Genomic DNA, 72,089 nt, shown 5'->3' with positions numbered 1-72,089 from the left:
AGGAAGGTATAAAACACTGAAGGGTTTGTCCTTTCTGTTCAGCAATGAGGCTGGATGTCAAGTGAACTGTGTGAAGGGACTATATGAAGCAGGGGGTGATGGCGTTGAAACATACCTGCCCACCCCCCACCCCCCCCCCCTTTCCTCAGCTTTTTGGTACTGTCTATTACACCCCCAAATCGCCAACTTTGGTTGCCCGAAACACATTGCATAATACAGTTACATAGCAGTTACATAACCTCACCCCTGACACCTAGACATTCGGGTGATGGTGATCTGGGTGTCTGAATGGGGAGGACCTGGTCTGACTGTGACAACACTTTTTACATCTTGGAATCTGAGCCACTGTGTCACCCACAAAATGAATACATTAAAAAGTTCAAATAACAGGCTGTCATGGTGGCTCAGTGGTTGGCACTGTCGCCTCACAGCAAGAGGGTCACTGGTTCGAGTCCAAGCTGGGTCAGTTGGCATTTCTGTGTAGAGTTTGCATGTTCTCCCCATGTTGGTGTGGATTTCCTCCGGGTGCTCCGGTTTCCCCCACAGTCCAAAGACATGCGCTATAGTGGAATTGAATAAACTAAATTGATCATAGTGTGTGTGTGTGTGTGTGTGCGTGTGTGTGTGTATGTGTGTATGTGTGTGTGTGTGTGTGTGTGTGTGCGCGTGTGTGTGCGTGTGTGTGTGTGTGTGTGTGTGTGAATGAGTGTGTATAAGTGTTTCCCAGTACTGGGTTGCAGCTGGAAGGGCATCCGCTGTGTAAAATATATGCTGGATAAGTTTGCAGTTCAAATTATCCGCCCTCCTGTGATTTTTTTTTATTTAAATAGTTTTCAATTTTTTCCCAACAGATGTTTAACTGACCATGGAAATGTTTACAGTATCTCATATAAAATGTATTTTAACATTTTCTTCTAGGGAAAGTCTTATTTCTTTTACCTTAGCTGGAATAAAAACAGATTTAAATAATATAGTAGGAAAAAACAAATACTATGGAATCAAATCTATGGTAAAAGGGTTTCATCTTTCTTCAAAATATAATTTGATCAACAGCGGAAAGAAAGTCAAAAAGGTTAAGTACATGATGACAGTTTACTATTTTAGGTAAACTTCCCCTTTAAGGTTAAACTTCCTTCCTCAATATTTCACATACCTTTTACCTTTTCGCAACAGATTCTTCAGTCTAACCTTCACTCATAACAGAGCTCACAGTCACAAGTCATGGAAGGAATCTTGCTTCTGCCATGTATGTAATGTTTTTTGAATTAATTTTCCTGTCTCATGTTTCTTTATTCTTGTGCAGTCAGTTCTCCAAAATTTAAAATGTTATTTGTTGCTGATTTTTTATGTGGCTTATTTCTTTTTAAGGTTAATGCGTGTGTGTAGTTCATGTTGCTCTGTGTACTACTCATTTTAAAGAAAGTTGTCTCTTCTTCCCCAGTGCTTGCTCTTCTTCTGCTCATGGTCTTGCGGAGGAAAAGCAACTCCAATAAAGAACCCCTCCTTCCAGAAGATGATGTACGGGACAACATCTACTATTATGATGAGGAAGGCAATGGAGAAGATGATCAGGTTTGTTTTAATTTTGAAACTGGAAATTAATATTCCTGGTTTATTACTTGTATTTTAATAGCAGGTAATTACTCAGTTAGCTGGATTTAGTTGATTTGACATGATCCTGAGGTCTACAGTTACTGATAAAATGTGTAACTAAATTACAGTTACTTATGAAAATGTTAAAGATTACAAATGGGGTTACATCTAAAAAATATTCTTAAAAAATCTGAATAATATTAATCTGTTGCTTTGCCTGTTTTTGATATGCACGATGCCTTCTGCTAAGGCCATTTATTAAAGCGCTGCTATTCTGATGCTTTTGATTGGTTTTCTGATTTGAATTTACGGCACACCTCCTCTTTGCCTCTGAGAGCATTAGGCTACTACAACCAGTCTGAGAGCTGGCACCATGGTGAGTGATAAAAATGCATTTCATTGCTGGAAATTTACAAATAATTTCACCCTGAACCCTGAGAAGGGCACATTTAAAGTTATCAGTTCAGTGCAAAATTTGTTTGCCAGCTGTTAAAATACGTTCAACATCAAAGGCTTCAATGTCAAACCTGAGTCGAGCATGTGCTGCATGCGCTGTGCTCTGCCAACTCATAGGCATACATTGGCCTGTTTTCTTACTCTTCAGAGTGATTGGTCATCTAGCTTACTCCCATAGTGTCTCTCCTAGACACACATCTCCATTCCCCCCTTCAGGGAACATGGGTTACAAACGTAACCAGGATGTTTGCTCTGTAATCAATAGATTATTTATTTAATTATTTAACACAAAACTTGTTCTGATATCAAACAAACTTTCTGCACAGGACTTTGATTTGAGTGTGCTGCACCGAGGTCTGGACAACAGACCAGAAGTGTTCAGGAATGATGTGGCGCCCACTTTCATGCCTGCACCTCAGTACATTCCTCGACCGGCCAACCCTGAGGAGGTCAGCACATTCATTAATGAAGTAAGGCACATGTGTCAAAGCCAGTTCCTGTAGGGCCGCAGCTCTGCACAGTTTAGTTCCAACCCTAATTAAACACACCTGATCAAACTAATCGAGTGCTTTAGGCTCGTTTGATACCTACAGATAGGTGTGTTGAAGCAGGGCTGGAACTAAACTCTGCAGGGCTCCGGCCCTCCAGGAATTGACTTTGACACCCCTGATGTAAGGGATATGTTAAGTTAATTTAATTCATTAATTCATAATGTAATGCATATGTTGTTTGAACTGTAGAATCTGAAGGTTGCAGATAACGACCCCACAGCTCCTCCCTACGACACTCTGCTGGTGTTTGACTATGAAGGAGGAGGTTCAGATGCAGGTTCACTTAGTTCACTCAACTCTTCCAGCTCGGGAAACGACCAAAACTATGACTTCCTCAATGAGTGGGGCTCATGCTTCAAGAAACTGGCAGACATGTATGGAAGAGAAGAGGTTTAAGATTGTTTAGGTTTACACAAAACACACGATTGAAGTCTTTTTCATGGGAGCAGTCTGCGCAGGAACATGGCTTTTTCACTTTAAATACTTTCAAGCAAAGAGTTTCCAAGCAAAGAGACATTTGATATTTAGTATTGTGGTTCAGTGGGAAGATGTTGTGATACATCTGGTTGCCCAGAATGTATTTTATGTAATGATTTTGTAAAACATTTTTTTTTACATCAGCAATGATTTTTCAAGCTCTTTTTGGATGATATTTGCAGGTTTCTATTTCTGTCCATTTTTCTTCAGCTGCAACAATGTTAATGATGACTATGTATGTTTCTTTTATATGATTATGATTTAGGTAAGATTTACATTGCATATTTTATTAAACAAAATATATATTTTATAGTTGTTTTCAAGTGTTCATTCTAGCACATATTTACACCATGCTTTACTTTGGGTTAAAAGAAATGTATACAATTATTAGATTTATATAATTATTACATTATTTTAATATTTGGTGATAAACAAAAAAAAAAAGAATAAAAAAATAAATATAATAATAATAAAATATGTAGACAAAACAATACAAAGCACTGGAAAGTTTAGCAACCATAGAAAATGGGACAAACATCTAACTTGGATTTTATGGATGTCAATAAAGACTCACAAGAGGTTGGCTACAGGTGTAGATTCAGATAACGTTGTTATAATTGCCTAAAGATATAAAATTGTTACTTAAACTAAAATAAATGTTAACTGAAATATCTATAAATTATTTTAATTAAAATAAAAAGTACAAAAACAATATAACCAATAAAATTATGGGATTTATTTTTACAATTTTAGGATTTATAATAATAAAATATAATCATAATCATAAACAAACAATAAAAAGCCCTGTAAAACCTAACAACCACAGGGAAAAAATGTGTGAATGTGTGTAAGTACACAAAAGACTCACTAGAGGGCGATACAGGTGTACATTCAAACAAGGTTGACACAAAAACAGTTTAATTTAAAATAAAAAATAGAAAAAACATATAACCATATATAAAGAACGACAAAAATCATTACACACTTGAGACATAAAAATAAAAGACAATAAAAATAAGGTACTTAACTACTTACCTAGATAGTAAAGTATTTCAGTATCTGAATATCTTTCCATTTTCATTTGTTTATCGTGGATTATTGTTATTATTGTTGTAGCAGTTAAAATTGTTGTAGCAGTTAAAAAAGGCAGTACAGTATTGTGAATATAAATATCTGTAAATTAGCTGTTTTCCTTATTTTTTGATGTGTCTTTATTTTTCCCATTTATTTATGCTTTCAAACTTCATTGTGGGACTTTGATATTTCTTTCAACAACTTGTAACCTTGAAAGGTTTGAATAAGTGACTTTGATTAACATATTTAAGTAGTTTAAAGTGATATATTTTCATGTTGTATATTACGGTAAAAACCTCGCAATAGCTGCAGTACATTTTCTGTTATTTTACAGACTTATTTATCTCTATATTATACATTATATTATACATTCTTATACATTATATTATTTCAAACTACTAAAATGTCAGTAAATGTTTCTCTGTTAAACTGCAGGGTTGTAAATAAAAAGAAAACCCTTGTAAATCACAAAATATGGAGCTTGTGTCTTTGTAAATAGATTAAAAAAGAAGTATAGTTTTCATTGATAATAATGTATTTATCATAATGATAATGTATGTTGAATGCCTGAAGTGGCATTATTTGAATCCCGTCCTTTTAAAAATATTTATAAATAACAAATGTTTATAAATCAGCAAATGTTTCTCATTTTTGAGAATTATTTTTGGAGTTTCATTTTGAAATGTCGTGAATTGAAATATTTGTTGCAATATACAGTTGAAGTCAGATTTATTAGCCGCCCTGAACTATTAGCCCCCCTGTTTATTTTTTTTCCCCAATTTCTGTTTAACGGAGAGAAGACTTTTTTCAACACATTTCTAAACATATTAGTTTTAATAACTCATTTCTAATAACTGATTTATTTTATCTTTGCCATGATGACAGTAAATAATATTTGACTACTTTTTTTCAAGACACTTCTATACAGGTTAAAGTAACATTTAAAGGCTTAACTAGGTTAATTAGGTTAACTAGGCAGGTTAGGGTAATTAGGCAAGTTATTGTATAACGATGGCTTGTTTTGTAGACTATCAAAAAAAAATTCGCTTAAAGGGGCTAATAATTTTGACCTAAAATTATTTTTTTTTATTAAAAACTGCTTTTATTCTAGTCGGAAAAAAAAACAAATAAAACTTTTTCAAGAAGAAAAAATATTATCAGACATTCTGTGAAAATGTCTTTGCTCTGTTAAACATCATTTGAGAAATATAAAAAAAATAATAATAAATTGAAAGGGGGGCTAATAATTTATAATATGCATTTATTTAGCCAGGTATTTATTAATGATTTTACAATTTTCTTTTTTATTTATAAGGGCTGTAATTTCTAAATATGCTTTAGAAAGTCACACCATATGTTTTGACAGTTTTGAGATTTGTCTAAAAAAATATAACACAGCACTTTGGCAAAGCATGTAAGTATATGTAAGTTAATTATTGTCATCTCTAATACGGTCAAAATTTGCCATTCACTAGTTTATTTAGCTTAGTTCTGAATAACTTCTATTCAGACTTCTCTAGTCTACTCATTTGAGACATTACCGCTACTTACAGTTGATGTCAAAATTATTAGCAAAGTGATTTCTTTTTATTTTTCAAATATTTTCTAAATTATGTTAAACAGAGCAAGGAAATTTTTTTTTTGTCTTACATGTTTTAAAAAGGGCGGCGCGGTGGCACAGTGCTAGCGCTGTCACTTCACAGCAAGAAGGTCGCTGGTTCGAGCCTCTGCTGGGTCAGTTGGCATTTCTATATGGAGTTTGCATGTTCTCCCCATGTTCGCTAAGGGTTTCCTCAGGTTTCCCCCACAAGTCCAAAGACATGCTATAGGTGAATTGGGTAAACTAAATTGGCCGTGGTGTATTTGTGTGAATAAGTGTGTATGGGAGTTTCCAGTGATGGGTTGCAGCTGGAAGGGCATCCGCTGTGTAAAAAATATGCTGGATACGTTGGCGGTTCATTCCACTGTGGCAACCCCTGATTAATAAAGGGACTAAGCTGAAAAGAAAATGAATGAATGTTTTTTTAAAAAAAACTGTTATACGATGATTTGCCTAATTCCCCCAACCCCCCCACCAAGAAAAGAAATGAGCTAGTTAACACACTCAATACACTTTTTTAAAAACATCCCATAATTTCTAAAATATCAGCCTCTACCAAATGATATGTTGGTTTATAGTAAAAGTACCGGAATGGTACATGCAGTATACAAATCAGAAAAATATGAAGTTCATTCCTTTATTTCTTTTAACTTTCGGCCCTTATTAATCTGAGATCACCACAGCGGAATGAACCGGCAAAAAATATGAAGTGTAAAGATCAATTTCTTTCAAAAAATAATCAAAATAAAACATTTTTGAATACTAAACCATCTTTATTCTTCGAAGTATGCCATAAAATATTTCAGATTCTCATTTAACATGTTTTTTTTAACAATAAAACCAAAATCAAGTGTACTAAAGCAACAGGATTTTGTTTGTTTGTTTTTTTTTTTGTTGTTGTTGTTGTAAACCAACAATGCTGTATGTGTAAACCATTATTAAAAACAGTCATTATTTATAAACAGTCAAAATATGGTCAACCATTTGGTAGATCAGGCAGTTAAAATGTTAACCAATTATGTTTATGCTAAATTTTACTTTGAATAATCAAACGCGCGCGCTCACACACACACACACACACACGCACGCACGCACGCACGCACGCACGCACACACACACACACACAAATAATTAATAAACTATTAAAAATTTAATTTATGTATGTATTAATACACTGATTAAAAGAATCACCACATTTTAAGCATTCAACTTTTTCACTGGCTTCAGCTTAATGCTAAATGTTAAGAATATCTTTCGCGTTTTGTCTTTTTTCTTAAAGAGTTGAAGTTGTTGAAATTTAGAATGTCAAGTAAGTAAAGAAAGATACTCACTGGAGCACGTCAAATGTTTCATCAAACTAATAATCCCACGTATGCACCTGTTAGCTGCGGTATGTCTGGACCGTCATGGTCCCGCCCTCTTACACTTGTCCTTTCATTCTGATTGGTCGAGTAAGATGTGTATGGTAATTTCCGTCTAGTCTGCACCTGACTCTCTCTTCTCTACTCGAGAATGTGGCGCAAAGACAACCTCCTAGCATCAGCTATTTATTCAACACAGCACATATCCCACCAAAAACTCCTGCTCGCTCAGACTCGCCAGCACCAGGCAGAAGGCAAAGCTCGTTTCCTTTCTAAGACCAGAGGTACGATGCCAAGGTCTTTCTTGGTGAAGAAACACCTCACTAACAAGAAGCCTGACTATGGTGTGTTGGACTCAAAAAAACACGGTGAGTGATTTTCAACTCAACGGAAAGTAAACAGTAGATAGTGTTAGTACTTTTACTAGTACAGCAGTTTAATCTTTGACAGAGCTAAAGTTTCAGATCTGGTTTACCTTTAAGTGATTACTTTCATTCTTTACTAAAATAGGCACTTTTTAGTAAGGTATTAATGACTTTATGATTTTCCTTTTCATTTATAATTGTGGAAATTTATCCAACATTGAAAACAAAAACATTAATTTGATTTACTACATACTAAACAATTTATACACTGCAAAAAAAATGCTTTTCTTACTTAGATTTTTTTGTCTTGTTTCTTGTTCTAATATTTAAAAAAATCTTTTATCAAGAAGAATTTTATAGGTAAGCAAATCATAATGTCTTGTTTTCAGAAATAATATGTCAATATTAAATGAGTTTTTCCTTAAAACAAGCAAAATAATTTTGTTTTTCCTTTTGACATAAGACTATTTTTCTCACACTATTGGCGGATTAATCTGCTTGTTTTAAGGAAAAACTCACATCATTTTGGCAAATTATTTCTCAAAACGATGTTTTTTATTGCCTATAATTCTTCTTGATTTAAGAATTTTTACTAGAAACAAGACAAAATATCTAAGTAAAAAAAGCATTTTTTTGGAGTTAATGGGCTGAATTTAAACAATCTAATTAAGTTGAACATTGCTAAATTTGATTTGTTTAAATTCAGTCCATATAAATTGTTTGCAAACACTTACCTTAAAAATAGTAAATCAAATAAATAAATATATTGTTTCATTTCAGTGTATGCTTGAGACTGTCACATCATATTGTTTTGACAGTTTAGCGATTTGTCTAAAAAATTTAAAATGTAATACAAAGCATGTAAATATAGGCCTATGTAAGTGAATTATTGTGATATCTAATATGATCAAAGTTGATATTGATGAAGCAGAATAAATTTAGCATTAAACTATTTATTTAATTTAATTAAAATTACGGAATGATTTAGCCTACTCATTGAGACTTTATTGCTGCTTACATGTCTGTTTTCATTTTAATTAAATTAAACGAATTAAAAGTTTTAGACCTTTTTTTTTTTAACTTTGAAGTGATTATTTTTATTGTTTATCATATGGACTTAACCATTAAGTCAAGTCAAATACTTTTTTGTCATTCATTGTCAAAACTTGTGGCATTGGCTCCACAGTTCCAACAGAAATAACCTAAACAAAAAAAAATGGCATTATATATATATATATATATATATATATATATATATATATATATATATATATATATATATATATATATATATAAACAACATATAGCATGTAATCATAGCAGCTGAGTGACGGTCCTCATCTTCAGGCGAAGCTACTCTGCAAACCACAATAGTGCATAGCGCAAAATAAGGAAATAAATAAATACATTGTGACCCTTTAAGAGTTTAACAGTCTGATGGCCAGTGGTAGAAAGCTTCTACAGAACCTGGCAGTTCTGCATTTAATGCTGCGCATATAAATATATGATGCAAATGAAGATATAATCATTTTTTATTACATCAATCTAATAACTGTTTTCATACTTTTTAAATGCTATTTTTATTATCGTTTCAATCTATTATTTGCAGTGCATATAATAATTAATAAATATTAACAAAACATTTTACTTGTATGTTTTGTATTAACAATGTAATCCTGACCACAAATTGGTATAAACCTAAAAAGCGTTACAAAAAAGTTAATGTGGGCAATATAACAAACATTAAATATATATTTTAATATTATTCACTTTTGTGTACTCTTTAAATTATTATTATTAATCATACAAAAAAACATACATATACATATAAGTTTGTTTTTGTTTTTTTTTGATGTTTTTTTTTTTATTGCTGTAAAACCTGTCAGAAGGCACAGCATGTCACTGCTTTAGAAAGTGTATGATCAGCGACAGATGTTCTATACAGTTGTGATGAGGAGATAATGAGAATGGAAACAAGACTAGAGTTTAGCAGGTGCAAAATCACTCACAAAAGAGGAGCTCATTGTTAGCTGCTACTTCGAGGTTTGAAGAGTCCTATTAGAAAAGCTGAAGAGGCATATAGTGTTCCCTGAGGATGCTTTTACCATGCAGCACCTTGAAATCTGTGGTTTGTTCTTAACTATTGGCCCACTGATAACTTCTTTTGGGGGAAAATACCACAATTGTACCACATTATTATTCAGCTGTATGTCTTAGAGGAAATAAGAAACAGCAGACTTAATAGTATATATGTTTTTTTTTCCTTCCATTGCTGTACTGGCTGTTTGGGAAACTCATTGCCAGATAACTAGCAGACAAACAGAAATATGTGCATTATGTTTTCATGTAGTTTAATAATGCTGCAGTAAACAGTAAAGCTGTAATAATTAACTACTTTAATAAAAATATCAGTTTTGTCAGATTAATATACTTCTTTTAAACTTAAAAAGCATAGATTTTAATTCATTGTTTACATAGAGATTGACTTCAAATAAACTTAAAGTGCAATTAAAAGTATATTTCATGTTTATCAATACCTAAATGGCAACCTGGTAGTATGAAAAGTTCAAAAGTTATAATGGTGAAGTTCATTAGGTATTTGCTCATTGGCTATACTTCATTCTGCTAAAACTAGTTAAAGCCAAAAACTAGTTGCATAGTTTCTATACAAATGTGAAAGGCTGTAATCTAGCTGTGCAATCAAACTATTTGAAATATCACACAAGCATACTACTAGCATTTTTGTAAGAGTGTACTTGCTACCAAGGATATTATAGTAAATGAAAACTAAAGCTAAGACTAAAACTATTGGTAAACAATACCGTTAATGAAACTAATTAAAATGGTGCATGATTTATCCATTGGGAATTGTTTGGATCATTGGAAGGTTGGCATTGCGACCAAAATGAACAAAGATTGATGATAGGATGAAGGCAGAGCAGAACGAGACATGTTCTAATAGCTTCGCCCTAAAGGCATTCCATGTGACCCGAAATGAAGAAAAGTCATTTTGAGGGAGAAGGTTATTGTATTTGATAAAAGATTGAGGGTATATATATATATATATATATATATATATATATATATATATATATGCCCTCAATCTTTTTTCCAATGTCCAAATTATTATATAATTTTTTTATATAATAAAGTGTACAGACACATCAAGCACTATATAAATATAAAATAAGAAGTGGACTATTTAATTTCATGGTGACTTTAATGAAAATGAATCCCATAATTCAAACAAAGCATCATTAATTGTGGAGAAAAGGTGGAGAAGGATGTCACACACGTCACGTCACAGTTTGACCTAATCATGTGCATTTCATCTCCACAGATGTGATTCATACTGAATCTTCAAACTCCAAACTTAAAATGCTGCACCCCCATCAGGATATGTTTCCTGTGCCGTGTTATGGGAACTCCACTGGGCGGATGAACCCTATAAGTTCTAACATTTACGTGCCTCCACAGCACCCGAGCCTGTCCATTGATGGTCCAATTCTGGGTCTCACTTACCCCTTACCTGCGCCATCCAGTCCCCTTCGAGACATGCAGCCTGCACTCTCAATGCTGGAGCATACAGATCCACGCTCACTTCAGCTTTCCCACAGAGACCTTCATGAAAAAGTGCCTGTATCCCCTTTAGGACTGACCACCACTGGCAACAGTCAGGAGTGCAGCGATGAGTGTTTTGACTGCCAGAAAGCATACCTGTCCTTCTCTAATCTGGCCAATCAGAGGCAGTTCCACTGTCAGTGGCCATGCCATAGGTACTTTACCTGCAAGTATTGTGAAAAGGAGTATGTGAGTTTGGGTGCACTGAAGATGCACATCCGCACACACACGCTTCCATGTGTGTGCAAGCTGTGTGGAAAGGCCTTCTCCAGGCCCTGGCTACTTCAGGGACATATTCGCACACACACAGGTATGTTTACAGTCTGTAGAACCAATACTCATTTCAAAGTCTGCAGTGTATATGAAAATGTATGTGAAACATTTCTTATTGTTTACTTATACCCTCATGTCATTGCAACTTTGCTTCTGTAATGTGGGAGTAAATCAGAGTTTCCAGGTTTTCACATCAAGCCCAATGGACAGTTAAAACTAGCCCAAATAAAATGAAAATATACCAATGTTATATAAAAAACTCCATATTTTATGTTACTTTATACCAGGGGTGTCAAACTCAATTTCTTAGTTCTAACTATGCTTCAATACACTTTAAGCTGCTGTCACACTCCACTTTTTTCCCCGTAGACTTTCATTCATACGTACGAGAATGCGTCAGACTGGCATGTGGCATGTTTCGCAGTTCACTGCATTGGAAAATTCAAGCTTGGTGAACTCTGATCTGCAAAATTGCATCACTTCACTGCGTGGGATCAATCGAGGATCAAAACATGACCTCTCTGGACAGAAATTTTAAATATGGACCAATCGCTCGTTTTTTTAATGTCTAATCATCTTGTTTAATCCCGCCCATTTTCGCAGCGATGTACAACAGAATTTTGCATGCACAAACTACTGTGACTGCGGCATAATTGGAGGTTTAAAACAAGCCTGAAGGACTCAATTAGTTTGATCAGGTGTGTTTAATTAGGGTTAACGCTAAACTGTGCAGAGCTGTGGCCCTGAGTTTGACACCTATATTTGTAATTATAAAGATTCTGTTATCATAAAAAGTTAAAATGCAGGCAAATGCAGAATACATTTCTAATGGAAGTTAACCCCAAACCTGTTCAATTTATTGTAAATTAAAAATTTAAAAATCTAAAATAAGTATTCAAGATATTATTTAAATTGTAATTTTACATACTATCTTTAGATTTCATATACCTTTGCAGTTATTATTGTACAACAATCCTGAACATTCCTGGAGATTATCTGCTACCATGGAAATAAAAACAGATGCACCTAGAGTCGCTGCACCTTGCAAAAGTGTGCTTATACTTTGTTTCATCATCCTATCACAGTTTTTTATCACTGGTAGAATATATATTTTGTAGAGTAAAATATTTCAATGCAACCATATGAATATAATTAATGCAATTACAAGAGTTCACACTTAGCTAATGATTGATTATAAAGCTTGTTTGGCATGCTGTCCCGGGGGACAGCCCTGAGCTCAAAAGATCCTCAAGCTCGGGGCTCCCTACTGTTTCAAGGCGAGAGGGGAGTTTGAGCTCGAGAACTCCCCTGCTGTAGTAGATAATGAACAGATAGAGATTGCTCTTGAGAGCTAGCTACTTGCTAAGAGCATGTCTATGGTGCTGGTTTGGATTAGTCAATTAACTTGAGTTGCATGTTTTTGGACGGTGGGAGGAAACCAGGGGACCCAGGGGAAACCCACGTGAGCACTGGGAGAACGTGTAAACTCCGCACAGAAACGCCTGCTGGTTTTGTTAATGACCAGAACCAGGACATTCTTGCATTAAGGCAGGGGTCACTAATCTCGGTCCTGGAGGGCCGGTGTCTCTGCAGGGTTTAACTCCAACTTGCTTTAACACACCTGGCTGGGTGTTTCAAGTATACAGAGTAAGACCTTGATTAGCTCATTCAGGTGTTAACACACACATTACCCTCCTCCTCAGAGGGCACAATACACACACACAATACCCTCCTCCTCAGAAGACACAACACACACACACAAACACATTACCTTTCACCGTTGGCATAGAGCACCAGTTCAGCTTGCTGGGTGCAATTTAGACACCTCACCTCGAACCTGAGCTGAAATATTTTGAAACTTGACCGTTGCATGTGTGTAGGAACAGCTGACGATCCGTAAATAAAAAGCGGCATTTTCAACGTGGCTTTACACGCGATATGGGAATATAAAGAGTTAACCTGATACAGTACACGCGGTTACAGGTAACAAAAAACTAAATACATAATTTGCAAGCTAGAGTAAACGAGGCAACAATTTTAATCGCACGTACTTACACTTGTGAAATGGAGGAACAAACTGATCCATGATGCACTGATCCATGTTCTGACAGTCTTTACTTATCCTTCCTTTAACAAACGGCCGATGAAGTCTTCTTTGTAAGCATGTAGTTTCCAGAAGCACTTGAACTGCTCAAGGCTGGGCTGCAATGCTGAGCTTTCATCTTTGGGCAGACTGTCAATAATATAGACTAGTGATATAGGCTTTTTTTTCTGTATTAGTGGGCAGGGCCACAGGTTTCAAATGTCCCAGGTTTGCGCGCACAACTACTTGTGTTTCGTAGTCGCGTCATCACGAAACACCTAATGACTCGTTATCAAGACGACTCGTTTGAAGCACTATGAGTCGACTCTTTTATAGATGAATCAATAGTTTTAAACACTGTACACTTACAGATTTAAGCACAGATTGAAGTAAGATTTTACTTCACTTAGAGCTGTGTTACACACTACATGGAAGGGCATTTTCAAAAACCAATAATATGGACTCTTTAAAAAAGTGTGTTGAAAAATCTCTCACTTGGGAAATATTTTGAAAAGAATAAAAGTTTCACAGAATCTCTAATAATTTTGCCTTCAACTGTATTGTATAGAGTACCATATTAAACAGATAATTGAGAGCATCATCCACTTTCTCTTGTATGAAAAATACAAGATATTGTACATTTCTGTTTTTTGGAATCAAAGCATGCTTCTGAAGGTCACATGTAATATGAAGGATATGTTGTAAAACACTGTTTCTCAACCACATTACTGGAGGTCCACCAGCTCTGCACATTTGCCTTGTCTCCTTAACCAAACACACCTGATTCAGATCATCAGCTCATAAGCAGAGACTAAAAGACCTGAAATGGTCTTCAGACAAAGCAGACATCCAAAACATGCAGTGTTGGTGGTCCCCCAGGAACGTAATTGAGAAACAATGTTGTAAAAGACAGCATTTTAGTTTTGAGTATCGTGTTTTTGAAAAAAGTATGAAAATGACAAATTGTATTTGAATCGTTTTAGGTGAGAAGCCATTCACGTGCCCCCACTGCAGTCGTGCGTTTGCTGACCGCTCAAATCTTCGGGCACATCTACAAACCCACTCCGAGATCAAGAAATACCAGTGCAGAAGCTGCTTTAAAACCTTCTCCAGGATATCACTCCTGACCAAGCATGAAGAGGCCGGGTGCTGCCCCATGTCCTAGGATATTTTGGGCAAATTCGAAGATGTCTAGGAGTCCCGCAAGTGCCTCATGACTAAATCATCTGACTGATACACTTTATGCTCTTGAATCGAAGGCAAACTATGAAGTACAGTATGCTGTACACACTCAAAAGTTGACATTTGTTGTTTGCTCAGAGTACTACTTTACTATAAGCTGAAACAACACAATTCTTGAGTTTGTTTTGGACAACTTCATTGTTTTAAGTTTAATGTATTTAAATTGGTAACAGATAATATGTTAACCGAATTCCTTCATGTTGTGCCAACACAAATCGATTGTGTGTGAAACCCAACATTTTTTACGTGTGACACTTGTTATTGTTGTAGCTGTGATGGTTTTTCAGGTTATGGTTTTGTAATGAAGGAATTTCACACAAACAATTCAATAATATTTTTCTACTTGCGGTGTCCTTTAAATTTACAGATGCTTCTGCGGTTTGACATAATTTTTTTACATTCCATCATTAATTTCCTACGGCTTAGTCCCTTTATTCATCAGGGGTCATGACAGCAGAATGAACTGCCAATTTATCCAGCATATATTTACCCAGCAGATGCCCTTCCAGCTGCAACCCATACAAACATGGGGAGAACGTGCAAACTTCACACAGAAATGTCAAATGGACCAGTCGGGACTCGAACCAGCAACCTTCTTGCCGTGAGCCACTGTGCTGCCCTGCATTCCATCATGTACAGTACAATCCTACTTCCCAACTCACACTGTATTAATTAATATGTCTGTGTAGAGGGCAGCGGAGTACAGCAACATTCTTTGAGGCTAAATAAAACCTACAATGTTTCCCACTTGTAATTGTGCATGGAAAAAAATCCTTGTATATATATCTGTTTATTGGCAGGTGGATGGAGGCCGTAATGGCACCAAGCCAGAAGTGCATCAGGAGTGTTTTCTTTCATCTAAATGACATTTAGCACAGTAAGCTTGCATTTGTTAGATCACAGCTGAAAAACACTCATAGAATTTGCACTGGAAAACATATCAAATGGGACCACAGAAATTAAGGAATTTAGTGGTCAGAGTTATATTGTGAACCATGATTAAAGTGGTCGGAAGGGTGGCTCAGTGGTTAGCACTGTCGCCTCACAGCAAGTATGTCACTAGTTCGAGTCCCAGCTGAGCCAATTGGCATTTCTGTGTGGAGTTTGCATGTTCTCCCCGTGTTCATATTGGTTTCCTCCAAGTGCTCTAGTTTCCCTCACAATCCAAAGACATTTTTTCCAATTGGGAGAAATGACTACTCGCTCTACAAACAAGTGTGTTCATGACTATACAGACAAAGCAAAACAATATAGTAAGAAAATATCAGTTTGCAAAATCAAGCAGCAAAACAAGCTGTTTCTAACGCCTAAAAATGAATGGAAGTGAATGAGACCAGAACTCTCGAGATCTACCTGAGCTCAAACTCCCCTCTCGCCCTGCAAACGGGAGGGAGCCCCGGGCTTGAGGATCTCATGAGCTCAGGGCATTCTCCCGGGACAGCATGCCAAACTAGCTTATTACCAGTCATCAGCTAAGTGTGAACTCTTAAATGTTAATTCAATAAAGTTTTGCTCTCTGGAGTTCAGGCAGGTAACAAAGTTTAAAATAGTTCAGATTTTAGTTGTATGAGAGTTGTGTGAGAATTGTTAAAGGAATGACACAAAAATAACTTTAGAAGGAAAAGTGTATTCACAAACAACACAGTAAAACAAGAAAGTATATATTTGAATGGGCCCTGTGCGTTCCAAACAGTATACATCGGCCTCCGAAAGGCACTTCAGAGTGAAAAATTCATTACTGTTCCAAATTGAAGTGCTCAAACCTAACCACTTCGAAGAGCCCTTTGGAAAAAATTAAAGGAATTGTTAAAGGAATGACACAAAAATAACTTTAGAAGGAAAAGTGTATTCACAAACAACACAGTAAAACAAGAAAGTATATATTTGAATGCGCCATACCCTAAAAACAGTCCAAAATCAAGCTGTGCTCTAAGGGTGTGTTCACACCTGCCTTATTTAGTTTGGTTGAATTGCACTAGAGTTCGTTTTCCCTTTCGTAAGGTTCGTTTGAGCAGGTGTGAATGTAGCAATCGTACTTGAGTGCGCACCAAATGTGGACCAAAAAAGTGTACCGAGACCTCCTTGAAGAGGTGGTTTCGGTATGCTATCAAACGAACCCTGGAGCAATTCGTTTGTGGGGAGAATATGACCCAAACTAAAACACACCCAACCGCAAAAGGTACTGCACATTTTTGGACTAATCCAGCGGCCGTAAAAAATATTTGTTGACAGCGTTTTACCAACAGAGAGAGAGAAAGAGGGAAAAACATTACCTGATGGATTGTTGGTAATATTGCCGGAAGATTACCGTGTCGCAGTTTAGCAAAATTAATTCATGCCTCCTCCTGAAGTGACATGCGATGTGTCTTCGCAGTTTGCAATGCTGCTCTTAAAACATTGTTTTCCAGCCGTAGCCGCACTTCATTCTTGAAATGTAAAGTTTGTCTAAAGTGATGTATATAAACTATATAGTATACTATGAGCAGGGATACAATCAGCCAGCGCAGTCGTAGCTCCATAGTCAAAAGCGACATTTTGTGTCTGCCAGTTTGTTTACTTGCAGGGGTTCCATTGGCATTTTCCTGCACGTGAATTCTGACCAATCGATAAGCAGTTTAGGAAATACGTTTAACAACATCTGGCCAAAGAGTGATGTGGGTTTTGTCAGATGACTTCATATTGGTTCTTTTCAACTGGTTCGCACCAAAGCAACCAGTGTCATGTGAAAAGGAGCCAAAGATGGCAGAAAATGCTACAATGTATTATTTGTTGCCCTTGGTCCGGTCCAATTGTAAGAGTATTCTGGAAAGGTTAGTCCAGACAAAGGAAAAAATTGGGCAGCTGTTAGTAGCCCTCCGATGACGGCTATGCTGCTTTCTGTCTGTGCGTTCCAAACAGTATACATCGGCCTCCGAAAGGCACTTCAGAGTGAAAAATTCATGACTGTTCCAAATTGAAGTGCACAAAACCTAACCACTTCGAAGAGCCCTTTGGAAAAAACAATTTTGACAAATACAACTGATGGACATTGTGTCATTATCCTCAATTATGACCTACAGGGAAGTTGTTTGGTGTCACAAACGGCACTCAAGGACCCTCTGAAAGGATTAGGGCATAGGTATGAGCACTTCTTAAGCCTCATTCACACTATGAGTGACTTTGTAGCTGCCTGTTTCCCTTGGTGGCGATCTGCTGCAAACGCAGGTGTGTTTACACCAGCCTCTGAATGATCTGAGAGAGGATCACGTGACCTCTACTGGTGCTCCTATTGGCTGTCACTTAAGAAAGTCGCTCTTCATTTGAATAAAGTTGAAGGATTCACAACTTTGTCGCATCGCTTGACATGCCTACCTGGTCGTCAACGATTGATGTCTCTTGCGTAGACAGAAATCGCCGGAAGTCCCTCACTCTCCATTGAAATAAACGGTTGCTTGTCGCTTAAATTAAACGCTGTGCTCCTATTGTTTCCTGCTTCCTGACAGGTGACTGGTGTTCTTAAAGACTTACACATGCTAAAACGGAAAAAAATGTATTGACAGCATGGTAATACTTGTTGGTTTTGGTTTCTCATGCGGCAGTGCCATTCGTTTACAAATCTTTCATTCACAGAAATCAGGACTGGGACCAATTTTCAATCAAAAGGCCAGTGTGGGCCTAGTGAAGGCTTCCTAGGGGCTAGGTGAGGGCAGCCCATGCAGGGCCAACACTAATGGGCCAACATTTAGCCATTAATACAACTCTCACAGGCCTTGAGCTTACAACCTGCACTGAGCTGAAACTGGCAGGCCACACTAGGCTTTCATGGGATTCAAATGGGCTGTTTATTAGTGTAGATTTCTCACACAGAGCCCATAGTGAGCTTGCAACCTGTGGGCCATACCTGGGCTAGCCCGCACTGGGCCTGTTTATATTTGGTGTGAGCTCGCCTCACAAAAAGCCAGCATATAGGCCCAGCATGAGAATGTTGCTAATGTCACTTCAACATCTTTGTGCTTCCTTAATCACTCCTGATCAAAGTCTTAAAGGAACACTCCATATTTTCTTTTCATTTTATCCTACTGAAAAAAAACAGTCTAAGCTGGTTGGCTGGTTTTAGCTGGTTGACCAGCCTGGTTTTAGAGGGGTTTTGGCCACTTCCAGGCTGGTTTCCAGCCATTTCCAGCCTGGTCTTAGCTGGTCAGGCTGGAAAATGACCAGCTAAAACCAGCTAAAACCAGCTTGACAAGCCTGGTTTAAGCTGGACATAGTTGGTTTTGGCTAGGCTAGTATATTTGTATATTATTTCCTGCTTGCTGTCAGGTGACAAGTCTACCTCCAAACTGTTCTTAAAGACATACATATACTAAAACGAGGGAAAAAATGGATTGACAGCATGGTAAAACATGTTTCTCGTGTGGCAGTGTCACTCATTTACAAATCTTTCATTCACAGAAATCAGGAGTGGGACCATTTGCAATCTTCAATCTTCAATTAAGTGAGGGCTTCCTAAGGGCTAGGTGAGGGCAGCCCATGCAGGGCCAACACTAATGGATCAGCATATAGCCATTAATCACATTCTCAGGAGTCCTGCGCTTATCAGGCCTTCATGGGATTAATATGGCCCATATTGCTAGTGTGGGCTTCTTTAACAGAGACACAAAAAGCCAGCATAGGCCCTGTATGTTTGCTAGAATGTCACTTTTACATCCATTAGGTTGCTTCTAGTTCAGGCTTTGTGTATGTGCTTCCACATACACTCTTGATCAAGGTTTTAAAGGAATACGTCACATATTTATAAATTAGGCTCATTTTACAAGTGTCTTAAAGTTAAACAGTTCAGTTTAATAATTTTTAAATCTATACAATTGATCTCCAGGTTTGGTACTCCACAGTTTTAGCTTAGAATTATCATTAAATCAGATTAGACTATTAGCATCTTTCTCAAAAATTGACAAAAGAGTTTCGATAATTGTATGTCATGTTATGTTTCACAGGCTGCCACAGACTAGCAAATACTGCATGTGTCAATTCTCTTAATAATTCAGCAGCGACAGCTTTGCTTCCCATATTAAGGGACAATTCCAGAGGTCAAAAGGTCCGGCTCCGTCTGCAAGTCTCTCTGGTATTTTACCGCAGTCATGACAGAGCAGACACAGACTGGAATCTGTTCGTTTATCCTGACTGGAGCCGACATGACCAAACCTTCACCTCCAAACACTAAATTTACCTCTGTCTCATTCCGTACTTGCAGACCTCCAATCCCCCTGTCTACTACAGCAAGACTAGTTCACATTAACCCTGCAGGTGCTCCATGTATGACTGTTGACTGAATCTGTTGTAGCTGCTGACTGAGAAAGAGCTGGATAAACTAAAGTCTTCAATGGCAGACGTGATCTTGACCCCCTGTCACTATCCTCCATGACGTTTTCGTCAGCTGATGCCTGTGGTCCTAACTATAACCACTGTGACTCCACAAAAGAGGTGTCCAACTCTAAAAATATGTTGTAGCCAGGGTGAGGGAGGCTTTGGCCCCCTCAGAGCTTCAGATGGGTCAAAAATAGAGCCTGAGGGACTATTTCTGACCAGTTGAGGAATAGGGCAAGCAGGAGGGCTTTCATTGCCGCTTGGCTCTGGCAAGAAGGAGTGGAATTCAGAGAGTTTCCAGTTGCCCTAATGAGTCAGCTCTTCCCATTTCCACAGAGGACACCTGTGTCTTCATCTTCTTTTTTTGTATTTTGTTTTGGCAAATAAGTTTAATTGAAGACCAAAGGATTCACAATTTCACATAATTTATCCACATAGAGTTAAATTCAGAATTATAAACCCTCCTGTGACATTGTAATTATTTCATAAATATTTTCTGATTTGTGTTCATTTTTAAACACTTAAATCATTTACTCTATCACACATGCACAGAATACAATACAATTACAAAGAAAAGGGGCCTCCTTTTTCTTTCAAAACAATAGTAATAACATTGTAATAATAAAATAGTAATTTTGGTCATTATACTTACAAATATGTACATATATATTAACACAAAATTAGCTAAAATTATATACAGTATATTTTTATAAGTGGCCAAATATGGACACATTTAAATATAGCTAATATATTCATTCATTCATTCATTCATTTTCTTTTCGGTTTAGTCCCTTTATTAATCCGGGGTCGCCACAGTAGAATGAACCGCCAACTTATCCAGCATATGTTTTACGCAGCGGATGCCCTTCCAGCCGCAACACAACACTGGGAAACACCCATACATTGTAAAAAAATCCATATAATTACAGTTTATTTCTGGCAGCTGGGGTGCCGAAAAAAAAACTTGAAATAACGTCCGTTAAGTTACAGAAATATACCGTAAAATAACAGATATTAGATTACAGAAATTTCCTTACATTTTAATTTCTGGAAAATTTCGGTAATTTAATGTCTGTTATTTTTATGTTTTTTTTCCGGCACCCCAGCTGCCGGAAATAAACTGTAAAATTGCGATTTTTTTTTTACAGTTTACACTCTCGCATTCACACATGCACTCATACACTATACGGCCAATTAAGCTTATTCAATTCACCTATACCACATGTCTTGGGACTGTGGGGGAAACCGGAGCACCTGGAGGAAACCCACGCAAACATGGGGAGAACATGCAAACTCTACACAGAAATGCCAACTGACATAGTCAGGGCTCGAACCAGTGACCTTCTTGCTGTAAGGGGATCTTACAGCAAGTAAGATCTGTAGGTGAATTGGGTAAACAAAATTGGCCATAGTGTATGAGTGTGTATGTAAATTTGACAGTGTATAGGTGTTTCACAGTACTGGGTTGTGGCTGGAAGGGGATCAGCTGCATAAAACATATGCTGGCATAGTTGGCAGTTCATTCCACTGTGGTGACTTCTGGTAAATAAGCGGAAGAAAAGTGAAAAATGAGCCGAAGAAAAATGAATGAATGTTGCATATATTACATATTTTATACACTGTATGTGAAAACCATAATAAGGACAGGAGAGTGATTTAAACAGTGTTCTAAATAAAAGCAATGGCATGCGATAGAAAGAATTTTATTTCATATTAAAATGAGTTTTTGTCCTAACAAAAACCTCGAATTGATATATTAGAAACGGCTTCTTTCTCACAGGTGAACAACAGAAAACTGACAATGTCAGTGTTAAATGCTAATAATGTGAGTCTGAATGCCATTTTACATGACATTTGTTGCCATATACTGAAAGCAGCAGCAGATAGTTAGTTCACCTTAGATCTTAAAAATAAAATAAACAAATAAAAATTTAACTTTAGAACTAAACACATATGAGTGATTCAGCATCTACATTGAATAATGTTAAAGAGGATTCATTTGTATTAAATAGATTATAAACCTTACCATTTCATGAGTGAGTGCATGTTCTGTGCTTCTGAATAGCTGTTTTTAAATTTCTGTCGTGTTTCGTCTAGAGCAAACAGCCAAATTGATATCACATCTCATCACAATGCGTTAAGACACGCGGTTACAACCTGCTCACCTAATGTTTACGCTCGTAATATTTATATTATTTGCTATTTAATAATCTCATGTAGAACTGAATCTGCATCTCATTTCTGAGTTTACTACTGTCCACTGGAGGTTACATTTCGGTCATGGACGTAAACTTTCAGAACATTCTGAATGAATGAATAAATGAATGAATGAATGAAATATGCTGTTTGCAACCAAGGCAACCCGGGGTGCTGAAATATATTTGGCTAAACTAGCATTGGGCAGGTTAAAATTACCTAATCAAAGACAGCTATTCCGGCACTGAAAACACATTTTCAAAGCAGAATATCTGACTTCAGCTCAGTTTTTCAGATAAACAAGAATGTTCACTTGGCATGTTTCTTAAATATCTGCAAACATATGGTAGTTTTAGGATTTAGAAGAGTCAAAAACTTACATACAGCACCTTTAATAGATTTTATGAAGATAAGTTTTTTTCCTTATTTTTTCTTCAAATTGGTATAATGATAATCCTGTCACTATGACATTTTTGATTTTATGAAGTGTTAAGGAAATATTTTATTATTTATTGTATTTAGGAAATAACTCTCTGGTGCTGCCGGTTATTTTTGACAGAATGATTTGGCTTGTTTTAAATGTTTTACCTGGTCAAAATTGCACTTTTGGCACTTTGTATGTTTTTGTAATTTTTTTGAATATTAAAAATTGTCATTTGACAATGTTTGCGTATACTATACTCAAACTAATTCTTACTGAAAACTCTATCTTTGATAGCAACCTCAGATTTTAAACAAAACCTGTTTATCTTTACAACTTAGATTTTCTCCAAATTTTACAGAATAAATACTTTTTTATGTTTTAATAAATGCTTTATATTAGGGCTGTCATGGTGGCGCAGTGGGTAGTACAATCGCCTCACAGCAAGAAGGTCGCTGTTTCGTGCCTTGACTGGGTCAGTTGGCATTTCTGTGTGGAGTTTGCATGTTCTCCCCGTTTTCGCGTGGGTTTTCTCCGGGTGCTTCTGTTTCCCCCACAAGTCTAAAGACATGCGGTATAGGTGAATTGGGTAAGTTAAATTGTCCATAGTGTGTGTGTGTGTGTGAATGAAGTTGTATAGGCGTTTCCAGTGATGAGTTGCAGCTGGATGGAAGGGCATCCGCTGCATAAAACATATGCTGGATAAGTTGGTGATTCATTCCGCTGTGGCGACCCCTAATTAATAAAGGTACTGAGCCGAAAAGGAAAGGAATGAATGAATATTTCATATTAAAAAGAAAATTCATAACAATTCATATTTTTATTATTTCTAACCTTTTGCTATTATTTATCAAGAGATTAAACATATGTCTGTTAAATGCTGCAAACTATTTGTTTTTAAATCTGAGAATAAAATAAGACATGCTGTTTATTATATGCATTCCATATTGCATTGCAGTGACACACTATTACAATTCCAACTGTTACTTTTAGCCACCTTTAAGAAGAAGTTGGCCTATATTTAGCCTATTAAGCGGATACTATCCAGCTCGAGGCAGATATTTTTACAGGGGATCTCAGAACAGCCTTACAGCCGCTGAGATTTACAGAATATTTTCCACACTGAGTGTTGGGTGTATATAAATATCAAGCTCCTACAACCCGTTGGCACACAGTGCATGACAGTAATGTGTTGCACTTGTTAGCCCAGCACCAGTGCTCTGCTCTTCTGCTTTGGCAAGGAGGGGCCAACAGTTGGTTATATCTGTCCACTTGTTGTGGAAAATAAGTTCCCCAGAACAGGTGCAGCGCGGTAACATTTAGAGGCCTGCTCCTGCCAGCTACAACCCCACCCTATTTTCCACCCTCTATCTGGGCTTGTTTTTCGACCACAGGTTGATCACTACATTTGAGCTCCGCTTTGTGCCCTTTAACCTTAGAGGTCAAGTTGTGGCACCGCTCCAAAGCACTGCATCATTTCCGCACATTGAGCACTTTCTCCAGACACTTCAGCTTGGCCATAAATTATCTCTAGTCTGAATAGCCATTTTTCCATCCACCTATATTTATGTGCATTTTGGAAAATTACATAAAAAAATATTAATGAAACACGTACATTTTTAAAATGTGCATAAAAAACTTATATCCACAATTGATTAGGAGAAAAATTTTATCTGATAGGAAGAAATGTGCATAAATATGATGTAAACACATTTAGCCGGCAGCTAGCTCTCTGCAACTGGTCACATGGTTGCCCACTGAAGCTAAGCAGGGCTGAGCCTGGTCAGTACCTGCATGGGAGATCACATGGGAAAGCTAGGTTGCTGCTGGAAGTGGTGTTAGTGAGACCAGCAGGGGTGCTCAACCTGCGGTCTGTGTGGCTTATAAGGCCCCAGTATAGTCAAGGGGTCTTTATACTGCTCAGTGAGCTCCATCTTTTGGGTGAGACGTTAAACTGAGGTCCTGACTCTCCGTGGTCATTAAAAATTTGCCCACTGGCCTCTGTCCATCATGGCCTTCTAACCATCCCAATATCATAATTGGCTTCATCACTCTGTCTCCTCTCCAGCAATCAGGCGGTGGATGGTCCATCACATCATCCAGGTGGATGCTGCATATTGGTGGTGAATGAGGAGATTCCCCCCAAAAATGTGTAAAGCACTTTGAGTGTTCAGAAAAGCTCTACATAAATTTAAGGAATTATTATTTGCCAAATAAATTCCAGCATGTACATAAAAAAGTAACGTCGTAACAAAAAATCCTTGTTGTCTATATATTTTTAGCTCTAATATTCTAACGAATTAACTCACCTCTCCGATCTCCAACAACATCGCTGACTATAAACAGGAAGCAGCCAGGTCCATCACTTTTTGGGGTCCCCTGACAGATTTCCATTGTGGTCTGCGCTTATTGCAGCACCTTTCTGTATTTGCATGTGTTGCAAGAATTTGTGTGTACATGTGTTTTCAAACTGATAAAGATGTTTTCTCAATTTGCTAGCTAATTGCGGCGTCTCGGTGGCACAGTGGGTAGCACGATCGTCTCACAGCAAGAAAGTCATGTCATATTTTGAATCATATCTTTATAAATTAAATATAGAAATAATTAAAACTGTTAATATTTACAGTGTATATTCTTATAAAAAAACTGTAAACTAAACTATTGTACCCTTTTAAACTTTTTATTAAACAAGGACTGATGGAAAATAGAAAATATCAATAAATGAACGTTAGTATTTCTGTTGTCTCTGAAGCGCAGAATGGCCATTTGCACATTTAAAGGGACATGGACAGGTAACTCAGCATGATTTTTTTTTTTATTATTATTACATTTAAAGTGATAGTTCCAGACCTGGTTGACATTCTCTCTTCTGTTGCACACTATACACTACCTGACAAAAGTCTTGTCATCGATCCCAGTTGTTAAAGTAACAAATAATAATTTGACTTCTAGTTGATCATTTGGAAAAATGACAGAAGGTTTGTTAAACTGCATCCTAATCATCACAAATACTACAGAAGTCCTACTGGAACCCACATGGACCCGAGATTCTCATAGTAATCAGTCAAGTTTGGTGAAGGAAAAATCATGGTTTGGGGTTACATTCAGTATGGCAGTATGTCACTAGACATAACATTATTGAGCATGTCTGGGGTAAGATGATGGAGAGGGCATTGAAGATGAATCTAAATAATCTTGATGAGCTCTGGGAGTCCAGCAGGAACGCTTTCTTTGCCAATCCGGATGACTTTATTAATTAATTAAAGTTATTTTAGTCACTGCAGAGATGTTTGGATGCAGTCCTCCAAGCTCATGGGAGTCATACACAATATTAAATCTTTTTCCACTGCACCATGACTTTATATTCTATACTGTACATTATTTCTGTTCAGTGTCAAGACTTTTGTCTAAGCAAAGTCAGACCTTACTGTTTTAATTAAATCGTAAAAAATCAAGGCATGATCATATTTTATTTTGGTAAAATAAGCGTAATCTAGAGGCCTTTACCTTTCAAATAAGACACTTCTGATACCAAATGATCAACTAGAAGTCAAGTTATTGTTTGCTGCTCCCAAAACTTATAGGCGACAAGACTTTTGTCAGGAAGTGTAGAAGATATATTGAAGAAAGCTTTAAACCTGTAACCATTGGCTTCCGTAGTGTTTATTTTTTCTAGTCAGTGATTACAGAAGTTTTCTTCAAAATATCTTTTTTTAATCTAAAGCAGCATAATAAAGAAACTTATAAAGGTTTGAAACCACACATGGGTGAGTAAACACGTATTTTTTTCATTTTTTTGGTGAACTATCCCTTTAAGAGATAAATAAGTCTCTTGGGTCTGAAGGAGATGCTTGAGCACAAAGGCTCACATGCAGTTTTAGAAGAAAACTTTCTATGAACAGCCATATTGAGAAAACATGTCCTGCTCTTGTTGGAGCCCACAGGGTCAAAGCGGGTCACCCCTCACACTTTACAACAAAAAGCTTGTTGGAAACACTTAAGGGTGCAGCAGACTCACAGAGAAGCCAGAAGACCTGTATCTTTAATGAGCATTTCAGCACCTGCTCCTGAACCCTACAGCGATACGCAGATTCAAACCGTTTCAGCAGCAAGCAATAAAAATCTGCTCTGTAAACAATGTGGCTCTTCTAGCAAGAATGCTACTAAAAACGTCAGTCACAGTGATTTATAATACGTCGGTGCCGCTCTCCACCTGCAGGTGTCAGAGAGCTGAGGTCTGGCAGGCTTTCGGCAGGTGCTGTTCTTGACTGCAGGTTGAGTGAGCCAGCGCGTGCTTCCTAAGAGCCTGCCATCACCCTGGAGTCTCAATGTTGTTGCAGACAGTCCTACTGCCTTCCAAACTCCAGCACCTCTAAAGCCTGGGATTGCCCTGGCAACCAGCAATTGTATAGCAGATTCTTGGGTCTACAGTAAGCTGGGGTCCCCCATTCTGCAAGAAAAAGAAGCCCCCCGTTAGAGGGGATTGTCAGGAGTCTATTCAGATCTGGTAATTAAGCTGCTCTCAGTTGTGAATGAACCCCTGGTCATGTGTTTCTCATTCGTCTCCCACCTCCACATGTTCAGACAGTGGGACAGTGACCCGACAGTCCATTTTGAATGTCTTCGGGTTAAATAACTCAGTATTTTACCTTCATTTCTCCAAAACGTCCCAGCTGTTTACATTAAAAGATAAAAGGGTGCATCTGTTATTTTCTTAAATGAAGTAGATGTAAGATTTATCATGTAGGCTTTATAAGGTATAAATCACCCAAAATTAAACTTAACATTTACTTACCCACACATGGTTTCAAACCTTTATAAGTTGTTTATCTGTTCAACAAAAAAGAAGTTGTTTTGAAGAAAGCTGGAAATCTGTAACCATCGAAGTCCATGGTAGGAAAACAAATGCTATGGAAGTCAATGGATGCAGGTTTCCAGTTTTCTTCATTCATTCATTCATTCATTCATTCATTCATTCATTCATTCGTTTTCTTTTTGGCTTAGTTCCTTTATGACTTTGGGGTGGCCACCATGGAAGAAACCCACACAAACATGGAAGAACTCGCAAACTACACACAGAAATGCCAACTGGCCCAGCCAGGACTCGAACCAGTGACCTTCTTGCTGTGAGACATTTGTGCTGCACATTACATTACAAACCACAGGAGAGGGCAAATTCTTCAGCAAGATAGCGCTCCTTCTCATACTTTATCCTCCACATCAAAGTTCCTTAAAGCAAAAACGGCCAAGGTGGTCCAGGATTGGCCAGCCCAGACACCAGACATGAACATTATTGAGCATTCCTGAGGTAAGATGAAGAAGGAGGCATTGAGGATGAATCTGCAAGAATGCTTTCTTTGCCATTGCACTAATTCCCATTAACCCCCCCCCCCCCCCCCCAACACCCCCCCCCCCCCCCCCTCCTCCAGTTAACTTATTTAGGGTTTGGCAGAAACAAAAAAATAAACTCCGGTTCTGAACAAGGATGAATACAATTTTTTTGGTGAACCCTTTAAGCGTATTTGAAAGAATTTATTGAAACTGTAAAACAAGACCCCAACTTCTTAGTTTTTCCCATATATTAGGCTACTTTTATGTTAAAGACTTACCAGCGGGCACCTTGGGGTTGGGGTTGACGATGACAATATCAGACGTCAATTTAATGCCGTTTCAAGGTAGTCAAAGGTAGTTAACATCAAATCGTTTTGCATTTTGATGCATTTGGCACATGTTTTGATGTTTTTTTGACATCAAGGTGCCTGCTGTGACAGCAATCTATAATCTGAAATATTTTCTAATTATGTCATCATAACAGTTTTTGCACAGTCTCTGAAAACACACATTCTCTGAAACAAACATATTTATTTACAGGTGTTTTTATTTTGTTTCTATGATGTAATGCAGCATTTGTATTACAGTGTGGATGATGTCAGGACACTCATCAACAGCATTGCTGCAAATGAATTAAAAAGTACTTTCAATTCCGATAATCAATGAATGAAAAAGAATCATGTTCTGTCCCTGTATGTTACATGTGTATGAGTGCTAGTATGAGGATGTTACTGTTACTGCAGTTCACTTAACAGCTACTGGTGAATAACTAATAAAGGATTCTAATTTCAATTGTAAACAGCTTGAAGTAAACACAGCGCGGCGGCTGGCCAATAGAGGGTGCTAGAGCACTGCCCGAGCTGAGCCAGACACACATATTAATAATATTTCCATTGTAAATTGTTTAACCTGTTAGTCCTCCGATATGATTTGAATAGAAAATGTTTGTGCTTTCCCTACAGTATATCACGATATTGTCTCTCTGCATCAAAAATGTCTCTGTAGTAGTACTAGCCTATTTTCAAAAACATATTTCAAGATAAGACACACATTTTTATTATTGTTTTTTTTTTAGGGAAATGTTTTTTTTTTTATTTGTCTTTCAAAAACATAACAATTGAGGCCAACCTCAATCCAAACATAATCTGGCATAAACTGACTGAGACATGTCAGATATACAGTGAATCAAATAGAAAGCCATAAAATTACACAAACAAACATACAAATAAACAAACAAACAACAAAAAAAATGTATAAAATAACTTAAAAAAAAGACAAAAAAGAACAACACACCGTGCAGACATCAAACAGAAACTCTGTAAGGGGTTAATTAAACCATATTCTAGAAACAAATCATACAATTGTTTAGCCTTCTCACCCTTCATTATTTTTAAAGCTTCTACATTGGTGGCAAACTCATTTTTAAACACAATCAATTGAGAAGCTGTTTTCAAAATTTTGCATTTGTGAATGAAGAATTTAAGTAAAATGAGTAAACAAATTGCAGTTAAGCCATCATCTTTGCTGTCCAAATGTACTCCAGATTTCACAATGTCCCAACAAAGAGCTATTGTCCACATCAGACCAGAAGGGATTAACCAAATTACAATGAAGAAATATATGTTCAACAGTTTCAATATCACTATTGCAAAATTAGCAAACATTACAATCCACTTTAAATCTTTTTCTCAGAAACTCATTTGCAGGGTAAATATCATACATCATTTTAAAATGCACTTTGTATTTTGGAGGAATAAGACACAATTTAAGCAATATGTGTAGTGAACAAAGTGAAAGTGAAATCAATATGTCAATTTTTTCACATTTAAGCTACAGCAGCAAGTATCATGTTTCCACATTGTAAACAACAAATCTGCATATTAAGATCCTGATTTCTCTTAACACAGGCACAGGAGACCCATCAGTCAATAAGTGGGGCAACTGGCATTACTTTACTGATGAACTCAAAAATTAATGCATTAGGCTACTGATTGACTATAATAAAGAAAGGAATGGTCAGAAGTGCTCACATTATGCAGATACTAACAGAACGTGATACACCTGCAATCCCTTTTTAGTTACAAATCAAATAATTCTGCAAAATAATAACAAATAATAATTATTAACAAATTAATCCTCTCTTTCTCTATCTCTCTCTCTCTAAGAAACGAGTTACTTATAATTGTTGAATTTGAAGTACATTATAACTAAATTACTTAAAAATTTAAAACAAAAAGTATAATGCAAATAAGCAATCTAATTACAGTAAATAGATACTGACACTGCTGCAGATAAATTTAACAATTTCATTGTCTTACTTTTACAACATTTTCTTTGTGTGTGTGTGTGTGTGTGTGTGTGTGTGTGTGTGTGTGTGTGTGTGTGTGTGTGTGTGTGTGTGTGTGTGTGTGTGTGTGTGTGTTTGTGCGTGTGCGCGTGTGCGCGTGTGCGTGTGTGCGTGTGTGCGTGTGTGTGTGTGTGTGTGAATAGATTATTATTTCTGTTTGATCATGAAGTGATGCCTGTAATTGCTGATTTGTCTTCAAGTGGATAAAAATTCATTTTCCTTCGGCTTAGTCCCTATATTAATCAGGGGTCACCACAGTGGAATGAACTGCCAACTTATCCAGCATATGTTTTACACAGCGGATGCCTTTCCAGCTGCAACCCAGTACTGGGAAACATCCATACAAACTCATTCACTACGACCAATTTAGTTTATTCAATTCACCTATAGTGCATGTCTTTGGACTGTAGGGGAAACCCGGAGGAAACCCACGCCAACATGGGGAGAACATGCATACTCAATACAGAACTGACCCAGCCGGGACTCAAACCAGCGACCTTCTTGCTCTGAGATATGGATAAAAATCAATTTATTTCATTCAAGCTGACCAGTGTGGGTACAGAGACGTTTACTGTATTGTGATTGGAAACTTACTCGATCATGTAAACGTATGTGTTTTATTCTTGTCGGAATTTCATTACTGCTTTTGCTGGCTACACAATAAGGTTTGGTAAATGTTTATTCAAATCTACACCATAAGAGCCACACTTGGGATTATTTATTTATTTATTTATTGTGAAGAAGTTTTTTTATTTTTGGTATGAGGAATATTTTTTATAACTAACCTTTTATTAGCCACCAAAACGTTTGTTCAACGGTTATGTGGATGTCTTCAGGTTTCATCCATACCAATAAAGGGACCTTCATTTATGAGAGTTTGGCGCCCTCTTGCGCAAGCAAAGAATAACGCAAGATCCCGCTTTAGGACACTGAAAAGGAAGTTGCTATATTCGGTGCCTCAGAAGTGAAAGGTAGGAAAGTAACAACGCACATTTTAATCTAAAATCGCATCCCATAATGTCTACTTTAATACCTCATAAATATCTGGAGTAAGCATATATTTATACTTTGCTTCCTATGTTATCCCACCACACACTGTGTTCCTGTCTGTGCTTATGAACAGTGTCTGAATAGGGTACAGGATTAGTTTTCACGCAAATTTTAACGTCTCCTAAAGCTCTGAAGACCTTCCGTACATTTTATGGACCATTTCAATGTGTCATTGGCACATGAACATTTCCTGCTCATTAAACTATTTCATAAGTGTAACAAAAGGAAATTTAATGATAATTTAATGTTAAAACAGCTATCATGTCATTATTTATCAATATGTGGCTCTTTTTTGATTCTCGGAAGCTATAAAAATTAAAAATATAATACAGGAAATGCGTTTTTTATATATATATTTTTTATATCCCCCAAAATGGTCTATACAGATATACAGCCCTACCATATTTGCACAAGACCTAGAAAAAGACTTGAAATTATGTAAATGCGTGCACACAAATGTTGACACATGCTGGTGAGAATTTTATGCAATTAAATACACAGGCCAAGCATGCAATGATAGCTTCTCTTTAATAACTGACTGAAAATATTTATACAAATTATGATATATTAAAGATCATCTAAACCGTGCAATACTGTACCAATTAATAAGAAGTCTTTATAATATATTTCTTTATAAATTGTAGAGTTTGTTTTGTGTTTTATGGTTGGGTTATAAGATAATCAGGGCATATTAAATTTTATAGTTATCAGGTTCATTTATCCATAAAATGGTTTGCTGTGTGCTGCTGCTTCAACTCGAGTTCTGATGTACAAAACATCTTTAAAGAGCCCCTATTATACATTAAAAGGGGTCATATTTTAGTTTTATGGGTCTCCAACAACATGCTGATATGCATGCAAGGTCAAAAAACACTTTCATTGTATTATAATATGCATTTATTTTTACCCAAGTATCCCAGCGACTCATATATGAATCGTTCAGCGATTAATTTGTTCCCAAACTGCCATATTTCAGACCCATCTCCAGCCACCCACCCATTTTGGTATTTATCCCGGAAAACTCCTGTCATTTCAACCAGCCCCTCCGAGTGGCGCCCCCAGAAAATTTTCTTAGGGGGCCCAGAAGAGGCCGCACCAGATCTTGGGGTGGCACACAAAAAATAATGAATTCAGTGTAATGTTATATTTTTGTTTTTGGTAAATGAAATAATATTATTTTAATTCATTTAATTAATTACTCTTGAAATATTGCAGGGCGATGCGGTGGCGCAGTAGGTAGTGCTGTCGCTTCACAGCAAGAAAGTCACTGGTTCGAGCCTCGGCTGGGTCAGTTGGCGTTTCTGTGTGGAGTTTGCATGTTCTCCCCGCGTTTGCATGGGTTTCCTGCGGGTGCTCCGGTTTCCCCCACAGTCCAAAAACATGCGGTACAGGTGAATTATGTAGGCTAAATTGGCCGTAGTGTGTGTGAATGAGTGTGTATGGGTGTTTCCCAGAGATGGGTTGCAGCTGAAAGGGCATCTGCTGCATAAAACATGTGTTGGATAAGTTGGTGGTTCATTCCGCTGTGGCGACCCCAGATTAATAAAGGGACTAAGCCGAAAAGAAAATGAATGAAATATTGCAATTTTTTCCTTGAAGTAATTCAGCAAGTACACGTGCAGACCAAATACAAATCAATATTTAGTTTATAAACACTATTCATATAAATAACTTTTCAGTTATTTTTCACATATTTTATTGCACAGCATACAGTATATGCCATGTCTAAAATTAATGAAGATTAATGAGTTAATTAATAAAACAAACAAATGAACAAACTGAACAAAAGTCATTACTATATACACACACACTCACTATACAGACCCTAATAATATCATTTATCCATATCCCTGTTTGAGCCATAAAATTATTAATGCAGCTTCTTCTATTGATGTACCTTCAGGTAAATATTAAATTGCCATTGCTGTCTATTGAAGGTGTGTGCCTGCTGTCAAAGATGTTCGGGTAGGGCAGTGGTGGTTCTAGTTAAAATGACACCCTGGGCGAACCACCCAATACACCCCCCACCCCCCTTAAATTGTTAGATTTGTTATTCAATAAATATAACAATTTATTTATATTTATTCTAAAAAAAATACAATTATTATTAATATTATTATACAATTATTAATCTAAATGAATAACAGAAATCAATTCTAAATGTTACTGGAAAACAATGCAAAACAACTGGAGTGATATGCCAAGACCACTTAAGAAACTTTTTGAATGAATGTTAATTATGACAATTTTAAAGAATACAAAAAATATGTTATATAGAATCATCTGTTGTCTTAGACCCGACTCATGGCCGAGAATTAATGTTATGAAGTCTTACCTTCCTGACTCTTTATCACTCCTTTCTGCTTATAGCCATGCTTAGTGAAAGTTACATCATCATTATATTTTATAAACATTAGTTTAGTCGACCTGCAAAACTCGCTGCGTGCCGACACAGACACAAAAGTCTGTTACTCTCACCAACAGTAACTTAGTGGTTGCATTTTATTTATTCATTGAAATATTGGGAATTTGCATGAGTACATTTAAATAATAATATCAACAGCAAAATCATATTGGGCCACCCCTGGCCGCCCCTTGGGGACTCCCCTGGCCCCTCCCACTCCCCCGGGCTCAGCATTTTGGTACAGTCTGTGAAACCCCCGGGTCGCCAATATTGGTATAGTATGTACACCACAGTACACAGTACCCGGTTCTCAACAGTGTTATTCAGACACCTCACGCCCCGAACCTAATCCCCCCAGTCTCCCGGATGTTTTGTGTGTGCAAGAGTGAATTAAATCAGTGCAGTTAAACACCAGCATATTGCTCTATTCTTTACCATGACACACATTCAGTATTAATCCACACAGTGGCAAAAGCTGAACTATTCTGAACCTTGACCACTGCACGTGTGTAGGATCAGCTGACGGTGTAGGATAGCAACGACAACTGGCAGTAGATCATGAGCTCACAAATGCATTTAAATCCATAAACAAAGCAGCACGCGTCAGGTTTTCAACGTGACATTAGACATGATATGAGAATAAATAGAGTTAACCAGATACAGTACACGTGGTTACAAGTAACAAAACACAATTAAATACACAATTAGCTAGCTAGAGGAAACAAGGAGGCAGCTATTTACTTACACTTGTGAAATAGAGGAAGAAACTTATCCATGAGCTGTGTTCTGATAAAGTTCCTGTCGAGCTCTGACAAAGTCTCTTACATCGGTAGTCTTTTCTGATCCTTCCTTTAACAAACGTCCAACGAATCCCCAGTTGTAAGCGTGTAGATTGCTGAAGCACTTGTCAGAAAAATGACGGGAACACAGCACAAGGCTGGGGCTATAATGCTGAGGTATTTTTGCAAAAATAAACCTCAACCATTGACTCTTCACAGCCTCATCTTTGGGTAGAGAAAACAACACTAACTTTCCCCTCACACTTCCAATAATATCCAGCTAAGCACAGCATCTTCACGACTTGATTTAACTGGGAACTGTTTGTCTTCCTCTTCTTCTTTGTTACTGCGTTAGTAGGCGGGACAGCGGGTTTAAATTTTCCTGGGTTTGCGCTTGCAACAATTGGGCGAGGCTCATGTTTCGTTGCCACGTAACGCCGAAATGGCTACAGACTTGTTATCAAGACGATTCATTCGAATCACTATGAGTCGACTCTTTTATAGATGAATCAATAGTTTTAAACACTGTCCACTTCCAGATTTAAGCCTTAGCTGGATATTTCACTTCACTTAGAGCTGTGTTACACACTACATGGAAGGTCATTTTCAAAAACCCATAATAGGGGCTCTTTAATGACGCTTACATTATCAAACTGATACCAATACCTGAGACTGTGTAAAATGTCAAAAATAATGTATAAAGTTACACTTTTAAGAAGAGTATTAGGCTAACAAAGCCTCATTTGGTAAATGTTTATTTTTTACACCTAAGTTTGAGATGTTGGAAATGACTCTCCGGTTTTTATTGATATTTTCTTTTCATTCCAACAATTATTTCAATCATTTAGGCAGTGTAGAACTGCAGAACTGTTGAATAAATGTGCCTATTGCCAAATCACAGCTTTTTTTATAAAGAGCCATATTACATGTCTACAAGTGTGATACATTTATCTACAACCTATCAATTAATCTATTACATTTTTACAGGGATTTTATAAAATCACAAGCCGATCAAAAACCTTACTGACTTTAATGCTTGAAGTCAATGGTTCAAAGATTCAAGTGGATAAGTTGATAAGTGGATAAATCTGAAAAATGCATGCCTCCTCTTCTCTGACAGAAAAAGTCTCACAATATGTTTTATGTAAATTGATGCTTAAATTACTTTTGATCATGTGCCATGATTGAGTAAAAGTGTTGGCCTTTATTTTTTTAGGAAAGTAAATTAAGTTTAAGCTTTGCAATCATTAGAATAAAAAAAATTAAATTACATTTAAAAAAAAGACTCAAACCTCTCTAACATGCATACAGCGGGCCTACAGAAGCTTTCTTTATTGGTGTCTCACTTTTGCTGACTGTATGACTTTGTTATTTACAAACTAACTTGTGTAGCAATTAACCTACTGCTCTTAGTATGTATTTTGTAGATCAGGTTTTAAAGTAAACTACAGTAAGCTGCCAGTCATTCTGCTTCAGGCTTTGAACTTGGATAATCTTTTATTTGTACACAATAATCCTATGGAGGACGAGGAGTGCCGGTTAGAAAATAAAACAAAGAATTAAATTATCAATTTAATAACTGAAGCAAATCAGCTTAAAACATGAATGAACTAAACAGTTATAAAATTGTCTATTTATTTATACATTTAAAAAATATTTTAATGGCATTGTTTTATTAAATGACATTTGAAAATTATTAATATACATATAATATATATATATATATATATATATATATATATATATATATATATATATATATATATATATATATATATATATATAATATACACATTTTAATATGTCTATTAATTTGTCCATTATTTGTTCATTTAAATTTATTTAAATTAAAATGATTTATACGCATTTTTATGCTTCAATTATTAAATTGCTAATATTATTCTTTGTTTTATTTTTACCTGTCACTCCTGGTCCTCCATAGTCACACACCATTGCTCAGATAAACCTTAGTACATGTAGTGTATTTACTCTTTGTACAGTATATACTGTAGCATTATATTTGCATTATTTACACTAGTAACCACCAGCATTTGAGCTCTAACCTTGATCAGACTCAGACTCTTTCTAGCAACTTTCTCGTGTTCCTGACTACCTTAGATTAGGTTTAGGTGTGTTTGATTTTGGCAGAGCTAAACTCAGCAAGAAAGTGAATCTCGACAGTTGAGAATCACTGGGGGCTACTTGCCTACTTCCATTTACACTTGCAGTTACGCTTTTTATGTGTTTTGAACATTCTTTTGTGCGACAACAGTTTTAAGGACCTGAAAAAATTTTATTAAAAGTAATTTTTGAAATGGGTTTCACTGAACAAATTTCTGAAAATGATACATTGGCGTGAAGGTAGATTTCAAAACTGTTCACACGTTTATGACAATTGATAGTAATGTCATAAATTCTACATGATGACACAAAAAAAATCATGTAATCGAACTGCAGATGTCCTGTAGGACCATGACACACAGAAAGTGTGCTGTGTCTTGTGAGGTCTGTTTCCTTGTGATTCCTCTGTAGCGCAGAGTCAATCTGATGAATCCCTGTCATCCATGGATCTCTGAAGTGATGCTCTGGAACAGAGTGGTTCTCGAGAACATGTTTTGGTATGTGTATACAGGCACACAAGAAAACAAAGAAACAGCAGACCAGCAGTATTCATGCATAGACTTGTATGATTGTATACTGGTTGGATGTATTAAGTTCTTGACTGTATAATGTTGTGTATTTTCTGTCTCCTAATATTTAAAGTTATGACACCTATAAAACAGTGAGGTAATTATGGACTAATGAATGAGGAAAATATTAGGGATATGTTCACTGTAGGTTTGACCCCCCCTCCATCCCCAATCTACTCGATCATCATCACATATGGAATAGTTGGCTGTAACACGCAAACATGAGGAGAACATTCAAACTCAATACAGAAACCCCAAATGGCCCAGCCGGGACTCAAACCGGTGACCTTTTTGCTATGGGGCGTCAATTAAGTTATGCACTGTTGAATGTAAAATATACAAATGTCTTCCAATCATTCTTTGAAGAACATTGTTTTTAAACATTTCAGTAATTTTCTCATGTATTTGTTGACAAACTGGCAAACCTCTGCCCATCTTTGCTCCTAAAGGACTAGACCTTCCGTAGATCCTTTCTTTATGTTTTAATTAATTCATTTTCCATCGGCTTAATCTCTATTTCAGAGGTCGCCTCAGCGGAATGAACCACCAGCTATTCCAGCATATGTTTTATGCAGCAGATTCCCATCCTCCTAAAACCAAGTACTGGGAAATACCCATACACACTGGCCGCATTTCCACTGTCGGGCCAGTGCGAGCCAGCGCTTTTATCGGGCCGGGCCGGGCCAGGCCAGGCCAGGCCAATCGCCAGGGAGGTTGAGCAGTGAGGCCGAAATCATGTCGCGTTTCCACTGTCGGGCTAGTAGCTCGCAGCGCATCACACAAACCCCACCCCCAGAATGTTCCCCGAATCAAACGTCACACAACCCACCCACTTCAGCGGGAATCAGGCAGATAAAGCACATCATCACGAAACCATTAAAATGAAGACAACCGAAATAAACAAAGGACACGTTACTGTACAGCATTATATTATATGTCTATACGCACATGCCTTTGTGTTTCCATTTATCATATTCATTTACTTGCCGACCGACTGTTGGCATCGTGGATCGAGTGATCTCGCCACTAACGGAGGGACCCAGCAGTGAGCGCACCATCCATAATATAAAACCACAGAAATTTCATTTTAAATTTTTACCACATCATATAAAAACACTTGTTTGAGGACATAAAACACATTTTGTATTTGCAGTTTTCCCTGATGTGTTTGTAAAGCAGCGCTGCACAGGCAGGACTGCGTGACAGAAAAAAAGGTAGCGAAGTTTCTGCTGTCACTCACCCAAAAATGCTCTGTTTGCACAATTTGATTAATATCATCGTATCCAAATACTTTATAAATAATATTTCAAACTCCTCCGGTGTTTGAGTCTACAAAAGTGGACACAAAATTTGTTTAGTTTTATGTCTTTCTGTTGTATTCATATTGTGTATTATCTCCAACATAAATAAAAACAGAAAGAAGCCGCTCGCGGCATAAACAGAGCTGTGAGGGAGCGCTTTTTTGCTCGGTCTCACATTTACAAACAGGCATCTAAACGCGCACAAACACACCTTTTAAACTTGACAAAAACTCTCAACAAACTTTACTGGCTGCTGTGTCTTTAATATGGTGTAAATATTATTATGCGTTATTGAAACATCAAGGAGGACACAGCAAAGAATGTCACTTATAAATGAAAACTTTATTATTTTATGCAGCAGCGTTACATTTAAAAGGGAAACATAAGGGCGATCATACGCAAAAAGACCCTAACCTATAAGGCTAGATGTTTTCTTTCCCTTATTTATTTGTTTGTTTATTTGTTTGGTGCATATACTCGTGTGCGATCAGAAAACTAGTGTCCGCCTCTCCTTTCACTCCGCCCCGAAGCCAAGGTATTCAGCAGGCCGGAAAAAGGCCAGCCGCTGGCCCAGAGAAAGCCCCGCTTTGGCCCGATTAGGCCCCAGAAGTGACAGTGGAAACGCTACTGGCCTTGGCTCGTCCTGGCTGGCTCGCTTTAGGCACGATAGTGGAAACGCGGCTAGTCATTCAGTATGGCCACTTTAGTTTGTTCAGTTCACTTATAGCACATGTCTTTGGACTGTGGGGGAAACCGGAGCACCCGGAGGAAACCCACACCAACATGGGGAGAACATGCAAACTCCATACAGAAATGCCAGCCAGGACTCGAACCAGCGACCTTCTTGCTAACCACTGACAGTGACAGTCCAGTGACAGTGCTAACCACTGAGCCACCTTGTCGCCCCTTCTTTGTGTTTTTAACATCTAATTTAATCCAAAACTTTAGCAGTCCAGGTGTAAGAGACACCAAACCTTTTGCCTTCCTGAGCATTGGCAGATTCTAAAGTAATATAAATGTTCAAAGAAAGCACAGGTGTGCTTTTGTCTTTGCGAATCCATTCAGGCTGAATAAACTTTTATGATTATTAGATCCGGGTGGGTGAAACAAGTTCTTTCAACCTTGTTTAGAATGGTCTCCACCTCCATCTTACCACTGCCATATATATATATATATATATATATATATATATATAATTTTCTTAATATGTGAACTAAAGTTAAGATCGAGGAGTACTAGAAAAGCTGATGTCTGGCTTGCCACCAATTCAAGGTTTTGATAGCAGTGTTTTACAGAACCTGTAAAATATATGCACCCCATAAAGTGTTTACCAAGAACTTATCCCCAGTGGTGTTTATGCAGAGTGCACTGAATATGCACTGTAGCAGATATGAGCCCATCTCCACACAAATGAATAAGTGTGTGAATCATCATATAACTTCAGCACACCCTTTGGCAGTTTTAATATAGCTAGTGAGACTGGTTTCTTTCTTCAAATTCGGTGTAAACAGGTAGAGAAGCCAGAGATATGAGCTAAAAGAAAAACATCATAAAACTGAACACGCAAAACAGGCTGTAACCGATGTCTGTTTAATGTCATTAAATGTACATTAAATGAGTCATAATAAAAGGAAAAAAGTTTAATTCACCTGGCAATAACAATACAGACAGAAGATCTTTAAGCTGCCTGCTTGCATATGCTATTTTCTCAAATTATATATTTTTTAAAAAGATTACCTTTTTTACATTTGCTTTTAATTTATTTGTAGAAATATTGTAATTATAAAGCTATTTCTTGAAAAAACTTTCTTTAAATATCTTACTTTTTCATTTATCATCTTCCAATCACATCTTTTCCATGAAAATCTCCCAAAAAATAAATAAATAAAAAATTTCCAGTGTAAAGATAACGTTTTTACAGGGAATTATGTTTTTTCGCTTTGGCCATGTGAAAGCAGAAGTCGAACAAGCAGCGACATGAACAACAGTCAGCCTTAGGGATCATTTGCATTATATTCACCTTGTTTTGAGGAAGTAATGAGGCTTCGCTGCCTGCTTGGGAAAAATCTACCTGCTGTTCTTGACATTTATTTGTGAGAACAGTTGCGTTTAGTATAAAATGATAAACGAGTGCAGGTGCTGGATTTTTTTTGTTGCACTTGGCTTTTTGCACGTGTAATGGAGGTTGTAGGTGTTGTGTGGTCTGGCTCTTTTATTGTACTCTTTCAGGTACGATATTTAGGTTTGTTATACAGTTGATTTCCTTTTGTTGTTGTGATAATTTATATTTTTATATAGGGAATTGCTGTTTTACATTAATAAAGTCATAAATGTAGACAATTGACTTTTTATCTTCACAGGTGGTTTCATACGTATTTGCAGAGGAGTCACTTTTGCATGCGGTGAAAAGCACAGGTAGGCACTTTCGAAACAAACGCATTGAATATTTGTTAATATTAAACATGTTAATGTAATAGAAGAGCACGTACTTTTAGATATTTTATATTGATAGGTTTAGGTATAGCTTATTGTCTTTGGAGCTTATTAAAAATTAAACACACATTGTATAGATAATTCCGAGGTCAAAATGTCAGGTTTCTGCAGGTCATAATGGTAGTAAGAATTACACACTTTATAAAGGTCTTAAATAAGAGTTTATAAAAAGAGTTCCAAAGAAAATAGTTATGTCATATCAATGCAGTTTTTAGAGCCAATGATATGTATTTTTTAACATGATCTCATTTAAATTTGAATAGTTTCACAAAATGACTAAAATGCATTTGTTTTTTTTAATTTTTTTATTTTACTTTAAAGTTTTGGTATTTTTACAAACTCATTTTCTGCTTTATATAAATATATATTTAGAGAACTGCTATGTTTAGGGTCTTAAATAGATAGTTCACCCAAAAATGAAAAAAAAAAAATAGTACTTACTATTAACTTAACCTCAAGTGGTCCCTTCCAATCCTTTATTAGTTTCTTTATTCTAAAGAAGATATTTTGAAGAAAACTAAAAAACCTGTAACTATTACCCTCCACAGAAGAAAAAAAAACAAATACTATGAATGTCAATGGTTATGTTTTAAGGGTTGAAACAAGTAAAGGGTGAGTAAATAATGACAGAATTTTGATTTTTGTGTGAGCTATCCCTTTAATGCTTTCCTTTACTGGTTAAAATTTTTTTCCTGCTCTTAAAAAGGCTTATACTGACCTTTATAAATCATGCAGAAACCCCAAATAATAACAGTATGAAAGGTGAATTATACAGGTGTTGACATATTTCTTGTCTTGAGAAAAAAAAACAGTAAGACTTTATTTTGATGGTCCATTTGTGTATTAGTAGACTGTCTGCTTAATATCTGTTGATACTGCTCCCTTAACAGACATTTAACTGACTATAAGAAACTTTGCAAGTACTTGTGAACTTTCACTAACCCTAACCCCAACCCCAACCTAACAGTCTACTCATAATCTAACGAGAATTAGTTGGTACGTAGATGCAATGTAACTTAAATTCAACAAACGGACCATCAAAATAAAGTGTGACCAAAAAAACATATAAAACACACAAGACAATTAAATATGATTTTATAATGTATAATTCTTTTGTAATCTACCATCATTTAATAGCCAAAATTAAATATTTACAGAGTGACAACACCCTTCCGGCTGTTACAACGGCTGTTGCATGTCTGTTGATATTTAAATTAAAAAAAGAGCAGATTATGATGTGTATTTGGCTTAAGGCCAAGCTTTGATGGTCCTTAAAGTCACAGGTTTAGGTCAGTGGTTCCAGAACATTAGCCTTATTTTCATACTGTATACACTCACCGGCCACTTTATTAGGTACAACTTACTAGTAGGTGTTAGACCCCCTTTTGCTTTCAGAACTGTAATCCTTCGTGGCATAGATTCAACAAGGTACTGGAAATATTCCTCAGAGATTTTAGTCCATATTAACATGATAATATATATTTTATTATTATTATTATTATTATAAAAAAATAGAGAAAGCTCAATTTTATCAATTAATTAATTATTTGCAATTAAAGTAGCAAATAATTGCTACTACCACTTTATGGTAAAGAAGAAAGATCTCTCCATTAACAACAGGAGATATCCATTAACAACTTATCAGAATGAGGTTTAGGATTGAGGAAATGTGGAAAAAAGAAAAAAAAATGAAGTAGATCGAGAAAGAGTCATAGGAGTTAATTACTGTAAAAAAGAGGTTAAATGCTAATATGTTTAGATTTCCTCATGTGCTATGACCAGTGTTGGGGAAAGTTACTTTAGAAAGTCTTACAATATTGAGTTACTTCCCAAAAAAGTAACTAGTTGTGTTATATAGGTACTTTTTAATGAATGCATTACGTTACTTTTGCGTTACTTTTCTGACCTGGCTGAGGTCTGATCTCTTTCAGAACTTGCAGTGGTTTTTTTTCTTCTTTTTTTTTTTTTAAATAGAGGAGCTCTGCAATTAACAACACACTGTATAACCTTTATTTGTTATAAAGAAAACACATACAAAAATTAATGTTGGATAATGTTACCTTCGGAGAACCTTCTGAACCCAGAGCTCTACATGTCATACATACAGATTAATGAAAGTTTAAAGCAATGTCTTTGCTTCTTTTTACTTTTTGTCCTTTTAAAAAGTAAAATCACAGTCTATTCAGATAATCCTTAGTTACTAAGTTACGTTTAATTCAGAAATTTAGTTTTTTAAAAGCTAATTAACCAAAAAATAACTGGCATTACATTTTTAAAAAAGTAACTCAAATATTATTACTTAATTTTGAAGAGTAATGAGTTACTTTACTCATTACTTATAAAAGTAGTATTATTACGTAACTTGTAATGCGTTACCCCCAACACTGATTATGACCAGTAGATTAACTATGGCAGAGGGACCAAACAAACTTTATTTCCATAAAAATGCCTTCATTCAGCAGTATGGGAGCATTTTGGGTATACACCAAGAAGACCAGGGGATCAAATTTGCTGTAAAAAGAGGTTGCTGCTAAAAGTGCAAAGACAAAGCATTGTGTGTTCAAGTAAAATAATACATAATAACTGAATAAAATTATGTTGCAAGTTAATCCGGCATGACTGCTATTATAGGGTGATTTCAGCAGTCATGCAGGAATGCTTTTGTGCAGTGGAAATGTGAGAAATAGAATTTTATCCTGCCGTTTGTTATATTTACTTGCTTGTTTAATGTATTTTGTGGTTTCTGGTTCTTTTGGTTGGTTGCAGAGACCTTTCGGTGTGGAGACATGAAACTCTGATGTAACTACTGTGCTTTATTTGTGTGTTTCCTAATATTTGCATTTCTTAGAATGTTCATCAACCAATCAGAATCAGGTGTTCAACAATCTTGTAATTATATACGTAAAATAAATATTCACATTCTCATTATTTTTCATCTTCTCTGATGATGCATTTACTGGGGTGGGGGCAGATAATTATGTATCAGGAGCAAGTAGAAAAGAGAATTTTCATTTCATTAAATAAAAAGGTACTTTTTTGCAGTATAGCTGCAAAAGACCAGAAGTTCCTTTTTTGCAGAGACCAGAAGTTCCTCAAACACTTTCAATAGTTCTCTATTAACAACATAACATGCACTACCTGACAAAAGTCTTGTCGTCGATCCCAGTTGTAAGAGCAGTTGTGAATCATCTGTTGAACTGCATCCCAATCATCACAAATACTGCAGAAGACCTATTGGAACCCACGTGCACCCAGGATTCTCATACAAATCAGTCAAGTTTGGTGAAGGAAAAATCATGGTTTGGGGTTACATTCAGTATGGGGGTGTGCCTATTACGTTACGAACCACAGGACAGGGCAAATTGTTCAGCAGTATATTGCGCTCCTTCTCATACTTCAGCCTCCACATCAAAGTTCCTGAAAGCAAAGAAGGTCAAGGTGCTCCAGGACTGGCCAGCCCAGTCACCAGATTATTGAGCATGTCTGGGGTAAGATGGAGGAGGCATTGAAGATGAATCCGAAGAATCTTGATGAACTCTGGGAGTCCTGCTGCAAGAACACTTTTTTTGCCATTCCATATGACTTTATTAATAAGTTATTTGAGTCATTGCAGAGATGTATGGATGCAGTCCTCTAAGCTCATGGGAGTCACACAATATTAATTCTTTTTCCACTGCACCATGACTTTATATTCTATACTGTACATTATTTCTCTTAATTGACAAGACTTTTGTCTAAACAAAGTCAGACCTTACTGTTCTAATTAAATAATTAAAAATCAAGGCGTTTTATTTTGGTACAATAAGTGTAATCTAGAGGCCTTTACCTTTCATATAAGCCACTTCTGATACCAAATGATCAACTAAAAGTCAAGTTATTATTTGTTGTTCCTAAAACTTGGATAGGCACCAAGATGTTTGTCAGGCAGTGTACATGTTTTAATGTACCTTCAAATATGAACCTTTAAAATGTCCAAAAAATCTCTAAATAGTACTAGAATTTTATTCCAAGTTGTGTTTCACATTCTGTCTTATTGTGACTTCCTGACAGTGAATTTCAGTAAAGAAAGTGCAAGAGATGAGGAGGTCTACAGTCATGAAGGCAATCACATGGATATTATAGTGAATTCACCACCACAGGTATGCAGCTTCATCTTGTGTAAGACACTGTACAAGCCTGACCTCTGCTGGGCATATCAATCTATATATTAATTAATTTATTTATTTATTTATTTATTTTAAATAGTACTAATATTAATGTTAAAGGCACAACATGTCAATGTGTTCATTAAAAATTACAAAACCACTAGAACTGTGTTATATATTTTACTTACATTATTTCAAACATTTCGAAAGCAATTTAACTATCGACACATACCATGTCCTGTGTGGCTATGCTAATAACATCACACACCTGTAATTGGTTTGGTTTTGTGGAAAACAGGGAAACACCAAAGACACAACATGTTGTGTGTTTTATTAGACTGCACAGAGCAGCTTTATAACAGAACTATGAAATGTATTTAGTACAATCAAACAGTGCTGCTTCTTCCCCACATGATGCCAACAGAAAGAACTGAAAGCAATCAGTTGTGGTATAATAAAAGCTTCAATGCTTTTTGTGGCAATTTATTAGCAATTTTTTAACCCTTCGCCTACTTTATTTGAAAAACCTCGTGAGATTTGTAATCTCTTTTTCAATTGTCTTGGATATATATATTTTAATTATTCACATGCTCTCATAATCTTTAATCAAATTAGCATAACAGTCTCACAATGACCTGTCTTCTCTGATGAATGTAGTAACTGGCATGGGGGCTACTTAATGCATGCACTTTAAAAAGGCAGGGTTACAGATAATTAATTGTATATTAATCTGTTAAACTGTCCTGAACAAATGTAAAGAAATGTGTAGTTTCAGCTCATTTTAAATAGGAATAGGTAATAAATCTTTTTTTGAGTGTATCAAGACAAAGTAGAAAAGATAAATTCAATTTTATGCTTTAGTTTGTTTTTCTGTTCAAATAAAAAAGTACTTTGTGTATTAATAAAAAGGTACGGTGTAACATTCTAAAGGCCAGATGTTCATCAAAAGCTGTCAATAGTTCTGTGGCTGAAATATTTTGATGTATATATCAAATGTCCTTTTAGAATGTCCAAAACAAGCTCTGATAATACTAAAACTACGCTTAAATTTTTCTTTATTGTGTAAAATTGGTTTAACATGGGATGATGTTGTGATTCCCATAATTCCACATTCATCAAAATTATGCGTTTATTTGTTGTGAATCTACACCTTCTAGTAGCAAAAATTGCGCAGTGTGCCTTTTACAGGGGCTAGAAATTAAGGCCTTAGCAACGTGAAAAATGAATGATGTTTTCAAAATCACATTTTTTTCTACCTGGTTTCACTGTTTGTCCACCTGAAAACACAGTATCAGAACATTTTCTGAAAACTCTGGCCAGGGTGAAGATTTTCTGAAACTCCAGGAACAGTGATGTCATGTGGACACTACAGAGACTATGAAGCTTTCTTAGCATCAGCATGCGCAATGTTTTCTCCTTTCTGATTGGCCAACACTATGTGAATGAGGCAAATTCTGTACGTTTGCAGCAAACGGATCGTGTATTCTTCTGTTCTAACATTTGCAGTGGCTTGTAGGCAATACTCATGCAAAAACCTCATTTCCCATTTAGTGCGCACTCAGCATAAAAGTGTCATTATCTCCTCCTGTTGGTTTAGCGTTCCCTTGTGGTGTAATGTAATGTGTATTTATATAGCGCATTTATCGTGTATGGCCATACATCGAAAGCACTTCACAATTCATGATTGTGAAGCGCTTTGAGTGGTCTCTCCACACCACCACCAGTGTGTAGCATCCACATGGATGATGCAATGGCAGCCACAGGACAACGGTGCCAGTGCGCTCACCACACACCAGCTATAGGTGCAAAGACAGACATAGAGCCAATTCCGTGGATGGGGATGATTGGGAGGGCCGATGGATGGAGGGAATTTGGCCAGGTCACCAGGGTAACATCTCTACTCTTTATGAGAAGTGACAGGGGATTTTTAATGACCACAGAGAGGCAGGACCTCGGTCTAACATCTCATCCGAAAGACAGATAATGTCTAAACGCCTTAACGTGTTTTTGCTTTTTTTATGTGGACAGATATATTTTAAAAACGACAGCGGGGAAAATTCCATTCATAAAGACATCTGTGTACGTGTGGACATGGCCTGAAAGTACTATGTTGTACTCAAAATGTATTTTTAAATTATTTTATTTATTTCACAGTTCTCTGATCTCTTGGTTGTGGAGTTCCCAAGCTCTTCAACAGGTCCAAGGAGAAGAAAGAGAGAGTGGGCTATTCCTCCTTTTACTGTACTTGAGAACGATAAAGGTGCTTTCCCAAAATGGCTGTTCAAGGTTTGTGAAAATAATTCATCGAAAGCTGTAAACTACATTGATAAGATATAGTTTAAAATGATCAGTGAAGCTGGTTTCTCAAAAATATGGTTCCAGGTATGTGAAAATATTGCAATTATAGCTATTAACTACATTAATACAAAGCTTTATATGGTCAACAATAGTTTTTTTCTCTCCTGCATTTAGTTAAAGGCAAATTTAGATGGTGTACCTGATGAAGACATACGCTACAGTATCACAGGTGAAGGGGCAGATCAGCCACCTGTGGGGCTTTTCACTGTTACCCCAATGTCTGGGAGTGTCATGGTCACTCAGCAACTGGACAGAGAAAAAAAGGCTTTGTACCAGGTGAGTTGATGTTAGTTTCATTGCAGTGGTTTTTAATAATTTATTTTTAAGTTGCAAATTTTAAACTCATTTTGTGCTGACCAGAGTTTTCCATGAACACGTCTAGAGTAGGATGCCAGATTTAAGAATATATATAATGTAGTTCGGAAAACAAATCATAACAATCAAACCTGTTTATCAATTACTAATGTAAATAGACTTTTAGTTAATAGTTAAAATAAAGGATAACTGCATTAGGAAGAACAATTACTTCACATATGACAGATGAAACACAATAGGTATAGAAGTAATTTCTTTGTGTTTGCTTTAGCATTTTAATGATATAGATATTTAATCTAGGATCATTTTAATGATTGAATAAATTAAACATTTAAAATGACAACATTTAAACCCTAACATTTTAGCATAACGTTAACACTTCTTGTAGAAGAACATTGCAACAGAAAGTAAATCTGTCTTTTATGGATACACACAGACACTGAACAACTCTTTAATATAGATTGAATCATTCATTTATTCATTTTCCTTCGGCTTTGTCCCTTATTTATCAGGGGTCGCCAGAGTGGAATGAACCGCCAATTATTTTAGGATATGTTTTACGCAGCGAATGCCTTTCCAGGTGCAACCCAGTATTGGGAAAAACCCATACACTATTGCATTCACACACGCACCCATACACCGTCCAATTTAGTTCATCCAATCCATTTTAAGTGCATATCTTTGGACTGTGGGGGAAACCGGAGCCCCCGGAGGGAACCCACGCAAACACGGGGAGAATATGCAAAAATCACATAGAAATGCCAACTGACCCAGCCGGGACTCGTACCAGTGGCCTTCTTGCTGTGAGGTGACAGTGCTAACCACTGAGCCTGAGATTGAAACAACAAATATAAAATAATAACAATATTAAAAGGGTCACTGCAAAGATTTAGTATAAGATTAAAATGCAAAAAAGTTGGCTTCATGATGATCTGAACATTAAGTGAAGTTTATTTATAAACTAATTTTGAGAGGATCATGTGCTTATGACTGACCTCAGCTGGGCCTGCATTAGAGATGCAGGATTCATCAATCGGATGATTCCTAACTCAGTGTAAATAATCAGAGTTTCTTACCTTATTAGTTATCTTTGTCTTGAAGAATCCTCCCTTCCACCCCTACTCCTCCCTCCTTTCCTTGATAGGGCGGTATGGCGGCAAAGTGGTTAGCACTGTTGCCTCACAGCAAGAACATCATTGGTTCAAATTCTTACTTGGCCAGTAGACATTTCAGTGTGGAGTTTACATGTTCTCCCCGTGCTCGTGTGGGTTTCCCCCAGGTTCTCCGGTTTCCTGCACAGTCCAAATACATGTGACATAGGTAAATTGACCAAACCAAATTGGCACCATTGATGAGCTCTTAATCAGCAATTCCTAATTGCCATTAGCCATATATAAGTGGGGGAGTTCTCGAGACCTACCTGAGCTCAAACTCCCCTCTCACTTTACAAATGGGAGGGAGTCCCATGAGGATCTTATAAGCTCAGGGCTTTCTCCTGGAACAACATGCCAAACATGCTTTATAATCAATCATCAGCTAAGTGTGAACTCTTTAATTACCATTACAAAATTTGGAACAAAAACTTTACATATAGCAGCTTTAAAAAGTTTTCAAAAATTAAAATTCTGATATTAATTACTCACCCTCATGTTGCTCCAAAATCCTGAGATTTTCATTTGTCTACAGAACACAAATTAAGATATTTTTAACATAGGCTCATTCTGAAAATGTAACCCTATATATATTTCTGGAGATCATGAATTATGTAGCCAGAAGTACATATGGCTGCATTTCGTCTTTAAAACGAACACTACGGTACAGCAAGTATGATGCCGTTCCTTTTCATGCATACCAGCGCTTACCTCCATATGGCCGGCTTTCTCTGTTTCCAGTTTGTTCAGTTAGCTCGCCATGTACTGTACATTAGGGCTTTTCTTTTTCTGCATTGTTTTTTAAAAACACTATTGGTTGGGTTTAAGGAAGGAGGGGGGTGGGTCAGTCGATCGGTCAGTCAGTCAGTCATTCAGTTAGTCAGTCAGTCAGTCAGTCGACAGCGGCCTTTGGTGGTTTTACACGAACAGCAGGCGCAAAGAGAAATTTGAGATCTCTAAAAAAGCATACATAGCAGCCTTTGGTGGATTTGTGAAAACAAAAACTGCAAAAAACTGTAGCTTCTGGGATGTATTTGGCGCTCTCCAGAAATGTATATAAAGGTAAGTTTTCAGAATGAGCCTGGGTTGGATATTTTATATGAAATCCTGGAGCTCTCTCATCCTCCATAGACAGCAATGATCACAAGTCCAGAAAAGGAACCAAAAACCTTTTCAAAACATTCTGTGCGACTTCTGTGGTTCAACTGTAATCATATGAAGCTCCAAGAACACTTTTGTGCATCTAAAAAACTGTGAAAATGACTTTTTTCGTCAACACATTTTTTAAAAACAGCAGCAGTGTATCAAAGCACTGAGCGTGTTTTACTAATTTTTTAAATGCTCCGATAGTTGCACTCACTGCACAAAATTGGTTTATCTTAATTTGTGTTCCAAAGATGAACTAATATCTCAGGGGATTAAAATGAGACATGAGAGTAATTCAGAACTGAATTTTTATTTTTAGGTGAACTAATCCTTTAGAAGCCGCATGAACCGGAAGCTGCAACTGCCTTTTTTTCATATTGTGACGCAGTACCTAGAGAAACAGAATATTAAATAAGAAAACAGTGGGCGTGGCTTATTTTTCTACTGCGAGCTGATTGGGTGTAGTAAAGTAGGCTTTTCATTCAGAAAGATCAGGAAAAGGGATTTGAAAGAGTTAATACAACTGTTATAAACTGGTACAATTGTTTACCACAAAACTAGTATTGTGAGCTAACAAAATCATATGGTTAGTTTCGATTTCATTTGAACTTTAAGTGAAATTTATTAAAATGGATTAATCTATAAATTAAAAACTAATCAAATGTTAATTTTCCATTCAAGTTTGTATTTAAATGTTTAAACTTAATTGATTAATAGAGTATTTTACCCTTTGTTTTACTGGAATTCTGGAATCTTTCACTTCATATCCATGTTGCATCTTGTGTTTTCAGCTCATGGCTCACGCGAGTTCAGTTACGGGGATAAAAGTGAAGCCAACAAACCTCACTATCATTGTAGCTGACCAGAACGATAATAGGCCTGTATTTGTTGAAAATCCTTTTAATGGACACGTTTCTGAATCTGCTTCAATAGGTAAGCAAACATACCAGTAAAACAATAGAATAATATTATACATTTCAATGATCCCTCATAATGTTGTTTTTATTCTTGTCTCACTGAAGGTCATGAGTTTATGGCAGTCACAGCCACTGATGCTGATGACCCAGATACTTTTAACGCTGATGTCAGATACAGAATTGTCAGCCAAGATCCACTATTACCAAATCCAAACATGTTTGAAATCAACCCGGTTTCTGGAGGAATTTATTTAAAATTCTTAGGTCTAGACAGAGAGGTGAGGAGTCGGATGAAATGACTTCACAGTTGTATAGAATGATTTCATATAATCAATCTCACTTGACAATGCATTACCTTTCAGAAATTGTCCAGATATACTTTGGTAATTCAGGCTGCAGATCTTCAAGGGGATGGTATGATGACCACTGGCACAGCAGTTATTACTGTTACTGACAGCAATGATAACGCACCTCAGTTTGACGAAACCACGGTATTGCATATAAACATTTGAAATCTGACTGATTTTATTTAAGATATACTATTTTTTCATAGTACATATTTCAGCATAAAAATAATAAATTTTATGTTTTAGCACATCGTATCTGTCCCAGAAAATCATGTAGGGGCTGTAGTGGCCAAACTTACAGTTACTGATGAAGATGAACTTGGATTACCAGCCTGGTCAACCAAGTATCGGATCATTAGTGGTGACAAGGGTGGGTTTTTCAATGTCAGCACTGGACCCAGCCGTCTAGAAGGCGTCATAATGACTGTAAAGGTACTGTGTGTTACTCATACTTATGCTCAGGCAATAGTTTGTGATGGCACATCCTAGTAAAAGGCAGTTTCTTTTTCTATTTAGCCTTTGGACTATGAGAAGACCAAGCAGTACATTCTGTCTGTGATTGTTGAGAACGATGATAAATTTGTTGGTCCTTTACCTACTTCAACTGCCACAGTCACTGTGAATGTAGAAGATGTGAATGAGCCACCTGAGTTTATTCCAAAGGAGCAGATTATTTCCAAACCTGAAGATTTACCAGTTGGTAGTGATGTGGTCATTTACACAGCCACTGATCCAGACACTGCGAGACTGCAGAAGATAACGTAAGAACTGCTACACTATTTTGCATGTATACATATACTACAGTTTAAAAGTTTGAGATTGGTAAAGTTGATACGTATATATTATGAGAAAATAGTAAAAGATGTCACAGCAAAGTTCTGGAGAAAGAGTGATAGAGCCAATTCGGGGGATGAGAATTATAGGGAGGCCATTATGGGTAAGAGCCAATGGAGGGAATTTGGACAGGACACTGGGGTTACACCCCTACTCTTTACGAGAAGTGCCATGGAATTTTTCATGACCACAGAGAGTCAGAACATCAGTTTTACATCTCATCCGAAAGACGGCGCTCACTGACAGTATAGTGCCCCTTCACTTTACTGAGGCAATAGGAGCCACACAGACTGCGGGTTGTCCGCCCTGTGCTGGTCTCACTAACACCACTTCCAACAGCAACCTAGTTTTCTCATTTGGTCTCGCATCCAGGTACTGACCAGGCTCAGCCCTGCTTAGCTTCAGTGAGTAACCAGTCTTGGGCTGTAGGGTGATATGGATGTGGCATTTTCTATGTGGTGTTTACTATATTGTTTTTGAATTCAATATTGAATATACACTCACCCCAAAGTGTTCACTTAAAGGAGTGCACTTCCCATTTGCTTTCAGAGATGCCCTAATGCCCTGTGGCATAGATTCAAAAAGATGCTATCATTTGTATGAAATTTTGGTTTATACTGTTATGAGAGCATTACACAGTTGTTGCGGATTTGTCAGCTGTACATCCATGGATCGCTTTTGATTTCAAATCAGAGATGGTGTATTTGATTGAGATCCAGTGACTGTGGAGACCAGTTGAGTATAGTGAAGAAGAAGATTTTTACTTTCTAAAACTGTGTAAAAACACATTTAATTGGGTGAGTGGATGGCTATATGAATCTGCCATTATATGTCTTTGAAAACAGGTGGTATGTTACGGTAAAGGGGTCATGAGAGAGCACGAGAGAGGACTTGGGGTTACAATTTAGAGTTAGGAGAATCATCTGTGTAAATACAGCCAGGAAAACCTGAAATTTATAAAAACTATGTTGAAACTCTCATGTAAGTTTGAAAAGACTGGATGGGAGAGAAGGGTCCAGATTAGATGTTTTTTTTATAACTGTATAAAAAACAGTTATACATTAGATCTGTACATTATAAGGGCCAAAAAGAAGAGAGGGCTTTAAATTGGGCTCATAAAGGAGTAGGAGCTTGGAGAGGGCTGTTGAACCAGGAACCAGCGGTGGAAACACAAAGGTGGGAGGAGTCAAGGATAAAGCGTAAAGCAAATTTGAGGCACATCAGATTTTCCTGGGGTTAGACTTTGGATGGTTCAGGACATCTGCTTGTGGACATCTTGGCTTTATTGTAATTTGCAATAAAGTCTATTGTTCTGATACTGGAAATCTCCAGACTGAGCTGGATTAATTAATGAAACGGCCAAAACCACGACATGAACTCATTGTTATGTTCAAGAAACCTGTTTGGGACTATTTGAGGCTTAATAAGTAGTGTGTTGTCCACCAGTATACTTGGAACTCTGGCATCAACAAGATATAACAAGATTCAGCCTCACTCATGAAGGAAAGAAGAGGGAGAGAATGGAAATGTTTAACTGACTTTAAGTTCAAAAACAGAACACATCTGCACCAATAGAATAAAGGGCTGTGCACCAACATATAGCCCAGCTACAGTATGTTGTGTGCATTACGCTGCCTGCATTGCTTTATCTCTGTAATCACAGCATTTTGAGAGCTGAAGAAAAAACAGATGAGGTGATAGAAAGAACATAGAAGGATGAAGTGAGATAGAAGCTAGAGGGTCAAGTCCCCCAAAAGAAACTGCTGCTTAGTCTACTACCAGCTGAGAGCACTGGCTTCCTCTAAGTGGGTGACACCCCCAATCCCACACTCTACCTGTTTATTCCCATCGCAATAGATGGCAGAAGGGCTTGGCTTCGGGTGAACGGTGGTGACTCCTCCATCACCTCTCAGGTAGCAGCCTCCCCTCCATGTTGCGGTGGACAAGCTCTTCTAGTGCTGGTCTCTAATGTCTCTGGCAGCACACACTGCTTCTTCAGCTTGATGGCACAGCAAACATACAACAGGAACACAGTATTGCCACTGGAGGGAATCCTATGACAAAGCCCATGACAATATGTAACCAGGAACAGGAAGGAATGGGGAGGAACCCAATAGAGGGAAAACTGTAGAAATTTACTGAAGAACCAAAAACAGTGATATAAGGCATAAGGTTTGGTGTTTTTAGAGCCCCGCTCATATGACAATGTGAAGTCAAAGTGCCTGAAGAACAGGCAGAAGGCAGACACCTCCACCACAAACTGTCAGGTGTAATAAGGATTGGTCCAGAAGTAAACCTCAGTTTTAATTTAAAGGCAGTCTCAGCTGCTGCCGACCAACTAAACTTGTCTGGTGGAGGTCAGTGCCACCAGAGGTCCTGCCACCTGCCCCAAAGTTCCTCTATACATATGCGGGAGACTCCCGAAGCTTCTGGGACACTTGGGATGTCTGAGAATGCCAAATGGGATTAATTTATGCTGCATTTTCTGAGGTAATAATATTTGTATTTAGCTTTTCGCTTGTACGGTGGCTCTGAATGGTCAAAACACCTCTCAATACGCTTTTTTGGACATTATGTATTTTTACATATGTACATTAATGTAACACATTTTATTCAAGAACATTTGAGCTGGTTTCAGTTTTTCATTTTCAGTTTATTTAAAATAGATTTATTTTACTTGTTTGTTAAATAAATCCCATTTTGTTATTTAACCTAATATTTTTATGCAACAGTCAAGTTGTATGTTAATTTGCTATGCGAAGTAAAGGATATCATTTATTTTTGATTCATGCTGATCATGCTGATTTATGTGAACTCGTGACTATATGAAGTTTTTAAAATAAAATCAGTTGTTCACTGTATAAAAATCTGATATTTTGAAATATTTATTATTACTGGCAATAATATCTCGGTTATCGACCTTTAAATCTTAGGAGTTATCGGTTATCAATATCAACCAAAAATCCATATTGGTGCATCCCTAATTTTAGTAATAGCAAATATAAATTTTCAATAGTAATTTATTAATATATGAGCTCTAATTGTAATTTAGATTAGTTTAGAGCAACAAATTAGCATATGAGAATGATAAATGAAAACTCTGAAGACTGGAGAAATAATTGCTGAAGTAAACAGGTTTACCATCACAGAAGTAAATTTTACTTTATAACATTTTCAAATTGAATACAGGTCTATAAATTCAATTATTGCTTCTCAAAATTAATATTTTTACTGTTTGGTTCTAGGTATAAAATTAGTAATGATCCTGCTTGCTGGCTAACTGTGAATCGAGAGACTGGACAGATTAAAATCAGAAACTCTATGGATAGAGAATCTTCCTATGTCAAAGATGGCAAATACAGAACTACTATTTTGGCCGTGGATAATGATGGTAATTTCTGTTTATTTTTAGAATGATTATTCTTTTTAGCATAACCCTAAATAATGTTAAATATAGTTTGTACATGTATGCAGATGACAATCCAGCAACTGGTACAGGAACCCTGGAAATTAAAGTGGATGATGTAAATGACAACGCTCCTGTTATTAATGAAGAACATATACAAATTTGCAATCGGGAGGCCACAGTCTTTCTCTCTATAACGGACAAAGATGGACCTCCTTATGCTGCTCCCTTTAGCATTAGCCTCCTAGGAGACACCAAGAAAAACTGGACTGCGGAGATGAACGAAAACAGTAAGCAGTTATTATTGGTTTGAAAAAATTATTTAGATCTATTTCATGTTTGGGAATGCATACTAACCTTTTCATCTGACCATTATAGAAACTGGGATTCTGTTGACGCTTAATACTGTGTTGGAACCAGATGTTTACAATTTAGTCCTAAGGGTTTATGATAACGATGAGAACTATGAGAACAGCTCCATTCAAGCAAGTGTATGTGACTGCAAAGGGAATGATATTGAGTGTGGAAGAATTCCGGGAATGCCACTCCATGGAGGTTTGGGAATTCTGGGAGGCATCTTGGTCCTGCTATGTAAGTAATTTGTGCATTTAAAGGTGCCATATACTGCATTGGTTCAGTAAGTTAAATTGGCTGTTTCTCAATATGCATTCTTCAGCGATCCCATGATGTTCTTGTGTAATGTCATCATCAACTGCCAAAGTTCAGTTCCAAAGGGAAGTACAGCATTTTATACCGGTTTAATTTTAAAGTTCAGAGATATAACTTCTTTATCTCAGGAGTTTCCCTGATTGAGACGGTGAAAGTAAACATTAGCATGAACATCCTAATAAAGGCATAAACACATTAAGGGTGTTTATTTGCTGAAATTCCTATTAAAATCTGTATTATTTGCATTGTGCAAAGTATATTTGTAAGGGTTTTGGCATGTTATATATATTGAAAAGGGGGGAAACAATAAATCATTGTCTGAATGCTGTAATGTTTAAATAATTTTCCATTAAAAATGCATGAAGGTCATGTGACCATCAGGAAGAACACAGCATCTCATTTCTCAAAGGATGCATTCTGTGTTCTTACGGTCTCCCGAGTTCATTCTTCTGAGGTGACCTGGCAAGACCGGTCTCCACGAAAATGCAAGTTCGTTCTCTGCATTCTTGGAATTGAGAAACAGTCAAAGTTTTATGATATCTACATAGTAGGTATATGGTGAAAAAAATCCCCAGAAACCAATTTAAATGCCCATTTATTACTCCATAAAATACCCCTAGAATCAGAAGGTCTATATTGACCATATTTGGATCAGTTGTGAATATTAATGAGCTCCCCACTGACATGCAACTCTCACAGACACACCCACAGCATGATGTACGCTGAACATGTGCAATATAAAAGTTTAGTTTAGTTTAGTTTAAAGTTTTATTAATCCCCTTGAGGCAATTAATTCGCAATGGTGGTGCTTCAGGTAACAAGAATGACACACTTAACATCAAGTACACAAACAAAAACTGTAAAGAAAAGAAAAAAGAATAATAAAAAAGAATAATTTACATTTAAATATAATTAAAAATAATAAAATAAGCTGATAATAATAATCCATTGATCAACTACATGTATTATGTGAGCTGAGCTGAGGGATACTGCATGATTCAGCAGTCTACATGTGTTTTTTAAAACATAGGCTTTGAATTTCACAATAAACATGATAAATTAACAAAAGATACATTTAAACATACCTTATGCCTCCTCAGGGTTGTGCTGAATAAATGTATAATTTGTAAATCCTGCATTTTGCTTCCTGACACAACTTTGAACAGATGTCTCATGCAGTCCTTGTCATTTGTTATTTTACTCAGTGTTCACTTGTTCCAAACTTGTTTCTTTTTTCTGTTTAATTCAAAAACAGAAAATATTTTAAAGGATGTGGAAAACCTGTAGGGATTAACTTCCGTTTTTTCCTTCTTTGGCTCTGTAGAGAATCAATAATAACCAGTTATTAACATTCTTAAAAAATATTTTCTGTTGTGTTAAAAATAAAGCCTTTAATTGTTTGGTGAACTATCCCTTTAATCAAGATTGTTTTGCTCAAAATCATAAGTGCAATTAATGTTTCTCAATTTCCAACAAAGTGTTATTGTTTAGGATCATTGAACATTAATACACAAATACACACACAAACATAAATCTCTTAAATTTGACTAATCTTTTGTTTACAAAACAAATAATAGTACTTAGTTGCAAGTCTCTGCCATGTCTACTGTAGTCAATTGCCTCATTTTTTTTTTCCTTGACTGTGAAAATGGAGGGAAGAGAATATGTTTGGGTCTGAAATATTATGTGTAGTATGTGTGGCTCAAGAACCACCTTTAATCCTTTTCCTCCAGTAAAGCATCAAGTTATGGCACTACCAAGGGTGACCAGATTTCTCAGAGTGAATTCAGAGACTATGTGTGCCTTGGCCGCTTTACCATCAGGCTTAACACTGTGTGCCTGGGGTACCTTCCCACACTAGAGTACAATGTTGTGTGCCTTTTTTTGCATATAGACTTAAAACTACTAAACTAGACTATGTGTATCTGTGTACCATAAATCAGTGTTTCCCAACCCTGTTCCTGAAGGCACACCAACAGTACACATTTTCAACCTCTCCCTAATCAAACACACCTGAATCAACTTATCATAACATCAGAAGAGACTCCAACACCTTAAGTTAATGGGTCAGAAAAGGGAGAAATCCAAAATATGTACTGTTGGTGTGCCTCCAGGAACAGGGTTGGGAAACACTGCCATAAATTGCTTAATACTACTGTACTAGATTGTACCTTGGTTACATTGCCAACAGATTTAAATCTAATGAACTAGATAATGTGTGCCTGGGCTACCTTGCCGGCCGATTTGGTACTGATATCGCACAATGTTTGTCCTTGTTATAAAAAAAAATCACATTTATGTTGATAGAAAATTAACCCAGCAAATATCTGAGCAAATATAAACCTTGATAATGTTATTGCCATACTCTTGTAGATAATTACAAACTGTTAAACATGATGCTTGTTGGCATCCCAAAAGTGAATAACCAACAAATAAAAAGATCAGAGAGAGAAAAGAAAAGAAACAAACTGACAACCAAACCTTGATCCTAACCCATACATAAACTTTACTACTATAACATCCTTTTTAACTGTCAATAAGCAGTAACATTAGTTAAAATTAGTTTTTTTTTTTATATTTTGAGTATGTGTTACCCAAAATAAAATGTTACCTTTTATTGCTAACTAATACATTTTTAATACTAAATGGCGTCTCTGACAAAAGCCTACTACCCTGACTTAGCAATGAAAAGATTTTAGGAGAAATTCAATATAGAACAAACATTAAATTTTTTACAAAATATGTCATGACACAAAAAAGAAGAAAAAACAAAATAAGCCAGGTATCTGTTATCAGAGCCTGTTATCTGTTATCAGTTCTTTCTTAGCCAGGTGAACTGGACCTGCCATGAACCAGCCATGTATTTCCACTGAACTGAGGAACGAACAGTGGTGTAGTGCTGCTATACGTGTTGCATATCTGATTATAATCAGTGTGGAAATAATACATGTCCTGGCCTGCAGGCAATTCGAGACTTTTATTATGCTGTTCACAGTACAGGGAGTCTCATCTCAACTCTCATCTGACCTTTATGGAGATAATCTGATTAAACACTCTCTTAAATAAACGGCTTCTCAGAGTTCAGAATTATTACTAAAATATTGTCTTATAAATGGGCGGAAAGGCTTGCATTTGCTTAGTTTTGACTCTTTTAAACATCTTCAGTTTATCCATTAACTTTTAAATCCTAAAGTTTTGTGTAATTTATGCTACTTGTAATCTAGATTATGCTTATTCTATCACAGTGCTCCTTCTGCTGGTGCTGTTGTTCATGAGGAGAAAACACAGAAGCATAAAAGAACCACTCATTCCAGAAGATTATGATATAAGAGACAACATCTACTGTTATGATGAGGAAGGCGGCGGAGAAGACGATAAGGTTAGTTTTAAGGTCATTTAGGTCATTTAATTTTAGGTCGTTTAGGTCATTTATTTATTTATTTATTTATTTATTTATTTTTGGAAAATGCCATTTCAGACGTATTAGATTGTCCTCTTGTATACCGTTCTGACTTCGATACCATGATGAGGTACAGTTTTTTGACTGTAAATGACACAGGCTTCTTCCAAAAAATAAAAACATGATCATCATTGTGGGAAAAAATATTTCTCAGCTTTTCTTTACATTTGAACAAAAACTTTGAATATTATGAATACTATGAATAATTTGTATTAACATGACTGTATATTTTTTCATTCTGACTCGAACCAGCATAAACCAGCCTGGATCACATGTAATTTCCACTGGTTTACACTTGTTTTTCTGAATGGTTTCAACAACAGTGATTGTCCTCAGTGTAACAGAGTAGTGTGTAGAGTAGTGTGTCCTTATTCACATTTATACTAATGTGCTTTTTAATGCTTGATTCTGATTATCCGATGAACTTTCTGGCCCATGTACCCAGCAGGCACATGATGTCAGATTGACATTTACCCTAATGTAGTGGGGACATTGCATTTTGTTTGGAAAGAAAATCGGGTTGATGTCAAAACTCAACATCAGGCTGACGTCAGGGTCCAACGTTGGACAGACATCACATATTGATCACTTGTCAACACAACCTAAAAACATCTAATGGTGTTACAGCTTGACGTTGTGTATGTGTTACCAATATGATGTCTATCAGATTTTGGTTGCCATACCTGATGAATAAATGTCTGACCTTGGATTAAGATGTTGGCTCAACGGTGGATTCTGGTCAATTTTCAACACAACCTAAAATCAACAAAATATCAACATCATTTTAAATTGTTATTGGATGTCAAAATAACATTGTCCTTAGATGTTGGTGACCTAAATCTAACCTAATATTAATGTCTTATGACGTGAGCCTGCTGGGTATACCTGTCAACATTTAACGTCTTGTGTTGTGACTAAACAAAGGGTGCTAAGGTGAGCGTACACCAACGTGCAAAATAGCAGGCATAAAAACATCATTAAAAAACACCTTGGACTTGTATTTGTATTAATTTATTTTTGGTTTGACGTGCCATGTTAAAAAATAGTCGATTTATAAGACTAGCACTTTTGAGTGATTTTGCACATTCATTCTGCTTCTCTGCCAGTGGTGTACTAGTGGTATTCAGAGTATGAATGCTGACATGCAAAAAAAAGGTTAAAAATGCTGACAGTAAGCATGAATGAAAACCAGTCTAGTGTGCATGAGCCTTAAAGTGATAGTTCACCCAAAACTGAAACTGTGTGCCACCGCTCAAGCTTGATTAGCAACACCTGTGTTTTGCCTGTGTTACAAGCTACTGTGTTCAGTCTTGAGCCATAACTGCCCGGTGTTCTCCAGACTGTCTAGAGAAGCTAAATGACACTTTACTGGTGTGCTTTTTTTGACCCTCGTGTCTTATTTGTTTTGCTTGTTTACTGGAAGCTTGGCTTCAGTCATTTCTGTTGTACTTTGCATTGTATTTTTCAAGTAAAGATCATTCGTTTATTTTTTTTCTGAAACCAAAGCCTCAAGTTCCCTTATTAATCTTCTGCTCTTGGGTTCATCTGTAGAGGAGTTTGCTCAGCTATGAAAAGCCCCAGCTTTGTGTCCAAGAGACTCGAGTTCAATCCTCACTTAAACCGACACCTTACAGGAAATAGCTGGAAACCAGCCTAAAAATGGCCAAAACCCCTCTACAACCAGGCAGGGGTGTGTTTCTGAAAACCATTGTTAGCCAACTAAAGTGTTGTTCTCAAGTCCATCGTTCCAACGAACATTCGCAAACTTGTATGCTTGTGTCTACACCTCTAGAACTGTAGAAACATAGTTCCTGGCTGTGTTCTATTCCCAGTTATCCCCCCTGTGCCCTATTCATTTAGAACATTCCCTTAGGTGTTGCTTCCAAAGTATTTTTACAGTTCAGTTTTAGCGATCTTCATGTTTATGATTACGCTCCCTTCACAGTGCACTTTGAAAACATTGATGTCATTTTAAACACTAATTTATGTTATGTCTCAAAAGCTTGTGAAAACAAAAACATAGCATACATTAATGCTTTTAATTTATAGAGGGTTATTTATTAAGTTTCTTTACTGTATATGGCAAGGGCCTGTTGGTTAGAACATTTCTGCAGTGGTTTGCATGTGTCAAATTTTTAAATTAGAGTTTTCAAAAAATAGAAAATAAATAAACAATATCCTACTTATTAATAATAATAATCATCATCATTAATATTACTACTATTATTATTAAAGTAGGATTTTTTTTTCATTTCCCAAACTAATATTGGATTTTTTTTAAGGCATGTGTGTGTAAAACAATATAATTTGCACAAATAAATTATGGGGTTGTTACGACCCTGTTTAGAATGTCATTATGGGCATTTTACGTTATAACTAACGTGGTTCAAATGATGGATCTCCAACAGAGAAACACTGATCACTACATCGCTCTTTTCCCAAACGATACATCATACTATAATAGTTCAGCCGCGAGTTACGTCGTTCTTAGGGAAACGCACGCCTGGTGGACCAGCTAAAACCAGCCAACCAGCTTAGGCTGGTTTGAACAGTTTTTTTTTCAGTAGTATAATATATACAGTTAAAATCTGAATTATTATAAGCTCCCTGTTTATTTTTTCCCCAATTTCTGTTTAACAGAGAGAAGATTTTTCTAAACATTTCTAAACATAATAGTTTTAATAACTCATCTCTAATAACTGATTTATTTTATCTTTGCCATGATGACAGTAAATAATATTTGACTAGATATTTTGCAAGATACTTCTATACAGCTTAAAGTGACATTAAAAGGCTTCACTAGTTAATTAGGGTAACTAGGCAGGTTAGGGTAATTAGGCAAGTTGTTGTATAATGATGGTTTGTTCTGTAGACTATAAGAAAAAAAATGTAGCTTAAACCGGCTAATAATTTTGACCTTAAAATATAAAAAAAAATTATTATAGCTGAAATAAACAAATAAGACTTTCTCCAGAAGAAAAGTATTATCAGACATACTGTGAAAATTTCCTTGCTCTGTTAAACATCATTTGGGAAATATTTAAAAAAGAAGAAAATATTTAAAGTGGGGCTAATAATTCTGACTTCAACTGTATATTAAAACATGTCTGGACCCAGTGAAAGGAAAGTAAATGATGAAAGAATTTTCATTTATGGATGAACTAACCCTTATAGATAAGCCATTATTTTTACGGAACTGCACGGTTAATTTAGTTCCACTACGCCGTATGATCTTGTTTACTTTACACCAGTCAAAATTCAAATCAAAATAAAATAGAAGGCTTTGGTTGCTTTGTGTAAGAACTAGTCGTACAGATATAATCTGTAAAAAAAACTCCTGAGTTGAATTATTTGATTAAAAATGCACACTCAAGGTCATGGACGCATCACCAACTAGGATGTGCATTATTTTTCTGATAATACAAAGGCACGAGTCAGCTTTGGTTTAAATATATATTGTGTTTCATATCAATTGCACTTTCTGCACAGGACTTTGATTTGAGTGTGCTGCATCGAGGCCTGGACAACAGACCAAATGTGTTTAGGAACGATGTTTCTCCTATTTTCTTGTCAGCACCTCAGTATAGACCTCGACCGGCCAGTTCTGAGGACATCAGCACATTTGTTGATCATGTAAGTAATACACTCTTACAGTAAAAATAAACTAAAACAAACTTAATTTAGATTTAGATAAACAAATAAAGTAGCTACCGTATAAGACTGTTTAAAAAAAGGAATACTTTGGGGGTCCATGGCAAATAAAAGAAAACCCCTGTACATGCACAATTATAATCAGATCAGTTGAGCATATTCATAAACGTTTCCATCACTAGAAAATTGTGATGCACCTTTGGTAGTAGTCAATTGGCAAATACTCCCATCCATCACAATTATGTAAAATATTTTGATTGCCTTCTTCATATATGACCATGTGATTGTTTGTACTGTAGAACCTGAAGGCTGCAGATAACGACCCCACAGCTCCTCCCTACGACTCTCTGCTGGTGTTTGACTATGAAGGAGAAGGTTCAGACGCAGGTTCACTCAGCTCCCTCAACTCTTCCAGCTCAGAAAACGACCAAGACTATGACTTCATCAATGAGTGGGGCCCACGCTTCAAGAAACTGGCGGACTTGTATGGAGGAGAAGAGGATTAAATGTAAATCCTGCCTTAAACACAACATCACAACATCGTTAAACACAACGTCTTTCTGTAATGCTCTGAGAGTTTCAACGCAGAGTATGTCAGTGGTCTAGTGTCAATAACATACAGTACAGTGTTCAAAGGCATTGAGGATGTTTACAAGTCCCAAATATGTGACAATTTTATATAATTTTTCACTTAAAGGGAACCAATTATGCCCCTTTTTACAAGATGTAAAATAAGTCTATAATGTCCCTAGAGTGTGCATGTGAAGCTCAAAATACCACACAATAATTTTATTACTTGAAACTGCCCCTTTCAGGTTTTGGTCCAAACTGTGCTGTTTTGGTGACTGTTGCTTTAAATTCAAATGAGATTGTGCTCTTTTCAAATGAGGGCGGAGCTACAAATGCCTGTGTGTCAGCATAATGGCAGATTTAAAACAGAACTAACGTTATCTCTGTGAAAAACTGAAAATGTTAAAAGAAGTGGCTCAGAAGAAGGTAGTCAGTAGACACTGCGTTGTTCATATGTGCATCCGAAAACACAACATTTATAATATCTCTTATGCTGTGTTTACACCAGACACGGAATGCGCGAATAAATCGTGATATTCACACGTAAACAGACCCGTGAACATTTTGAGTGTACTCGCTTCAATCACGGGTCAAGTTCACTTCACAATAGATGTGAATTCGCGTGATGGGCAGGGCTTCTATCTGCCCGGTGACTCTAGATTCGTTGCTAACATGGATTTCATTGAAAGAATAGCTGTGTTTATGTGCTTTAGGAAGGCTGAAAAACAGTGTCAATTCTTTCAATACCATTTCTAATTGCACTAGATTCTTTCAGTGGTGCACCCAGCTCTGTGAGTTCATCAACTCTCCCAGAAACTATACCTGGGTGATGGAGGCTTTCAGCACTGCTTTCGACTGAAACGAGCCCAGTTTGATGAACTGTTGTCCGGTGTTGGCAAAAGGATTTCCCCTTGGGACACCAACAACAGGCACTACATCATAATCACACCCTATAAGAGCAAGCTCATGATTGGTTAATGCAGCACGAATGTCCGCGGTAGATTTTCCATCTTGAACAATTCACTTAAAAACGCGCAACTTGCGCCACTTCGTGAATTGCATCATTCATGCCGTCCCATTGGTCCAAAACGTGCTGCAGGATATCTATTCGTGTCTTTGCATTGACTTAACATCTAAATCATTTGCGCTTGATGCTCCATCCGCATCTTTTGTGAACGCAGCATCAGTCACTAACATTATCTTCAGCAGGGTGAAAACAAAAAGTGAATGGCTGTTTCTCACTCAAGGTAGTTTATACCAATAATGGAAAAGATCGTCACTAGTGGGCAGGGCTTTCCGTCTCTGATGACACATACAAAAGCAGAATGTCAATCAAAGTGTTTCTGCAGTCTTTATCGGGTGTGATTATTTTAAAAAAAATGGCATATAAGGTCCCTTTCAAAAGAGAATTTTACCAAATTTGAAAGCAGCAAAACAAACACATGTCCAAGTAAATTTCACCACACGTGAACCTGACAAGGAGAAACTAAAATAAACCTTTTTTATTTAGGGTTTGTTTTCTTGCAACAGCAGCCCTTTCTCTAGGAACTAAGTTTAATTTTAGGAGAAGCAAAACTCAACAGTTTTGGAAGTTAAAACTCCATTTATTTTATTCCACAGGGAAATTAACTTTTAAAAACATTAAAGACAGGAATAACACCACACAGTCTGGCTTCAATTGTTGTGATTATGCTTAGTTGGTTGGCCTAGTATATTTATGAAAAAAAAAAAACTTTTTATAAAAAATTCTCATGGGAAAAATGAATGGAATACATTTTCTCCAGAGCCAATGGGAAAAGGTGGGTGGAAACTAATGCACTGTTTAGGGGCCGAGACCCCATTGTATCCATACTGTATTAACTTTTTTTTCTTTTTTGAACTAAAGTTAGTAGAAGTAAAAGAGAAATAAAGACACAAAAAGCTGTCACTGGGTGGTACTTTTGTAGCAGCTTTAATCTACCAGTAAGGACACTTTAGGTACAAGTGTACCTTTCGTAAAGATATTGATACAATAACCACTTTTGTACTTTTATTTCTAGGAGATTTGTTTCTTCATTCTGATCAAATGATCGGTCACAATGTAATATGATTTCTTACAATAATGCAATGATAGGAACCTGCAATCAATGATTTTGAAATCTGTCCTCCCTGGAAAACAATTAAATAGTACTGGGTTGTGGCTGGAAGGGCATCAGCTGTGTAAAACATATGCTGGATAGTTGGTAGTTCATTCTGCTGTGGCGACCCCTAATAAATAAGGGACTAAGCTAAAAGAAATGAATGAATGTATATATATGTGTGTGTATTTAATTTTAACTATTGTGTATTTAATTTGTAATAATTTTAACCCCCCTTTGAATTTATTTTTATTTATTTTTCTTTTTAAAATATTTCCCAAATGTTGTTTAACCGAGCAAGTAAATTTTCACAGCATGTTTGATAATATTTTTTTTTCTGGAGAAAGTCCTATTTGTTTTATTTCAGCTAGAATAAACGCAGTTTTTAATTTATTTAAAAACATTTTAAGGTCAAACTTATTAGCACCTTTAAGCTATATATTTTTCAATAGTCTACAGAACAAATCATCATTATACAATAACTTGCTTAATTATATATATATAATTTATTTTTTTTTTACCATCTGGAATCTGTTTTTTTTTCATTCATTTATTTCTTTCAGCTTAGTCGATTATTTATCAGGGGTCACCACAGCGGAATGAACCACCAACTATTCCAGCTTATGTTTTACGCAGCGGATGCCCTTCCAGCCACAACCCAGTACAACCCAGATCCCACATTCTCACACTCATACTGTCACCATCACCAGACGTCTAACATTCATAGATCGCTGGAGAACATTCACATTTACATGGACTACAATCCTGCCTCCATATGAACTACAAGTCCTGCCAGGCACCACACACACACACACACCTGTTCCAAGCCTCCATTGATTAGACTCACACAGTTGAAGCAGCTCATGGACTGATTAAACTCACATAAATACAGCTCACTCTGACACCCTCATCGCTGAGTCTTGTTATACTGTCACTGTGAACATTTTGATTGTTTCCTTGCCTTGCTTTCCGTGTTTTAACCTTGCTTTGTTTTATTTGTTTTACGCTGTCAGCTGCCTGCCTTTTTACCATCTGCCTGTGCATTGACCACAACTCTGGATTTCATGTATACATCTGTTTGCCCCTGTGTTGACCAATGCTTGCCTGACTATACTGCTAAATAAACCTGCGTTTGGATCTGCACCCCTTTGTCAGCATATCTTCCACATTACACATACAGTCAATACAGTCAGTCATACACATACGGTCAATTTAGTTCATCCAATTCACCTATACCACATGTCTTTGGACTGTGGGGGAAACCGTAGCACCCAGAGGAAACCCATACGAACATATGGAGAACATGCAAACACCACAGAGAACTGACCCGGCCAAGACTCGAACCAGCGACCTTGCTGTAAAGCAACAGTGCTAACCACAGTGATACCTATAAGTTTTATATATATATATAGTGTTTGGTTACTATTTAAAGAATTTCATGAATTTAAAGAATTTTTTCTAAAATGTACAAATGCATGAATGGTACTTTGTGTGTTGTTTATTTGTGTATAGTTTTGTAACTCTATAATTTTGTACTTGTCTACGGGCTTCACACACTGGATGCGCCGCTCAGCGGGGCATCACGGCACGCACATGACAGTTGAAAATATCGCACACCAGACGTGCACATTTGTTTGCTTTTTAAAACGAAACTATTCAGATGGCGCTCTGTGGCGTGGCAGAAATATGAACAGTGTCCTAAGTCGTGGCTGGGCGCCATGGACAGCCGCTGACTTGCAGCACCGGTGTGTGTACCCTGATAGAAACCTATGTTTAGAATACTAAAATGCATGGCGCTGCATGGCGCAACGCTGCACGTCGCCGAAGGGCGCATCTGGTGTGTGACCCCCTTTAATGTTGCATTAATGTGTTTTTTCAACATAGAATTTAAGTCGGCTTCTGTGTCAACTCATTCACCTACTAAACGTTAAAAATGTCACTTGTGTTTCTTTTTGATTTCAGTATAGATTTTGTAAAAATTTTATATAGAAAGTATTGTCTTGAAGATGATCTTTTTAATCACTGTAAAAAGCATTCAGTGCAGATAATGAGTTGGAATATTATACCATATCTCTTGATTGTAAAAATTGCCACTATCTCTTAAAAGTCTTATATTTCAAAAATTTTGCAATTGAAATTATAAACATGTAAATTCAGGATACCTGAAAATTACTAAAATCTCCAGTTTTAGCCATTTCTATAGTGTACTCTTCAACACACAATATAAAACATACTGTACTGTGCATGAAATATACAAAAAGACGTTTACGATACTATTTTAGATGTAATTATAATGTTATTACCTAGTAATTAGATTAGATTAGATTAGATTCAACTTTATTGTCATTACACATGTACAAGTACAAGGCAACGAAATGCAGTTTAGGTCTAACCAGCAGTGCAATAGCAGCAAGTGCAGGATATAGGTATAAGTTCTAAAGTGCAGTTATAGAAAAACTATGGTGATATTTACAGATGGATGTACTATCAACATTATATACAGGTTGTATTAGCTATGAACAGATTTACAATAAATGAATATATGTACAGGATACTATTAATAGCAGAAGTGTGCAGATAGATAAACATAATTACAAATGTCCATGTGCAGTGGGTATGTCCAGTTCAAATAAGTGAATCGGTGCAATGAATATGTGCAAACTTTAAATGTGCAAATGTTAAATAGTGCAGTGATTGTGAGGAGTATAAGTAAGAGGAGTGTGGGGGGTGTATTGGGGGGGCAAAAGAGTCAGTGAGGGGCAGAGTTCAAGAGGAAGACAGCTCTGGGGAAAAAGCTGTTCCTCAGTCTGCTGGTTTTTGTCCGGGGGAGCCTGAAGCGCCTGCCGGAAGGCAGGAGAGAAAACAGTCTGTGAGCAGGGTGAGAGGTGTCCTTAAGAATACTGCGTGCTCGGCGCAGACAGTGTTTCTTCTGGATGTCCTCTATGGCTGGCAGTGTAGTCCCTGTGATGCGTTGGGCAGTTTTCACCACCCGCTGCAGTGCCTTACGCTCAGCAACAGAGCAGCTTCCATACCAGACTGTGACGCAGTTGGTCAGGATGCTTTCTATTGTGCATCGGTAGAAGTTCACCAAGACGGCTGATGAAAGCTGGTTTTTCTTTAGTTGCCTCAAGAAGAATAGGCGCTGGTGAGCCGTCTTGACCAGGCTGGAGGTGTTGGTGGTCCAGGAAAGGTCCTTAGAGATGTGGGTCCCCAGGAACTTGAAGGATGAGACAGGCTCAACAGCCATCCCATTAATGTGGATGGGATCATGCGAGCCTGTTCGTCCCTTCCTGAAGTCCACAATGAGCTCCTTGGTCTTGCTGGTGTTAAGGATCAGATTATTGTCGGTCCACCAAGTGGCCAGATGCTGTATCTCCTCCCTGTAGGCAGTCTCATCATTATTGCTGATTAGACCAATCACTGTGGTGTCATCTGCAAATTTGATGATGGTGTTGGATCTGTTCACAGGCCTACAGTCAATGGTAAAAAGGGAGTAGAGGAAGGGGCTCAGCACGCAGCCCTGTGGTACACCAGTGTTGAGTGTGACAGTGGTGGAGCAGATGTGGCCTGATCTAACATTCTGAGGTCTGTTAGTCAGAAAGTCCATAACCCAGTTGCAGAGAGACGCGTTGATATCCAGGTCTCTGAGTTTGATCAGTAACTTAGAGGGTATGACAGTGTTGAATGCTGAGCTGAAGTCAACAAACAGCATTCGTGCATAAGTGTTTTTATTGTGCAGGTGTGTGAGTACAGAGTGCAGTGCTATGGAGACGGCATCTTCTGTGCTCCTGTTGCCACGGTAGGCAAACTGATGTGGGTCCAGTGTGGATGGCAGAGAGTCTTTCAGATGTGCCAGGACCAACCGCTCGAAGCACTTCATGATGATGGGTGTGAGTGCTACAGGGCGGTAGTCATTCAGGCATGTTGGGCTGGAGTGTTTGGGCACTGGCACAATAGAGGTGGTTTTAAAGCATGTTGGCACAGTTGCTAGGTTAAGCGACAGGTTGAAAATGTCTGTGAATACCCCAGCGAGCTGTTCTGCACATGCTTTGAGGACGCGCCCAGGAATACCGTCTGGTCCAGCAGCCTTACGCACATTGATCCGACTCAGTGCAGTGTAGACTTCTGAGGAGGTGAGTGTGATAGGTGAGTGGTCGGTTGAGGTAGTGTTCCTGGTGTAGGGTTCTGTATTGTCTCTTTCAAGGCGGGCATAAAAGTCATTTAGCTCGTTCAGGAAGGAGACATTTGTGGCTGTGGGAGTGGACTGGCTGGGTTTGTAGTTGCTGATGGCCTGGATGCCCTGCCACATGTGCCGAGGATCAGAGTTGGAAAAGTGCTCCTCTAGCTTTAGCTTGTAGCAGTGCTTGGCCTTTTTGATGCCCCTCTTCAGATTAGCCCTGGAAGTGCAGTAGGCCTGTGCATCCCCTGATCTGAAGGCAGTGTTGCGTGCCTTCAGCAGGAGGCGCACCTTCTTGTTCATCCATGGCTTTTGATTTGGGTATGTGGTGATCTGTTTCTGGGTTGTAACACTGTCTATGGTGGTGTTGATATACTCCAAAACAGAGGAAGTGTAACTGTCAATGTCTGTGTGAGAGCCACATGTGGCCTGGGAAGCAAACATACTCCAGTCTGTGTGTTCAAACCTGTCCTGGAGTGTGGAGTCCACCCCCGCTGGCCACACTTTGATGGTCCTTGCTGATGGCTTCACACGGTTGACGATGGGTGAGTACTTGGGGGGTGAGAAACAAAGAAAGGTGATCTGATTGACCCAAGTGGGGGAGGGGGGGTCACAGCATATGCTTCAGCCATGTTTGTGTAAACTTGGTCTAAAGTTTTGTTTCCCCTTGTTTGGCAGAAAATGTTCTGATGGAATTTGGGGAGCACTGTCTTTAAGTTTGAGTGATTAAAATCCCCCACAACAATAAAAGCAGCCTCCGGGTGAGCAGTCTGTTGTTTGCTGATGGCTGCATGAACTTCATTCATAGCGAGCTTGGCATCAGCGTTTTTATGTAATTATTATTATTACGTATGTACATTATTATGTAATGACATAGTAATAACATCCAAAAATAAAAGTTTGTAATTACATATGAACTGTGTATATTTATGTATAAATACACAAATATTGAACATGAAACATACAAAGAAAAATTTAAGTTTATAAATATTATCTTGGTTGTAATTACAATGAAATAGCAATGTAATTACAATGTTATGACATAGTAATTAAGTTTGTGATTACATGTGTACTGTGTATATTTATGTATTCAACTACAAATAACCAAATACTGTAGGAAAGAAACATTTACATTTATAAATAATATCTTGGATGTAATTACAATGTAATAGCAATGTAATGACATAGTAATTACATTATACTGACACAGTAATACAAAATAAAAGTTTGTAATTATATGTGTATTGTGCATATTTATGTAAACAATTATAAATAACCAAAAACTGTACATGCAATATACAAAGAAACATTTACATTTGTACATTTTATCTTGGATGTAACAACAAAGTAATTGCACACAAGATAAAAGTTTGTGATTACATATGTACTGTTTATATTTATATATAAATACAATGACATAGTAATCGTACTCAAGATGAAAGTTTGTAATTACATGTGTATTGTGTAAAATTACATACACAACTATAAACAACCAAATACTTTACATGCAAGATACAAAGACTTACATTTATAAATATTATATTGGATGTAACTACAATGTATTTACAATGAAATCACAGTAATTGCATCCAAGATAAAAGTTTGTGATGACATATTACATGTATACTGTGTATATTTATGTATATAACTATAATTTACTGTACAAAGTACTGTACATGAAATATACAAAAACACAATTACTTTTAAATGTAATACCTTGAATATAACTACAGCATAGTTACAATTTAACGACACAGTAATTGCATACCTAGATA

At 36.8% G+C, this 72,089-nt stretch overlaps 3 protein-coding genes across 3 annotated transcripts in view; all 3 read left to right on the top strand.

The window, feature by feature from the left end:
- Positions 1-3,206, top strand: part of LOC130231456 (cadherin-3) — a 3,225-nt gene extending 19 nt beyond the window's left edge. The window contains exons 1-4 of the mRNA XM_056460788.1: positions 1-6; positions 1,442-1,572; positions 2,376-2,519; positions 2,790-3,206. The exon at positions 1-6 is cut by the window's left edge and continues 19 nt beyond it. Of these exons, the coding sequence (XP_056316763.1) occupies positions 1-6; positions 1,442-1,572; positions 2,376-2,519; positions 2,790-2,996 (488 nt within the window). The 3' untranslated portion in view covers positions 2,997-3,206. The remainder of the gene's footprint in view (positions 7-1,441; positions 1,573-2,375; positions 2,520-2,789) is intronic.
- Positions 3,207-7,252: 4,046 nt separating this feature from the next.
- Positions 7,253-15,038, top strand: snai3 (snail family zinc finger 3). The gene is made up of 3 exons (XM_056462945.1): positions 7,253-7,480; positions 10,818-11,408; positions 14,438-15,038. The coding sequence occupies exons 1-3, from the start codon at positions 7,264-7,266 to the stop codon at positions 14,617-14,619; spliced, it is 990 nt and encodes a 329-aa protein (XP_056318920.1). The 5' UTR covers positions 7,253-7,263; the 3' UTR covers positions 14,620-15,038.
- Positions 15,039-40,576: 25,538 nt separating this feature from the next.
- cdh31 (cadherin 31) lies at positions 40,577-67,280 on the top strand. The gene is made up of 16 exons (XM_056462170.1): positions 40,577-40,787; positions 40,919-40,973; positions 45,102-45,190; positions 47,351-47,482; positions 47,669-47,830; positions 50,958-51,099; positions 51,189-51,361; positions 51,446-51,574; positions 51,677-51,862; positions 51,947-52,191; positions 55,510-55,655; positions 55,739-55,960; positions 56,049-56,261; positions 59,585-59,718; positions 63,289-63,432; positions 63,750-67,280. Exons 1-16 carry the CDS (start codon positions 40,737-40,739, stop codon positions 63,954-63,956), a joined length of 2,430 nt encoding a protein of 809 aa, XP_056318145.1. The 5' UTR covers positions 40,577-40,736; the 3' UTR covers positions 63,957-67,280.
- The last annotated feature ends 4,809 nt before the right edge of the window (positions 67,281-72,089 follow it).

Source organism: Danio aesculapii, chromosome 7 (genome assembly GCF_903798145.1).
Source record: "Danio aesculapii chromosome 7, fDanAes4.1, whole genome shotgun sequence".
In the NCBI taxonomy this organism is placed as follows: domain Eukaryota; kingdom Metazoa; phylum Chordata; class Actinopteri; order Cypriniformes; family Danionidae; genus Danio; species Danio aesculapii.
This window is presented reverse-complemented; position numbering and strand designations above follow the sequence as displayed.

Excerpts from the sequence above, each read along its gene's own strand:
- cdh31 (XM_056462170.1), top strand. The coding sequence starts at position 40,737 with ATGGAGGTTGTAGGTGTTGTGTGGTCTGGCTCTTTTATTGTACTCTTT. Across the intron at positions 40,974-45,101 it reads GCATGCGGTGAAAAGCACAG|TGAATTTCAGTAAAGAAAGT; the intron begins GTAGGCACTTTC and ends ACTTCCTGACAG. Across the intron at positions 55,961-56,048 it reads TGCGGAGATGAACGAAAACA|AAACTGGGATTCTGTTGACG; the intron begins GTAAGCAGTTAT and ends TGACCATTATAG.
- snai3 (XM_056462945.1), top strand. The coding sequence starts at position 7,264 with ATGTGGCGCAAAGACAACCTCCTAGCATCAGCTATTTATTCAACACAG. Across the intron at positions 7,481-10,817 it reads GTTGGACTCAAAAAAACACG|ATGTGATTCATACTGAATCT; the intron begins GTGAGTGATTTT and ends TCATCTCCACAG. Across the intron at positions 11,409-14,437 it reads ACATATTCGCACACACACAG|GTGAGAAGCCATTCACGTGC; the intron begins GTATGTTTACAG and ends GAATCGTTTTAG.